The sequence below is a fragment of the Rhinopithecus roxellana genome, chromosome 13 (assembly GCF_007565055.1).
Source record: "Rhinopithecus roxellana isolate Shanxi Qingling chromosome 13, ASM756505v1, whole genome shotgun sequence".
Taxonomy (NCBI): Eukaryota; Metazoa; Chordata; class Mammalia; order Primates; family Cercopithecidae; genus Rhinopithecus; species Rhinopithecus roxellana.
In genome coordinates this window covers 13,970,179-14,039,586 of record NC_044561.1, presented here as the reverse complement: position 1 = coordinate 14,039,586, position 69,408 = coordinate 13,970,179, and the positions used below count along the sequence as shown (strand labels likewise).

Genomic DNA, 69,408 nt, shown 5'->3' with positions numbered 1-69,408 from the left:
GTATGACAGGTGTCCCAGTCCAGGCGGGCACCAGGTGCTGCCGGAGTGTGGAGGAGGCAGGTGGGGACTTAGTCTCCTCCCTGGGTTAGGACACTGGCTTCCTGCTTTATGTGTGACACCACTGCACCCCTCTGAGCCTCAGTTTCTCCATCTGTAAAATGGGAGCGATCTACCCCCCCACAGGTCAGTTGTAGGGATGAACCATGAAAATACTAGAGTCTCTGTTTTTTGACAGGAACTAAAAAACCGGATCCTAAATGTACATTTAAAGGGGGTGTGAGGAGGCAAGCAGTCAGCACAGGACTCCAGAAGGTGGCATTTTCGGGAGCTGGAGACAGCAGGGTCTGGGGTTGCTAAATTCCTGATGTTACCCACCAGCCTCTTGCTCTGAGCAGCGCTGCCTCCCAGCTTTCTGGAACCTTCTGGAACGCCTGGGGTGCATCAAGTCCCAAGGGCACAGGGAGCAGAAGAGGGGGGCTCTGGAAGGAGCAAAATCACACCCAGAGGCTGTAGCTTCTCAGATTTCCTTAAGGGGTGTGTCTGTGTGTGTGTGTGTGTCTGTGTGTGTGTGTCTGTCTGTGTGTGTGTGTGTCTGTCTGTTTTCTCTAAAAGTCTATGGCCAGACTTTGTTTCCCCAGGGTCATATGACTGCTCCTCTCCACCCCACACTGGCCGGGGGCGGGCTGGGCGCGGGCCCCTGCGGGTGTTGCAACGCCCGGCCAGAAAGTGGGCCTCAGCTGTTCCGCCTGGCCCACGTGACCCGCCGAGCATAAATGTGACCGGTCGCGGCTCCGGCACAGTCAACGCCTGCCTGTTCTCCAGCGTCCTCAGAGCAGCCGCCGCCCCCGCGGAGCCAGCACGAACGAGCCCAGCACCGGCCGGATGGAGCGTCCGCAACCCGACAGGCAAGCGCGGGGGCGCGGGGCGCAGGACGGGCGCCTTTCCCTCCCCTCTCAGCTGGCGTCCCAGTTCCACCCGGGACACTGCCACGCAGCGACAGAGCCCGGGAGCCAGAAACTTGGGCTCTGGAGTCAGGAGGCGCGGGGTTCTGATCCTGCCTGTGTCCGTAGGGTAGTTGGAGGGAGGAATGGTGATTTACATGCCTGGCACCTTGGTATGCGGTTGATGACCAAGATGGGAGTGTCCCTAGAGTATCCAGCCTTTGAGGTAGCCAATTTTTGTTAAATCCAACTTTCGGGGTGTGTTTGGAGTTGCTCTCTGCTGAATCTAGATCTCTGGGGCTTCCCTGTGAGGGAGTCAATTTTGTTTTAATCCAACTTTTGAGGTGTGCTTGGAGCTGCTGTCTGCTGAATCTAGATGCCTGGGGCTCCGCTAGCCTGGGGGAGCATGCTTGGTTCTCTTGGTGGCATCTGTCCCTCACTAGCTATGGAGGACCTGAGCCAGACATCACCCTGGCTACGGTGTTCCGCGTCTGACAGATAAGGATTGCCCAGTTCAGGGAGGCGACATGCCCTGGAGTATTCAGTCAGCAAGTGTCAGAACTGGGTCTTGAACCTTGGTCTGCCCACCTCCAGGTCTCGCTCGTTCCCTTCTTTCAAGAATTTGTATTTTTTTTTGTTTTGTTTTTTAACTCCTGGGCTCAAGCATCCTCCCACCTCAGCCTCCAGAGTTAGCTGGGACATACAGGTGTGTGCCGCTTCGCCCAAGAATTTGACCAGCTGTGTTGTAGAACAGGGGATGATGTTCCGGGAAGCAGGGCAGGAGAAAAGGGGAAAATGACAATTCTATGGGGAGGCAGGGATATGGACCCATGACAGAAATACTCCCGGAGAGACTTTTTCTTTTTTTTTTTTTTTTGAGACGGAGTCTCGCTCTGTCGCCCAGGCTGGAGCGCAGTGGCCGGATCTCAGCTCACTGCAAGCTCCGCCTCCCGGGTTCACGCCATTCTCCTGCCTCAGCCTCCCCAGTAGCTGGGACTACAGGCGCCCGCCAGGTCGCCCGGCTAGTTTTTTGTATTTTTAGTAGAGACGGGGTTTCACCATGTTAGCCAGGATGGTCTCGATCTCCTGACCTCGTGATCCGCCCGTCTCGGCCTCCCAAAGTGGAGACTTTTTCTTTAACTAAAGCAGAATTTTTCAGGCTTTTTAACCCTGACGTCTTCATGATGAGCATAACATGATAGGGGGGGTCATGAGATTTGCATCTGAAACGTTAACACAATAACTGAATTAAATATTGGGTCTAAAAGCCAATCAAAGCAATTACAAACTTTGAGATGCACGTTCATGGAGCTTCTGCTTTTTCCTGGGTTATGCTGTACCTCCTCCTCCCCACTGTGCTGGGATTACAGGCTTGAGCCACCGCGCCCGGCCTAATTAGTGTTTTAATGACTGAAGAGTGTTTATAAGCCTGCAAGAGTCACTATGCCCAGCCTGAATTTGTTTTTTTGTTGTTGTTGATTCTGGGTTTTTTTTTTTTTTTTTTGCTTTTTTTTTTTTTTTTGAGATGGAGTCTTCCTCTGTTGCCCAGGCTGGAGTGCAGTGGCGCGATCTCGTCTCACTGCAACCTCCACCTCCTGGGTTCAAGCAATTCTCCTGCCTCAGCCTCCCAAGTAATTGGGATTACAGGCACCCACCACCACACCCGGCTAATTTTTTTTTTTTTTTTTTTTTTTTGTATTTTTAGTAGAGATAGGGTTTCACCAATGTTGGCCAGGCTGGGCTCAAACTCCTGACCTCAGGTGATCTGCCCGCCTTGGCCTCCCAAAGTGCTAGGATTACAGGTGTGAGCCACCACGCTTGGCCTTTTTTTTTTCTCTTTTTCTTTTTTTTTTTTTTTTTTTTTGAGATGGAGTTTCTCTGTCACCAAGGCTGGAGTGAAGTGGTGTGATCTCAGCTCACTGCAACATTTGCCTCCGGGGTTCAAGCAGTTATAGGCATACTCACTGGGATTACAGGCACCCGCCACCATGCCCGGCTAATTTTGTATTTTTAGTAGAGATGGGGTTTCACCATGTTTGCCAGGCTGGTCTCGAACTCCTGACCTCAGGTGATCCACCCACCTTGGCCTCCCAAAGTGCTGGGATTACAGGCGTGAGTCACTGCACCCGGCCACAAGGCTGCATCTTCAAGCGATTGGGGATGTGGCCTGAATAAGAATGGGAATCCTTGGAGGCCTGCTTATAGGTGGGTGGCTCCCCGAGCTCAGCAGTTGGGAAGGACCCCACCCCCAGCCAGCTTTGTGTTCACTTATCCCATTTCCTCCTCAGCATGCCCCAGGATTTGTCAGAGGCCCTGAAGGAGGCCACCAAGGAGGTGCACACTCAGGCAGAGAATGCTGAGTTCATGAGGAACTTTCAGAAGGGCCAGGTGACCCGAGAGGGCTTCAAGGTATGTGGCTTGGTGGGACTAGCCCTGGTGGAGGGTGTGGCAGGTGTGGGTGGGCCCAAGGCTCAGGCCAGTGGTTTAAGTGGGGATGCTGAGGGACCAGATGGGCATGTCCAGTGGAATCATCTTACAAATGATGACACTGAGGCTCAGAGGAGGGAAGGTGAGTTACCCACGGTCACACAGCAAATCCAGCCTGCTCTGTAGTGTTGTGGAGGGACTGGGGCAGCAGTGCCATTGACTGAGCACTGGTTCCATGTTGGGCATTTTGTACACTTGGTTTGTAATCTGTGTTTCAACCCTGACGAGAAAGATGAGGACTGGAAGGCTCAGAGAGGTTAAGTGACTAACAGGAAGTCACACAGCCAGTAAATGGAAAAGGTTGAAATCAACCACGACCGATGTTATTTCAGAGCTTATATTCCTGACCTAACTCTAATTTGCCTCTGAAGATGAGGAGTAATACAGGTTGGAGCCTTAACAGAACCCTTTTCTAACAGTGAGACTGAGGGTGCCTCATCTAATCTCCCTAAGCCACCTTTTCCCCATCTGTAAAAGAGGATTTCAACAGCAGGGTTTTCATAAGCACCCACTATATTGCCAGGTACTGATTTTGCTATTTCCCAGCACTGTTGTCAAATTCATGCAAATAGAAGGAAGCACTTGACAAAGAACCGGGAAGATACTAGGTGTTAAAACATCAGTGTGGGGAAAGGCTTGTTCAGGTTGAACAGAGGGTGTGGGAGTGGGGAGTGGGGAGCTATATCCCACCACCTTCACCCCAGTCCCTTTTGCAATCTGTACCCTCTGCCACCCCCTACTTCCAACATGAGACATGCTTTATATTTATTTTATTTTATTTCATTTGAGACAGAGTCTCACTCTGTTGCCCAGGCTGGAGTGCAATGGCAAGATCTCGGTGCCCTGAAACCTCCACCTCCTGGGTGCAAGCGATTCTCCTGCTTCAGCCTCCAGAGTAGCTGGGACAACAGGTGCCCGCCACCACGCCTGGCTAATTTTTGTATTTTTTTTAGTAGAGATGGGGTTTCACCATGTTGGCCAGGCTGGTCTTGTACTCCTGACCTCAGATGATCCATCCGCCCTGGCCTCCCAAAGTGCTGGGATTACAGGTGTGAACCACCACCCGACTGAGACATACTTTAATTAGGAGAGATTTAACCTGTGGTTCCAGGCTGGGTGGGGCCCTTGGGCCTGTAATAGGTCTTCCTCATCTTCCTCCCCTCTGCCTTAAAAAGATGAGGTACACCCAGTTGCTGCAGTGTGGCTGGAGGCAGTGGGTGCAGGGAGGTGAATGCTGGAATATCCTATCCCCAGCCAGCTTAGACTTTGGATTTTGCCTCTAAGTCACAGGGTTCCAAGGAGGCACCAAGATCCGTGACAGAATCCAGTGCTCGCTTACATTAAGCTAGTGGACGTGGCAGTTATCACAGCCTTTCTCATGGGAGCGCTAAGTGCCAGGCTGCCCTCTGTGCTGGCCCAGATCCTCTCACTTAATCTTCACACCAGCCCCATCTAGTATGTGGCAGGTGAGGGAGCGGACTAGCACAGTTGGCTAGCACAGTCACACAGACCTCAGACCATCTGCTTTAGGATAGGATAGGAAGCTGGGACCAGAGAGAGCAAGCGGGTCACCCATGGTCACACAGCTAAGGACTGGCAGAGTTGGGTGAGAACCAGGTCGGTCACACTTAAAAACCCAGGCTCTTTTGTACCAGGCTACCTGGCTTTCTGTCCCCTCATGGAATAGAGCTGCTTTGAATGTTTACAGAAATAACTTGGAAACTCCAACCTGAATGTCTTAACTTTGCCCTCCTTCAAATTCAAACGGGCGTATTAATGTGTAACGGGAGTTAGTGCCCCAATCCAAGGTACACTCAGGACCTGTTGCCCAAGCCCAGCATCCAGAGGTGGTGGGGTTCAGAACAGGCCTCTAGGAAGGAGAATTGTGCCCTGTAGTTGGTCACGCAGAGGTCAAAAGCCAGAAGCACATGGCCAATCTCCTTTAACCACTTCCATTTCAGCTATTCCCCTCTCCTGAGCCATGGTGGGTCCATAGCAATGCCTGGTCTTCAATCCAGTTTCATTTCTTACTAGCTGTGCAACTCCACGTGTCATACCCTCTCTGAGCCTTAGTTTCCTTTTCTATAAAATGGGCATAGCAATTCCTTTGTTGGATTTTTTTTTTTTTTTTTTTTTTTTGAGACAGGGTCTTACTCACTCTGTTCCCCAAGCTGAAGTACAGTGATATGATCACAGCTCACTGCAACCTTGAAATCCTGGGCTCAAGTGATGCCCCTGCCTCAGCCTCTGGAGTAGCTGGGACTACAGGCATGCAGCACCACACCTGGCTAAGTTTTTTTTTTTTTTTTTTTTGAGTCAGAGTCTCGCTCTGTCACCCAGGCTGGAGTGCAATGGCACGATCTCGGCTCACTGCAACCTCTGCCTCCTGGGTTCAAGCAATTCTGACTCAGCCTCCCGAGTAGCTGGGATTATAGGCGTCCACCACCATGCCCGGCTAATTTTTGTGTTTTTAGTAGAGATGGGGTTTCACCATATTGCCCAGGCTGGTCTCTTGGCTATGTTGGTCTTGAATTCCTGACCTTGTGATCCCCCAGCCTCGGCCTTCCAAAGTGCTGGGATTACAGGTGTGAGCCACCACACCCAGCTGGCTAGCTTTTTACATTTTTATGTATTTATTTATTTTTATTTTATTTATTTATTTATTTATTTATTTTTTCTGAGACGAGTCTCGCTCTGTCACCCAGGCTGGAGTGCAGTGGCGTGATCTCGGCTCACTGCAAGCTCCGCCTCCCGGGTTCACACCATTCTCCTGCCTCAGCCTCTCAAGTAGTAGCTGGGATTCCAGGTGCCAGCCATCAAGCCCAGCTAATTTTTTTTGTATTTTTAGTAGAGACAGGGCTTCACCATGTTAGCCAGGATGGTCTCAATCTCCTGACCTCGTGATCCGCCCGCCTTGGCCTCCCAAAGTGCTGGGATTACAGGCGTGAGCCACTGTGCCCTGTTTATTTTTTTATTTTTTTTGAGAGGAGTCTCGCTCTGTTGCCCAGGTTGGAATGCAGTGGTGCTATCTCGGCTCACTGCAACCTTCACCTCCCGAGTTCATGCCATTCTCCTGCCTCAGCCTCCCAAGTAGCCGGGACTACAGGTGCCCACCACCATGCCTGGCTAATTTTTTTGTACTTTTAGTGGAGACGTAGTGTCACCATGTTAACCAGGATGGTCTTGATCTCCTGACCTTGTGATACGCCCGCCTCGGCCTCCCAAAGTGCTGGGATTACAGGCGTGAGCCACCGCGCCCGGCCCCAGCCAGCTAGTTTTTTTTTTTTTTTTTGAGACGGAGTCTCGCTCTGTCGCCCAGGCTGGAGTGCAGTGGCCGGATCTCAGCTCACTGCAAGCTCCACCTTCTGGGTTTACGCCATTCTCCTGCCTCAGCCTCCCGAGTAGCTGGGACCACAGGCGCCCGCCACCTCACCCGGCTAGTTTTTTGTATTTTTTTTAGTAGAGATGGGGTTTCACCGTGTTAGCCAGGATGGTCTCGATCTCCTGACCTCGTGATCCGCCCGTCTCGGCCTCCCAAAGTGCTGGGATTACAGGCTTGAGCCACCGCGCCCAGCCCAGCTAGTTTTTTAAAAGAATTTTTTTGTAGAGGTGGGTTTTGGGCTATGTTGCCCAGGCTGGTCTCAGACTTTTGGCTTTAAGCAATCCTCTCACCTTAGCCTCCCAAAGTGCAGGGATTACAGGGGTTTGAGCCACCACACCAGGCCAGTTTGTTGGATCTTTATATAAGGATTCAGTTAGGTTGCTTGTTTTGCCCAGTGGGGTAAAAGGGTTTTAGGCTGAGAAAGTGCATGATCATCTTTTTCTCTTATAAAAATCCCTCTGGCTGCTGTGTGAAGAGGAGTGTAGTGAGGGGTGGCAGAAGGAGTCAGAGCCCATCTGAGAAGTGATGAAGGCCTTTCCAAAGGCAGTAGTGGAGGGGACGGACAGAGGTGGGGGCCTTCCATGTGGCTGGCGGCCTGACCTGCTCACTCTGCTTTCAGCTGGTGATGGCCTCCCTGCACCACATCTATGTGGCCCTGGAGGAGGAGATTGAGCGCAACAAGGAGAGCCCAGTCTTCACCCCTGTCTACTTCCCAGAAGAGCTGCACCGCAAGGCCGCCCTGGAGCAGGACCTGGCCTTCTGGTACGGGCCCCGCTGGCAGGAAGTCATCCCGTACACACCAGCAATGCAGCGCTATGTGAAGCGGCTCCACGAGGTGGGGCGCACAGAGCCTGAGCTGCTGGTGGCCCATGCCTACACCCGCTACCTGGGTGACCTGTCTGGGGGCCAGATGCTCAAGAAGATTGCTCAGAAAGCCCTGGACCTGCCCAGCTCTGGCGAGGGCCTGGCCTTCTTCACCTTCCCCAACATTGTCAGTGCCACCAAGTTCAAGCAGCTCTACCGCTCCCGCATGAACTCCCTGGAGATGACTCCCGTGGTCAGGCAGAGGGTGATAGAAGAGGCCAAGACCGCGTTCCTGCTCAACATCCAGGTGAGGGTTGGGCAGCCTGGGGCAGCCTCTGCTTCCCCCCTGCTGTTCCTCCAAGGGATCCTTCTCATTGTAGGGAAGGGTGGTATGGGTCATGGTTAACACAGGGAACCAGGGTTCCAGCACTGCCACTTACTAGCTGGGTGATCTTGGGCAAATGCCTTAATCTCTCTGTACCTCAGTTTCCCTATCTGTAAAATAGGGATAATAATGGTACCTACATGTTAGACTTTTAAGGCTTGAGTGAGTTTACAGCAGTAAAGTCCCCATATCAGTGTCTGGCACAAGAGGAAGCCCTCAAATTTTCACTACTGTCACAATGGGACATGAGAATCAGTTGTAGCTCTGCGTGACAACGGTCTGTGGCAACGTATAAGTTGTGTGTGCACTAGTGTGTAGCCAGGTTGGCACTCCCAGGGTTACAGGTGGCCTCTGCCTTCCAGGGACTCTCAGCCTAGCCAAAGAGGTTTACCTCTTTCTACAAGTGTCTCAAATACAGGGGGAAGGTGGGGTTTGGGCAAAGCCTGGAAGGATGAATTCTTGGGCAGAGGTGGAGGGGATCCTTCTAACCAGATGTCATAGAGCCTTCTCTCTCTGCCAGCCCCTGGAGGTGCCATGGGGCCTGGGGCTAGGGCTCATGCCCTCCTGGCTCCCTAATCCCAGCCTTGGATTGCAGAAGATTCTGGTCCTGGCCCCTGTTACGGAACAAGGCCTTTCCCGTCCCCCTCACCCCCTCAGAAAATCCAATCAGTCTTGGAAGAAGAAAATCTGTGTCTTTCAGAGAAGTGTAGTCAAAAGAAAAGGGAGGCCAGGTGCAGTGGCTCACGCCTGTAATCCCAGCTCTTTGAGAAGCCAAGGTGGGTGGACTGCTTGAACTCAGGAGTTTCAGACCAGCCTGAGCAACATGGCAAAACCCTGTCTCTATCAAAAAAAAAAAAAAAAAAAATTAAAAAAATTTTTTTTAAAGAAAAGGGATTTGGGGTCAGAACTGGCTCTCAGGCTCTCACCTATAATACCAACACTTTGGGAGGCCAAAGCAGGAAAGTAGCTTGAGCCCAGGAGTTTGAGGCCAGCCCTGGTAACACAGTGAGACCCCATCTCTACACAAAAATGAAAAAAAAAAAAAAAAAATCCAGACATAGTAGTGTGCACGTGTAGTCCCAGCTACTCGGGAGGCTGAGGTGGGAGGATTGCTTGAGCCCAGGAGGTCAAGGCTACAGTAAGCCATGATAGTGCTATTGCACTCCAGCTGGGTAACGGCAGCAAAGCAAGACTCTGTCTCAAAAATAAAAACAAACAAAAAAACGGCTCTTGGTGCCTGACCTCTGGGTCAGTCCTTGGGCAAAGCACTTAACCTGTAGGAGCTATAGTTTCCTCATCTGCAAGGCTAACAAATACCATTCAGCACACTTCACCAAGGCTGAATTTAGCAAATCTAAATTCAGGGGAAGAAAGCAGCTGCAGAAGAGTGCATGTACAAGGATACCACTTAATATTATTTCAAAACAAGCAATGCAGCCTTTTGCACGGAGACACAGGCTAAGGACATGGGTGGCCACAGTGATCCAGGATCATTGTTATCAGTTGGGAGGGCAAGAGCAGGCAGGGGAGTCAATTTGGCTTGGAACATCTTATCTCTTAAGGTGGATAAAAGGGACATGAATATTATTTATTTATTTATTTATTTATTTGAGACAGAGTCTCACCCTGTCACCCAGGCTGGAGTACAATGGCGCAATCTCGGCTCACCGCAACCTCTGCCTACCAGGTTCAAGCAATTTTCCTGCCTCAGCCTCCCAAGTAACTGGGATTATAGGCATGCGCCACCACACCCAGCTAATTTTTTGTATCTTTAGTAGAGATGGGGTTTCACTATGTTGGCTAGGCTGGTCTCGAACTCCTGACCTCGTGATGTGCCCGCCTTGGCCTCCCAAAGTGCTGGGATTACAGGCGTGAGCCACTGCGCCCGGCCAATATTTTTCTTACCATCTTGTTATTTCCAAAATATTTCCTAACACAACTTAAGGTCTTAAGATCCTACCTTCAGCTGGGACCTGGCAGCATCTCTCAGTGAGATAGGCATGTGTGTCTTTTGTCTTTTAGCTCTTTGAGGAGTTGCAGGAGCTGCTGACACATGACACCAAGGACCAGAGCCCCTCACAGGCACCAGGGCTTCGCCAGCGGGCCAGCAACAAAGGGCAAGGTGAGAGCATCCAGGGAGGGGCATTTCCTCTGGGCTACAGATGGAGAGGGACCTGACTGTCTGACTCTAGTATCTCTACTCTTTTTTTTTTTTTTTTTTTTTGAGACGGAGTCTCGCTCTGTCACCCAGGCTGGAGTGCTGTGGCCAGATCTCAGCTCACTGCAAGCTCCGCCTCCCGGGTTTACGCCATTCTCCTGCCTCAGCCTCCCGGGTAGCTGGGACTACAGGCGCCGCCACCTCTCCCGGCTAGTTTTTTTTTTTTATTTTTTAGTAGAGACGGGGTTTCACCGTGTTAGCCAGGATGGTCTCGATCTCCTGACCTCGTGATCCGCCCGTCTCGGCCTCCCAAAGTGCTGGGATTACAGGCTTGAGCCACCGCGCCCGGCCTACTCTTTTTTTTTTTAATTATTTTTTTATTTTTTTTTGAGATGGAGTCTCGCTCTGTCGCCCAGGCTGGAGTGCAGTGGCGTGATCTCGGCTCACTGCAAGCTCCGCCTCCCAGGTTCACGCCATTCTCCTGCCTCAGTCAGCCTCCTGAGTAGCTGGCACTACAGGCGCCCGCCACCATACCCGGCTAATTTTTTTTTTTTTTTATTTTTAGTAGAGATGGGGTTTCACAGTGTTGCCAGGATGGTCTTGATCTCCTGACCTCGGGATCCACACACCTCGGCCTCCCAAAGTGTTGGGATTACAGGCGTGAGCCACCACACCTGGCTTTAGTATACTCTAATCTTCTGTTTTCTGAATGTTTGCTGGTGGTGGGTGTTGTTTCCTGCTGCCTCACCCCACTGCCCCTGTAAGGACGGGTTCCCCCTATGCTGCCCAGGCCAGTCTTGAACACCTGACTTCAAGCGATCCTCCTGCCTCTGCCTCCCCAAGTGCTGCAATTACAGGCGAGAGCCACCATGCCAGCTTGAATGTTTTTTTGGGTGGTGGTTGTTGTTTTTTGAGATAGAGTCTTGCCCAGGCTGGAGTGCAGTGGTGCTATCTCAGCTCACTGCAACCTTCGCCTCCCGGGTTCAAGCAATTCTCCTGCCTCAGCCTCCCGGGTAGCTGGGATTACAGGCACCCACTACCATGCCCAGCTAATTTTTTTCATATGTTTAGCAGAGATGGGGTTGCACCATGTTGGCCAGGCTGATCTCAAACTCCTGACCTCAGGTGATCCGCCCACCTCGGCCTCCCAAAGTGCTGAGATTACAGATGTGAGCCACTGCGCCCAGCCGCCTGCATGTTTTTGTATGAGAAGTGGAGGGCAGGCAAAAGGACCTGGGGTCAACCTTCAGTGTGTGGCTCTGGGCAAGCCATGACACTTCTCCCTGCCTTAGTTTCCCCACCTGGAGAATCCAGTGAGGTTCAGCTACTTCTAGTTCACTGGCTCAGAACTGCACAAGAACCCCTCAGAAATCATGGGAAACTCCCGCCTCCTTAATTTAGACTCCTTTTTAGGCCTTTGGTACCCTGATGTGGGCCAGGGAGGTGGGGACCTGTATCCAGCTGTGAACCCACCACAGGGAGATGTCCCTTCCAAGTCTTGTTGTGTGTGAGCCCCTCCCTCATGTGCCTAAGAACGATCGAGGCTGGCTACAGTGAGAACATCTTGGAAACTTCCAAAACGACCAAAGTGCTCCACAAAATGTACCCTCACTAAGCCTAAAACACTGAGGCAGGGAGTGTGGCTTTGGGATGGGTAGCAATAAAGAGGTAAGGCTTAGCTACCTCCTGGCAGGTTATATTAGGCCTCCCCTCCTGTGCCACCCTAACCTGGCTTGTGGCTTTCTCACTTGTGCCAGACCACACGGACCCCTCTACTGGGGGGTTATAACCCCAGAGGGCTTGGCTATCTGGTGGGGTAGGGAGATGTCACCCTAATGCAGCAGTTCTCAAAGTGTGGTGTCCTGCCTGTGGGGGGTGGTAGTCCTAGTATCCCCTCAAGGGGGTCTCTGAGGACAAAGCTATTTTTATAACACTACTACTATTTTTTTGCTTTTTTTTTTTTTTTTAAGACAGGGTCTCGCTCTGTCACCCAGGCTGGAGTGTAGTGGCACAAACACAGCTCACTGCAGCTTCAACTCCCAGGTTCAAGCGATTCTCCCACCTCAGTCTCCTGAGTAACTGGGACTATAGGCACGTGCCACCACACCCAGATTTTGTTTTGTTTTTTTTTTTTTTGGCTTTTTAAAAAAACTCTCATTTTCTCATGAGTATGTGTTGGCATTTTCCAAAGGTTATGTGACATGTGATGCTCTCTCATGGATTTGATGGCTCATGGAATGTGTGCCTGTTATGTTCTTATATGTTAAGAATTTCTCAGTTTTGGCTGGGCACAGTGGCTCATGCCTGTAATCCCAGCACTTTGGGAGACTGAGGCAGGGGGATCACTTGACGTCAGGAGTTTGAGACCAGCTTGGCCAATGTGGTGAGACCCCATCTCTACTAAAATATAAAAATTAGCTGGGCATGATGGTGCACACCTGTAATCCCAGCTACTCGGGAGGCTGAGGCAGGAGACTCTCTTGAGTCTGGGAGGCAGAGGTTGCAGTGAGCTGAGATTGCACCACTGTACTCTAGCTTGAGCAACAGAGCAAGACTCCATCTCAAAAAAAAAAAGAAAAAAAGAAAAAGAATTTCTCAGTTTTATTTCTAATTTTGTAAATAGTGATAGCTATACTCACACAAACAAAAGCTCTTCTGGATCCTTCGTTGCATTTGAGTATAAAGGGGTTTTGGAACCAAAACATTTGAGAACTATACCCCTAATACATCAGAAGGAGCAGGAGCCTTTAATATGAACAACACACATGTAAATGTCACAGTGTACCTGCTTGCTTGTACTTCTGTGACCGCAGCCCTGGGCCACCAGACCTACAGCCCTGTTTTCTCTGGGAAAGCCCCTCTCATAGCCCAGGGCGGGGCTAGGATTCAAACCCAGCTGTTCTGGCTCCAGAGACCTGCCCTGGACTCTGTCCTCCTTCTAAAGACCTAGGAGCACCCTCTCTGTGCCTGAGGAGGAGGCAGGTGGCACATCTACCCAGGTTGCATGGCTGGCTCTGGCCTATCATATTTTAATAACCAGGGGTGGGACTGAACTTTGACCTCAGAGCTCCTGTTTTCTAGCTCCTGCTCCTTCATCACCATACTTAGCAAATGTGTGAGTCTGAGAGGAAGATTTATAGCTCAGACCTAATCGCTGGCAAAGTTTAAGGAGAGGAAAGGGAGCAGGCAGAAGTCTGAAAACCATGCCTGGGCCCAAGAATGTTTTCACAATGTGGCCTGGCTGCACAGGGAATAACAGACAGCTTGGAAAAGCAGTGAGCTGCCTGTCTTGGAAGGTATCCAAGCAGTGGCTAGAGGGACACCTGTTTGTGGTCTTGCAGAATCCTGGCGCTGAGCAGGGACTGTACCACAGACCCTGAGGCCACTCTGCTTTGCTTTTCTATGACATCAGACACCCTCATGCATGCCCACCTGTTATTGACCTTGCCCCATTTTCTCTTTTAGACTCTGCCCCCGTGGAGACTCCCAGAGGGAAGCCCCCACTCAACGCCCGCTCCCAGGCTCCGCTTCTCCGATGGGTCCTTACGCTCAGCTTTCTGGTGGCGACAGTTGCCGTAGGGCTTTATGCCATGTGAATGCAGGCATGCTGGCTCCCAGGGCCATGAACTTTGTCCAGTGGAAGGCCTTCTTTCTAGAGAGGGAAATCTCTTAGCTGGCTTCCTTATCGTGGGCACTGGAGGCTTTCAGGGCCTCCATCCCTCTCACTGTGTCCCTCTCTCTCGAAAGGAGGAAGGAGCCTATGACATCTTCCCCAATGAAAAGCACATCCAGCCAACGGCCTAAACTTCAGAGTGGGCCAAAGGATCCAGCCCTGCCCTTCAGCATCCTCAGTTCCTGCAGCAGAGCCTAGAAGACACCCTAGATGTGGCAGCTATCTCAAACCTCCAGAAGTCCTGAGTTTGAAGTATCCTTGTTGACACGGCCATGACCACTTTCCCCGTGGGCCATGGCAATTTTTACATAAAACTGAAAAGATGTTGTGTCTTGTGTTTTTGTCTTATTTTTGTTGGAGCCACTCTGTTCCTGGCTCAGCCTCAAATGCAGTATTTTTGTTGTGTTCTGTTGTTTTTATAGCAGGGTTGGGGTGGTTTTTGAGCCATGCGTGGGTGGGGAGGGAGGTGTTTTAACGGCACTGTGGCCTTGGTCTAACTTTTGTGTGAAATAATAAACAACATTGTCTGATAGTAACTTGAAGTATTGTTCATGGGTTTTGTTATTCTTGGGGAGCTGACCTTTTCCTCCCTGGCTTCTTGCGTGCTCGGTAGGAGAGGTAGTGATGGGGGGTTGGCAGGAGCTGGTCTGTTTGAGAATACAGAAGGTGAGCTTTTCTTTTTTTCTTTTTTCTTTTTTTTTTTTTTTTGAGACGGAGTCTCGCTCTGTCACCCAGGCTGGAGTACAATGGCGCAATCTTGGTCCACTGCAACCTCTGCCTCCCGGGTTCAATCGATTCTCCTGCCTCAGCCTCCTGAGTAGCTGGGATTACAGATGTTCCTCACCATGCCCAGCTAATTTTTGTATTTTTAGTAGAGATGGGGTTTCACCATGTTGACCAGGCTAGTCTCGAACTCCCGACCTCAGGTAGTCCACCTGCCTCAGCCTCCCAAGGTGCTGGGATTACAGGCGTGAGCCACTGTGCCTGGCCCAGGACGTGAGCTTTGAGCAGCTGGTGGGCGAATATTTGTGTTGAACTCTGATTGATGCAAGATTCGCCTTCATAGGGGATGGGGTTGCCCGGTTTGGGTGAAATGAGCAGATTCTGGGGCAAAATTTGTATCTTCTGTCCAGTGACTATTAGGGACTGGAGTGAAATTCTTAGGTTCAAATTCCTGCTACACCACTTTGAGGTTGGTCACTTAGCCTCTCTGGGGCTCCATTTTATCACTGGTGACATGAATACAGTGATACCTAACTCACCTATCTTGTCCCGAGAAGCAAATGAGATGCATGTGAAATGCCAATGCCATACACAGTTAGCTATTATTATGCAAAGAAGGAGACCAGTGTTTTGTGATTCTTGTACTGCAGAGTCATCTCATCTATGGCATGCCTATGTTCAGGGGGTGTTACCACTGTCTGACGGTCAGGATGGATTTCACTGAGGTCTGTCCAGCTCTAAAACCTAAGCCCTTCTTATGGCCCTAAATCAAGAAAATACTGAATATGTGGCCTCCTAATCTGGGAAAGCGAAAAACCTTTTGCTGAAGGTGTTCTGGGCAGAGCATGGGACAATTATTATTATTTTTTTTTTGAGACAGGGTCTGGCTTTGTCATCCACATGGGAGTGCAGTGGTGCGATCTTGGCTCACTGCAACCTCCGCCTCTTGGGCTTAAGCCATCCTCTGGTCTCAGCCTCCTGAGTAGCTGGGACTACAAGTGCACACCACCATGCCCAGCTAATTTTTGTATCTTTTTGTAGAGATGGGGTTTCGCTATGTTGCCCAGGCTGGTCTCAAACTCCTGAACTAAGGTGATCCTCCCACTTTGGCTTCACAAAATGCTGGGATTACAGGGGTGAGTCACTGTGCCTGGCCAAGGTGTTTTTTTTTTGTTTTGTTTTGTTTTTTGAGACGGAATCTCGCTCTGTCGTCCAGGCTGGAGTGCAGTGGCCAGATCTCAGCTCACTGCAAGCTCTGCCTTCCGGGTTCACGCCATTCTCCTGCCTCAGCCTCCCGAGTAGCTGGGACTACAGGCGCCCGCCACCTCGCCCAGCTAGTTTTTTGTATTTTTTAGTAGAGACGGGGTTTCACAGTGTTAGCCAGGATGGTCTCGATCTCCTGACCTCGTGATCCGCCCGTCTCGGCCTCCCAAAGTGCTGGGATTACAGGCTTGAGCCACCGCGCCTGGCCTTTTTTTTTTTTTTTTTTTTTTTTGAGACGGAGTTTCATTCTGGTTTTTTTTTGAGACAGTCTCATTCTGTTGCCCAGGCTGGAGTGCAGTGGCGCGATCTCAGTTCACTGCAACCTCTACCGCCCAGGTTCAAGCAATTCTCCTGCCTCAGCCTCCCAAGTAGCTGGGATTACAGGCACCTGCCACCGTGCCTGGCTAATTTTTTTAGTTTTAGTAGAGACAAGCTTTCACCATGTTGGCCATGCTGGTCTTGAACTACCGACTGCGTGATCCACCCGCCTCAGCCTCCCAAAGTGCTGGGATTACAGGTGTGAGCCACTGTGCTCAGCCAAGGTGTTTCTTTATAGGACTAGTACCTGAGGACTGGGAGTCAGGAGACCTTTGTCCCTAGTCTGACTATTCCACTTCAAGGCTCGTTTTGTTCACTGGTAAAATGAGAACAAAACACATACCTTTCACAGCTGGTGGGAGGATCCTGTGGTGTCCAAACACCAGTCTGCATGGTGGCATCAGAATTACTTGGAGATACTTAACCATGGAATCCAGGGCTCCACACTGAGACATCCTAACTCTGGAGACCTGGAATGGGGCTCTAGAATTGTTTTTTTTTTCTTTTGAGACAGAGTCTCGTTCTGTTGCCCAGGCTGGAGTGCAGTGGTGCGATCTCGGCTCACTGCAAGCTCCGCCTCCCGGGTTCACGTCATTCTCCTGCCTCAGCCTCCCGAACAGCTGGGACTACAGGCGCCTGCTACCACATCTGGCTAATTTTTTGTATGTATGTATGTATGTATGTATGTATGTATGTATTTATTTATTTATTAAAAAAATTTTTTTTTGAGACGGAGTCTTGCTCTGTCGCCCAGGCTGGAGTGCAGTGGTGTGATCTTGGCTTACTGCAACCTCCACCTCCTGGGTTGAAGCAATTCTCCTGCCTCAGCCTCCTGAGTAGCTGGGATTACAGGCGCCCGCCATCAGGCCCAGCTAATTTTTGTACTTTTAGTAGAGACGGGGTTTCACCATGTTGTTCAGGCTGGTCTCAAACCCCTGACCTCGTGAACCACCCACATCTGCCTCCCAAAGTGCTGGGATTACAGGCATGAGCCACTGCTCCCGGCCCAAGTTTTTGTATTTTTAGTGGAGACGGGGTTTCACCGTGTTAGCCAGGATGGTTTCGATCTTCTGACCTCGTGATCTGCCCGCCTTGGCCTCCCAAAGTGCTGGGATTACAGGCATGAGCCACTATGCCTGGCCTAGAATCGGTATTTATGAAAAGTACCTTAGGAGATTCCAATGCACACCCAGGTCCAGGAGCACACATGGTCACGTATGCAAAGCATAGGCATTCAAATAGCAGCTGGAGTCGGACGCAGTGGCCCACAACTGTAATCCCAACACTTTTGGGAGGCTGAGACAGGTGGATTCCTTGAGGCCAGGAGTTCGATACCAGCCTGGCTAACATGGTGAAAACCTGTCTCTACTAAAACCACAAAATTAGCTGGGAGTGGTGGCGCATGCCTGTAATCCCAGCTACTCGGGAGGCTGAGGCAGGAGAATCACTTGAATCTGGGAGGCTGAAGTTGCAGTGAGCCAAGATCGCAACATTGCACTCCAGCCTTGGCAACAGAGAGACTCGTCTCAAAAAAACAAAACAAAAACCAAATAGCAGCTGGGACTCTCCTGCCCTGGGCCCAGTTTCCTCATCTGTGATAGGGACATAGATATTCATTGTACTGACAAAGAAAGGAAGGGAGAGGGGAGGGGGAGAGAGAGAAACTATCTTGAATTCTACCAATAGGAGAATGGCTGAATATTTTTTTCCTATCAATTGTCGAACAAAGTCAGACAATAGTTAAAGTGGTAAGCACAGATTTTAATCAGTAATGATCTTTTCCTTATTGCAATAGCGAAGAGTCCAGTATGAACTGAACTCAGCTTTAATTTGTACAGAGGTATTTTAAAGGGAGGTTGAGGCCGGGCGTGGTGGCTCAAGCCTGTAATCCCAGCACTTTGGGAGGCCGAGACGGGTGGATCACAAGGTCAGGAGATCGAGACCATCCTGGCTAACACGGTGAAACCCCACCTCTACTAAAAATACAAAAAACTAGCCGGGTGAGGTGGCGGTGCCTGTAGTCCCAGCTACTTGGGAGGCTGAGGCAGGAGAATGGCGTGAACCCGGGAGGCGGAGCTTGCAGTGAGCTGAGATCTGGCCACTGCACTCCAGCCTGGGTGACAGAGCAAGACTCTGTCTCAAAAAAAAAAAAAAAAAAAAAAAAAAAAAAAGGGAGGTTGACCAGCCTGGGCAATATGGTAAAACCCCATCTCTACAAATGAATAAATAAATTCGCCGGGTGTGGTGGTGAGGTTGAGGTGGGAGGATCACATGAGCCTGGGAGGTCAAGGCTGCAGTGAGCTGTGATCGCACCACTGCACTCCAGCATTGGCAACAGAGACCCTGTCTCAAAAAAAAAAAAAAAAAAAGGAAGATTGAGGGAGGAAGGGGTGGGCAAGTGATTAGCAGAGTCAGTGAAGTGAAAAATTACAAAAGGTTAAGTCAGTGTAAATGCATTGAGGCTAGCTGTGTCTGCCAGTTGGCAATGATTAAAGTTAGAATTTTTGCCTCCCACAGAGACTGTGAGACAGAGGTCACATTCTCAGTTGTTGCCTGGAATAAACGGTAAACATTTATCAGAAGCCTTGAGTTTTCTCAGGCAGGCAACTTAGCGGGGGCTGGCTAGAGTCATTTCAGAGGTGTTAGCAGCTGTTAGAAACTGTTAGTGTTTGGACGGGCACAGTGGCTCAAGCCTGTAATCCCAGCACTTTGGGAGGCCGAGACGGGCGGATCATGAGGTCAGGAGATTGAGACCATCCTGGCTAACACGGTGAAACCCCGTCTCTACTAAAAACTACAAAAAAAAAAACTAGCCTGGCGAGGTGGCGGGCGCCTGTAGTCCCAGCTACTCGGGAGGCTGAGGCAGGAGAATGGTGTGAACCCAGGAGGCGGAGTTTGCAGTGAGCTGAGATCTGGCCGGAGCACTCCAGCCTGGGTGACAGAGCGAGACTCCGTCTCAGGAAAAAAAAAAAAAAAAAAGGAAACTGTTAAGTGTTTAAGTCTTTTTTTCTTTTCTTTTTTTTTGAGACTAAGTCTCACTCTTGTCACCCAGACTAGAGTGCAGTGGCATAATCTCGGCTCACTGCAACCTTCGCCTCCCAGATTTAAGCAATTCTCCTGCCTCGGCCTCCCAAGTAGCTGGGATTACAGGCGCCTGCCACCACGCCTGGCTGTTTCGTATTTTTAGTAGAGACGGGGTTTCACCATGTTGGCCAGGCTGGTCTCGAACTCCCACCTCAGCCTCCCAAAATGCTAGGATTACAGGCATGAGCCACCATGCCTGGCCTGTCTTTTTTTCTTTTTAGAGATGAGTCTTGCTCTGTCGCTCCGGCTGAAGTGCAGTGGTGCAATCGAAACTCACTGCAGTCTCAAACTCCTGGGCTCCAGCCATCTTCTCACCTTGGCCTCTTGAGTAGCTAGGACAATAGGTGTGCTCCACCATGCCCAGTTAATTAAAAAAAAATTTCAGGCTGAGCACGGTGGCTCATGCCTGTAATTCCAGCACCTTGGGATGCCGAGGCGGGTGGATCACCTGAGGTCAGGAGTTTGAGGCTGGCCAACATGGTGAAACCCCGTCTCTACTAAAAATACAAAAAAAAAAAAATTAGCCAGGCGTGGTGGCACACACCTGTAAGCCCAGCTACTTGGGAAGCTGAGGCAGGAGAATTGCTTAAACCAAAGAGGCGGAGGTTGCTGTGAGCCGAGATCATGCCACTGCACTCCAGTCTGGGCAACAGACTGAGACTCTGTCTCAAACAAAACAAAACAAAACAAACAATAACAAAAAAAGGCCCGGTGTGGCGGCTCACACCTGTAATCCCAGCACTTTAGTATGCCAAGGTGGGCGGATCATGAGGTCAGGAGTTCGAGATCAGCCTGACCAACATGGTAGAACCCCGCATCTAATAAAAATACAAAAATTAGCCGGGCGCGGTAGCTCAAGCCTGTAATCCCAGCACTTTGGGAGGCCGAGACGGGCGGATCACGAGGTCAGGAGATCGAGACCATCCTGACTAATACGGTGAAACCCCGTCTCTACTAAAAAAAAAAAAAAAAAAAAATACAAAAAACTAACCAGGCGAGGTGGCGGGCGCCTGTAGTCCCAGCTACTCCGGAGGCTGAGGCAGGAGAATGGGGTAAACCCGGGAGGCGGAGCTTGCAGTGAGCTGAGATCTAGCCACTGCACTCCAGCCTGGGCAACAGAGCGAGACTCCGTCTCAAAAAAAAAAAAAAAAAAAAAAAAAAAAATTAGCCAGGCGTGCTGGTGCCTACCTGTAGTCCCAGCTGTTCCGGAGGCTGAGGCAGGAGAACTGCTTGAACCTGGGAGGTGGAGGTTGCAGTGAGCGGAGATCATGCCACACTGCACTACAGCCTGGGCGACTGAGTGAGGCTCTGTCTCAAAAAAAAAGAAAAAAAAAAAATCAACAAATTTCTAGAGAGGCAGGATAGTGCTATGTTGCCCAGGCTGGTCTCAACTCCTGGACTCAAGGGATCCTCTCATCTTGGCCTCCTGAAGTGTTAGGATTACAGGCATGAGCCACAGTGCCTGTAGATCAAGGTTCAGGCTTAGGAGTGAAGGGAGCCCAGCCGGGCGCGGTGGCTCAAGCCTGTAATCCCAGCACTTTGGGAGGCCGAGGCGGGCGGATCACAAGGTCAGGAGATCGAGACCATCCTGGCTAACACGGTGAAACCCCGTCTCTACTAAAAAGTACAAAAAACTAGCCGGGCGAGGTGGCGGGCGCCTGTAGTCCCAGCTACACGGGAGGCTGAGGCAGGAGAATGGCGTGAACCCGGGAGGCGGAGATTGCAGTGAGCTGAGATCCGGCCACTGCACTCCAGCTTGGGCGACAGAGCGAGACTCTGTCTCCAAAAAAAAAAAAAAGGAGTGAAGGGAGCCCAGAGGAACCTGTCTAGAGTTTGGTTAAGGAGAGTCTTTGTCACTATACTACAAAAAATTAAGCATCTGTTAAACAGAATGAGGTCGGGCCGGGCGCGGTGGCTCACGCCTGTAACTCCAGCACTTTGAGAGGTCAGGGGGAGTGGATCACTTGAGGTCAGGAGTTCGAGACCAGTGTGGACAACATGGTGAAACCCTGTCTCTACTAAAAAGACAAAAATCAGCTGGCCGTGGTGCTGGCGTCCGCCTGTAGTCCCAGCTACTTAGGAGGCTGAGGCAGGAGAATCGCTTGAACCGGGGAGGTAGATGATGCAGTGAGCTGAGATTGCGCCACTGCCCTCCATCCTGGGTGACAGAGCGAGACTCCGTCTCAATACATAAAGAAACAAATTAAAAGCAGTGTGTCAGGCTGCGAGAATGCGGGTCAGGGACGCAGCTGAGTCGCGCGGTAATTGCCGTGTCCCACTACCAGCTAGAGGACAGGGGTTCCTCTGAGCCTCAGGCCCAGAGAACCGGCCTTAAGACGGGCAAGCGAATACTCCTCAGGGCACAGTCTCCCATCGCAAAATGGGCCCCTGCGATTTGTTTTATGCAACCACCAGAGCCGGCGCCAGAGAAAAAGGCAAGTAAGCAAGATACCCTGGACCCAATTATTTCTGAGCTTCTAGTTTATTCTCCCTATGGCTATGAAAAGGGTCATTTTTTTTTTCACAAGATTTTAAAAGAAGGCTTAAGAAAAGCACGCAAGCCCGGCCCGGTATGTTCAGGCCAGTAATCCCAGTGCTTTGGGACGCCAAGGCGGGCAGGTCACTTGAGAGCAGGTGTTCGAGGCCTGGGCAAGATGGTGAGTCTCCGTCTTTATGCAATATTTTAAGAAAATCACGTGCGCCTGTGGTCCCAGCTACACAGGAGGCTGAGGCGGAAGCATCGCTTGAGCCCAAAGGTTCAGGCTACAGTGAGCCGTGATCGCGCCATCCTCGGCGATACTCCATCCTCGGCGACAGAGCGACACCATGCCTTAGGAAAAAAAACTAAGAAAATAAAAAAGAAAGCACATAAAGTTACCCTCCGTGCGCCGGCCCCTCCGCCATCTTTGCGTCCGCCCAGTCCAGCGCCGCCGCTTCCTCCCAGCCAGAAGTTTCGCGCCAAATTGTTCCGCACACAAAATGGAGTCCGGAAGGAGGCAGGTCATGCACCTTGCAGCCAATCATCTTCGGCAGCCAGTCCGGGAGGCGGGGCTGGAGGGCTCAGAACCCTCCAATCGCTGGCCGCGGGTCTCCGACGAACCAATGGGAGCGCAGCGGCTGTGGCTTCCGAACGCCGCCTCTAGTTTTTCCCGCGAAACTCGGCGGCTGAGCGTGGAGTTTCTTCTCTGCCCTGGTTTGTGAAGTGCAGAAAACCAGAGGTGAGGCCAGTGGGACTGGGACTGGGGGCCAGCAGGCATCAGGGTTTCGGGGCGTAGTTGGAGTGGGACAGGGGTTTCTCGGGAACTGTGGTTGGAGTCCCGGAGCGCAGCCGGGGTCCCCCCGGCTCCGGACTCCGGGCAGGGACCCAGGCGTCGGAGGGGAGGAGGTGCCAGGCGTTGTCCCCAGCTTGTTCTGGCCGTTTGTTCCCACGCCAGGCGCAGTGATGTCGGGATTCGACGATCCTGGCATTTTCTACAGCGACAGTTTCGGGGGCGACGCCGCGGCCGACGAGGGGCAGGCCCGCAAATCGCAGCTGCAGAGGCGCTTCAAGGAGTTCCTGCGGCAGTACCGAGTGGGCACCGACCGCACGGGCTTCACCTTCAAATACAGGTGCGGCTCTTGCGGGGCCGGGGCTCGCAGTTGCAGTGTGGCCACACACACGCCTCCACCAGCCTGCTAGAGTCCTGGACAGTCTGAGCACAGATGAATGGGCCCAGACGGGGGGAAGAGCCGGTCCTGGGTCACAGGGCTCATCCCGGCAGCCTCACCCCTTGGTATAAGGCTTTGTGTATTTTAATTTATTATTTATTTATTTATTTACATTTATTTATTTATTTAGAGACAGCCTCGTTTTTTCGCCAGGCTGGAGTGCAGTGGCGCGATCCCGGCTCACTGCTCCCGGTTCACTGCAACCTCTGCTTCCCGGGTTCAAGCACTTCTCGTGTCTCAGCCTCCGGAGTAGCTGGGACTACAGGCGCCCGCCACCACCACGCTCGGATAATTTTTTGTAATTTTAGTAGAGACGGAGTTTAGCCATGTTGGCCATTCTGGTCTCGAACTCCTGACCTCAAGTGAGCCACCCGCCTTTGTCTCCCAAAGTGCTGGGATTACAGGCGTGAGCCAGCGTACCGGGCCTGCTTTGTGTATTTTTTTTTTTTTTTTTTTTTTTTTTTTGAGACGGAGCCTTGCTCTGCCGCCCAGGCTGGAGTGCAGTGGCCGGCTCTCAGCTCACTGCAAGCTCCGCCTCCCAGGTTCACGCCATTCTCCTGTCTCAGCCTCCCAAGTAGCTGGGCCTACAGGCGCCCGCCTCGTCGCCCGGCTAGTTTTTTGTATTTTTTAGTAGAGACGGGTTTTCATCGTATTAGTCAGGATGGTCTCGATCTCCTGACCTCGTGATCCGCCCGTCTCGGCCTCCCAAAGTGCTGGGATTACAGGCTTGAGCCACCGCGCCTGGCCTGCTTTGTGTATTTTATCTATACCTGGAGTTAACTTCTGGGTGAGTCACCTGTTGAGTGGACCACCAGCAACCAGCTAGTGCCACTTGGACCATGTGGTTCTTTATCCAGATCTTGTTCCTGTTCATCTGCTTCCTATCATCCTTCCATGTCACGTCTGAGACTTTACAAACTCAAGTTCCCTGTAGGTGTCAAAGGTAAAGATGGCAGTTAGGATTCACTTCACTTCACTCATTCATTTATTTATACCAGTCTTGCACCTTCATTGTTCGAGACCCTACTTCCTGCCAGATACTGTTCTGGGTGCTGGGCTGCAGCACTGAAACTGGACCTGGCTCCTGCTTCTAGTTGATTGTACGACCTGTGACATCATGAGAATCCTCACAGGCCCAGCCTCTATCCCTGAGACGTTAAAATGCAGAGAACATGCGGTTGCAGGCTCAGCATTGGGCCGTTATTAGCTGAGTGACTTCCAGGTGTCAGTGTCTCTGGGCCTTACCAGGCCAGAAATGGGCAAAGCCATTCCTGCCTTCACTTATTCATGGAGCAGCTGATACCGCCCACCTGTGTGTCAGGCACTGAAATACAAAGATGAAAAGACATGCTTCTTGTCCTAGAGAAGCTCGTAAGTCAGGGGAGTGAGTCGTGAAGACCATCAGATGAATTCCACGGTGGTCATTTCCTCCACAGAGGAAGGTGAAAGGACTTAGGGAAGTTTTCCGGGGGCGCTGAAGTTTGAGGTGACCTGTGAGCTAAGAGCAGAGTTGCAGGTGTAGAAAGCATTCTGTCTAGGTAGGAGCAATTGCTTGTATAGAGGTCTGGGGTGTCCTCACAGCAAGCGGCTTTCAGTGCCAGCCTGGCTATTTTACTGGCTCCTGGACATAAGGGAGACGGGGCTCAGGCCTGTGATACTGCGAGGCTGGGGAGCAGCCTGTGCGTTGGTCAGTGGTCCCGAAATGTGTTCTTGCAACAGTAGTCTTATGGGATGCTCTGCTAAGCATCTGGGTCGGACACAGTGGCTCTTGCTTGTCATCACAACACTTTGGGAGGCCGAGGCCAGTGGATCATTTGAGCCCAGGAGTTCAAGACCTGGCTAGGTAACATAGTGAAACCCAGTCTGTTTAAAAAAAACCAAAAAACAGAGTCTGACTAGACGTTGATAAGGCAGATGTGTTTTCTGCTGAGTTGGCGCCTCCAGTTTTTTTTTATTGTTTTGGGTTTTTTTTTTGAGATAGAGTCCCGCTCTGTCACCCAGGCTTGAGTACAGTGACATGATCTTGGCTCACTGCAACCTTTGCCTCCTGGGTTCAAGTGATTCTCCTGCCTAAGTCCCTGGAGTAGCTGGGATTTTAGGCTCCCACCACCACACCCAGCTAGTTTTTTAAAAGTATTTTTACGGTGGCTCAAGCCCGTAATCCCAGCACTTTGGGAGGCTGATACGGGTGGATCACGAGGTCAGGAGATGGAGACCATCCTGGCTAACACGGTGAAACCCCGGCTCAACTAAAAAAAATACAAAAAAACTAGCCTAGCCAGGTGAGGTGGTGGGCGCCTGTAGTCCCAGCTACTTGGGAGGCTGAGGCAGGAGAATGGCATGAACCTGGGAGGCGGAGCTTACAGTGAGCCGAGATCACACCACTGCACTCCAGCCTGGGCGACAAAGCGAGACTCCATCGCAAAAAAAAAAAAAAAAAAAAGTATTTTTAGTGGAGTTGGGGTTTCTCCATGTTGGCGAGGCTGGCACCTTTTTGATTTTTTTTTTTTTTTTTTTGAGTCAGAGTCTCAGTCTGTCACCCAGGCTGGAGTGCCCTGGCAAGATCTCTGGTCACTGCAGCCTCCACCTTGGGTTCAGGCGATTCTCATGCGTCAGTAAGTGGGACTACAGGCTTACGCTACCATGCCCGGCTAATCTTTGTATTTTTAGTAGAGACTGGGTTTTGCCATGTTGCCCAGGCTGGTGTTGAATTCCTGGCCTCAAGTAATCCACCCTCCTCAGCCTCCCAAAGTGTTGGGATTACAGGCGTGAGCCACTGCCCCGGGCCCCAAGTTTGAGGTGTGTGCATTGTCAGTCTCCAAGAGTAAGTTAAAAGCTCGGCGGAGTCCTTCAGTGACAGAACTGGTTTGTTTTGTGCATGCTGGCCTGAGTGTTGAAACATCCTTTGACTATCTTGTGGACCCCTTCCATGGAGCTTTCTTTAGGGCATGCCTGTGCCAGCAGTCAGTAGCCTCTGCAGGGTTAAATAATGGATCTGGAATTAGATGTGTGTTTGGGAAGAGGAATGGTGAGGTCATGCTGGCTGTGGTGTGGGTAGATTCAGGAGCGCAGGCAAACCTCAACCAGTGTTGGTTTCCTCTTCTTTGCACCCTTCCTGCCCCACCCTGCTACGTGGCCACTCCAGGGATGAACTCAAGCGGCATTACAACCTGGGGGAGTACTGGATTGAGGTGGAGATGGAGGATCTGGCCAGCTTTGATGAGGACCTGGCCGACTACTTGTACAAGCAGCCAGCCGAGCACCTGCAGCTGGTGAGTGGGAACCCATCCCTGAGCTCCCCAGGGCTGCTCTGCCCCAGTTACTAACAACCTGTGCTCTTCCCTTTCTCCAGCTTGAGGAAGCTGCCAAGGAGGTAGCTGATGAGGTGACCCGGCCCCGGCCTTCAGGGGAGGAGGTGCTCCAGGACATCCAGGTCATGCTCAAGTCGGACGCCAGCCCTTCCAGCATTCGTAGCCTGAAGGTGGGTCGGGGGGCAGTGGCTGCTGCGTGGTGCAGAGGGCTTTGGATGCAGGCAGACCAGAGTGCCAGCTGTGTGACCTTGAGCGAGGCACTTGACCTTTCTGAACCTGTCTCCTCCTGGAGACAAAAGGAACTTTTCTTGTTTTTTTTTTTTTTGTGTGTGTTTCATTATGAAAAATTACACACCCAAAAGCAGAGAGTAGTATAATGAACCCCATATAGCTTCACCTAGATTTAATAATTAATATTTTGCATTGTTTCCTATTTTGTCCTTTTTATTTTTTGCTAAAGAATTTTAAAGTCAGGTCATGCACGGTGGCTCATGCCTCTAATCTTAGCACTTTGGGAGGCCGAGGGAGGAAGATTGCTTGATACCAGGAGTTTGAGACCCTGGCTCTCCAAAAAAATAACAGAAAGCAACAAAGCTAGGTATGGAGGCATATGCCTATAGTCCAAGCCACTTGGGAGGCTGAAGTGGGAGGATCAAGGGGCCCAGGAGTTTGAGGTTACAGTGAGCTCTGATTGTGCCTCTCGGCACTTCAGCCTGCGTGACAGAGCAAGACCCTGTCTCTAAAAATAAAAAATAAATTACAGACATGATGCTTTATCCTGAAAAAAAAAAAAAAGTTTTCTTTCATACTCTCAATACCATCATCAGCACCTCAGCTGAAACATCAAAGATCACTTAGTATCGTTGAATATGCGGTCTAGGTTCAGATTGATCTAATTACCTCACATGCCTCTTACAGCTCGTTGTGTCTCAGCCAGGACCAGGCATTGTATTGGATTGTTGTTTAAGTCTCTTTTAATCCAGAACAGCTTCCTTTACTCTGGGTGTAAGTTCTTTCACAGATACATTATTGATTTGCTGAAGAAGCAGGGGCCATTATCCTGTAGAATGTGCTGCCTTTTGGATTTATCTGAAAGCCTCCTTGGGGTGGTTAAAACATGCTCCTTCCCCCTCTATGATTTTTGGAACCTGGAAGTTAGATGCAAAGGCCTGACTGTTTTGATTTCACATACTGGGCAAGAATGCTTGTGGATGATACTGGATCCCTCATTGCATCCCACCATCCACTATGCTGAGACTGACCAGGTGCTAGGTTGAGGTGGTGATGGCCACTTCACTGTAATGATGCAGGCATGGAGCCTTGAATTACGCCTCCCCAGCCTCGCTTCTGCTTCCCACAGCCTCTTCCTGGTTTCTCTGAGAGCCCCAGCCAAACTTCTGTTCATGTCGGGTTCTCTTGTTCAGCCCGAGGAGGGCGTTGAGAAATGGAGACAAGGTGGAGAGAGACTGTCCCAGTCCTGTACACTAGTGGCTCAGGGGCTTTGTGACCATAGGAAGGAGCAGATTGGCTGAGAATTTATGTTTTACTTTTTATTATGGATAATTCAAACATTAGAATATAAAGAGAATAGTATAATGAATCCTCTTGTTCTCATCACCCAGCTTAATAATTATCAATTAGAGGCCAAAATTTTTTTTTTTTTTTTTGAGGTGGAGTTTTTGCTCTTGTTGCCCAGGCTGGAGTGCAGTGGCACAATCTCGGCTCACTGCGCCCTCCGCCTCCTGGGTTTAAGCGATTCTCCTGCCTCAGCCTCCCAAGTGCCTGGAATTACAGGCACACATCACCATGCCCGGCTAATTTTTAGTAGAGACGGGGTTTCACCATGTTGGCCAGGCTGGTCTTGAACTCCTGACCTCAGGTGATCCATAGAGGCCAAATCTTGTTTCATCTGTGGCCCTGGAGTTCTTTTGAAATAAGTCCCATACATCACATAATTTGATCTGAAACTATTTTGCCATGTATCTCTAAAAGATGAATCTCTTTTTTTTTTTTTTTTTTTTTCTGAGATGGAGTCTCACTCTCGCCCAGGATGGAGTGCAGTGGCACGATCTCAGCTCACTGTAACCTCCACCTCCCTGGTTCAAGTGATTCTCTGGCCTCAGCCTCCCGAGTAGCTGGGATTACAGGCATATGCCACCACGCCCAGCTAATTTTTTGTATTTTTAGTAGAGACGGGATTTCACTATGTTGGCCAGGCTGGTCTTGAACTCTTGACCTAAGGCAATCCACCCGCCTCAGCCTCCCAAAGTGTTGGTATTACAGACATGAGCCACTGCGCCTCGCCTTTGAAGAATCATGTTTTAAAGCATAGCTACAATAACATCACACTTAAAAATGATTATTACGACCGGGCGCAGTGCTTGTGCCTGTAATCCCAGCACTTTGGGAGGCTGAGGCGGGTGGATTGCCTGAGGTCAAGAGTTCAAGACCAGCCTGGCCAACATAGTGAAATCCCGTCTCTACTAAAAATACAAAAAATTAGCTGGGCGTGGTGGCAGGCACCTGTAATCCCAGCTACTTGGGAAGCTGAGACAGGAGAATCACTTGAACCCGGGAGGTGGAGGTTGCAGTGAGCTGAGATGCTGCCATCGCACTCCAGCCTGGGCGACAGAGCAAGACTCCGTCTCAAAAAAAAAAACCATTACTGCCTTAGTGTCCAGTGTGGGAATAGTCATTAAGATGGGGAAACAGGCTCAAGGAGACGTGACTCAGAGAGAAGGCCCCGCAGCAGCTTTTGACAGTACTTGAACGTGGGCCCATGCCTCCCAGGTTTGTTCTCTGTGTTGTACTCTACAGGTCCAGGGATGTTGCCTCCAGAGCTGGGGTTCAGGTCTCTCTCCCGGCACCTGCCACTCCACTTTGTAGTGAAATGTGCTTTGTGTATCTCTTGCCCCAACCACCCCCCACCGGCCCCCAGTTGTGCCGCGAGGTCTTTAAAAGCGGGAGCTGTGCCTGAGGCTCCTCTGAACCCCCGGGTCCAGGTAGCCTGGCACTGGGTGGATGCTCTGGGAGCAGTTTTTGAGCTGAACAGAAAAGCTGTGGCCCTCCCTGCAGCTCTGTGCCCACCTCCTTCAGGCCCCTGCCCGGGACATTTACTGGCATATCTCAGGTGTGTCCTGGCTCCCCTTAACCAACAAGCCTCCTGATGGCTCTGTTACAGTCGGACATGATGTCACACCTGGTAAAGATCCCCGGCATCATCATCGCGGCGTCTGCAGTCCGTGCCAAGGCCACCCACATCTCTATCCAGTGCCGCAGCTGCCGCAACACCCTCACCAACATTGCCATGCGTCCTGGCCTGGAGGGCTATGCCCTGCCTAGGAAGTGCAACACGTGAGTGTGTGGCCGAAAAGGACTGTGGGAGGTGACCTGAGTGAAGATCAGAAAGGATGAGAGCACGTAGCAAGCACTACCTGTAGCTGCTTCTAGACACCCACTGGGATGGGCTGGGCAGGGGTGTGCCCTTGGGATTGGCACAGATCTGATACCCTGCAGCTCTGAGACACTCTGAACAGTGTCCCTCTACATTGATGAGTTCTGTCTCACCGGGATACCCAGACAGCCTTGTAGGGCGCCCAGGGTTGGGAGGGAAAAGCAGCCCAGGGGAATGAGTCTACTTGGAATCTTCTGAAGCAAACTATGGTTTGCTCACTAGGCCAGGTCTAGTCTGCTAGTCTCTGTTCCTATGGCCCAGGAACATGATCGTTCATTCAAGTATTGCCCACAGCTCTTCGCACTACAAAGGCAGAGTGTGTGGCCTCTTGGCTTGCAGAACCTGGAATACACACCTGCGTATTCCCGTCCACCTGCGGCAGAGCTGCCTCAATCCATGCTGTTGGCATCTCTCACCTGGAGTGGCATGGCACCTCCTCCCGGATTCCCTGCATCCACCCTCTGCCCCCTCAGTCTGTTTTCCACCCAGCAGCCAGGTGTTCCTTAACACTGTAGGTGGTCCAGTCATGTACTTGTTGTTAGTCAAGTCCTCCATGGCCCCCCACGGTCTGCTCCCGGCTCCCCCAGGCCTCACTGCCCCTCCTCTCTCCAGACCCGGCTGCACTGCCTCCTTCCTGTTCCCAGAATGCACTGACTGCCCCCAGTCTCACTGCCTTTGACCTTGCTGTTTCTTCCACTGGGACTGCTGTGCCCTCCACGGGGAGTGCTGTTCTTCAGGCCGCCATAGTCTGGGTCCTCACTTCTTCAGGCTCCTCTTCACATGTCCCCTCACCAGGGCATCTTGCCCGACCCTTTGTTGTCAGTTTGGTGCACATGCACCTGGTCTCTCCCATACCTGCCTACTTTTTTTACTTTTCTTCACAGCATGTAGCTGTCACTCTGTTATGTGGTTATTTGCTTGTATGTCTTTTCAGCCTCCCTTGATAGGAACTTAGGCTCCACAGGAGCAGGGACGCTTTGTTCACTGCTGTGCCCCCTGCACCTGGAATAGTGCCAGACACATAGTAGGTTTTGCTATGATGTTTGCTTCTTTATATTGCTGTAATATTTATTGAATAATGACATAATTACCTAGGGATACGTAGAGGCTTAAACCCTCAGAATGGTCTAGAAGTGCCTGGAATCTGACTGGAAAAGATCTTGGGATTTGAGTGGGGCTGCCTTTGGATTTGAGCCCTGCCTTTGGATTCTGTGGGTAGCTCTGGTGACTCTTTTCCCTTCCCCTGTACAGAGATCAGGCTGGGCGCCCCAAGTGCCCACTGGACCCGTACTTCATCATGCCTGACAAATGCAAATGCGTGGACTTCCAGACCCTGAAGCTGCAGGAGCTGCCTGATGCAGTCCCCCACGGGGAGATGCCCAGACACATGCAGCTCTACTGCGACAGGTGAGGCAGACAGGGGCTGGGAGGTGGGCATCTACGAGGGTGGATGTCCCAGCCGTGGCCCTAACCCGAGTGTTGGGAGTGGGTCATCTGGAGCAGGGTGAGTGGGGTGGGAGAAGGTGGCCAGTTGCAGAGCACATGCTCTGTGCCTAATGCTTCCATAAGTTCCTCTCATCTCGTCTTTCCATAATCTGCAGGGGCATGTCAACCCCATTTTGCAGATGAGGAAATATAACTTGGAGAGGTTAAATGACTTCCTGTGTGGAGGAGAGCCAGGATTTCAGCCTATGTCTATTGCTTTCCAAAGTCTGTGTTCTTCCTAGGATGACAGGCCCAGGATTCATAGCTAGATAACCAATAGCTGGGAAAGCCCCTTCCCAGCCTGACACCCCACCTCCTACCCCAGGCTTTCTGTTAAGATTCTGCTGAACAGCCATGGTGGCTCATGCCTGTAATCCCAGCACTTGGAGAGGTTGAGACAGGAGGATTGCTTGAAGCCAGGAGTTCAAGACCAGCCTGGGCAACATAGTGAGACCCTGTATCTTAAAAAAGAAATGTTATTAGTTGGGTATTAGGGCAGACACCTATAATCCCAGCTCTTTGGGAGGCTGAGGTGGGAGAATCACTTGAGTCCAGGAGGTTGAGGTTGTGTGAGCTGTGATTACACCACTCCACTCTAGCCTGGGCAACAGAATGAGACTCTGTCTCAAAAAGGAAACAAGGCTGGGCGCGGTGGCTCAAGCCTGTAATCCCAGCACTTTGGGAGGCCGAGACGGGCGGATCACGAGGTCAGGAGATCGAGACCATCCTGGCTAACATGGTGAAACCCCGTCTCGACTAAAAAAATACAAAAACTAGCCGGGCGAGGTGGTGGGTGCCTGTAGTCCCAGCTACTCGGGAGGCTGAGGCAGGAGAATGGCGTAAACCCGGGAGGCGGAGGTTGCAGTGAGCTGAGATCCGGCCACTGCACTCCAGTCTGGGCGACAGAGCGAGACTCCGTCTCAAAAAAAAAAAAAAGGAAACAAAAAAAGATTCTACTGAGGAGGAGAGGATGCTGAGCCTGGGCCCGCCATAGTAACCTGGGTGGAAGGTTTTGAGATCTTTGATTAGGACTCTAACCTGGGCTTGCATATCCTGAAATTGCAGGCAGATGTTCTGAGGAGAGCGGAGCCATAGCTTCTATTAACTTCATTAGTGGCAACAGAGTGTGTAGGAGTCAGGCTCTTGCTCTCTTGGGCATTATGTGACTTTGTCAAGCTTCAGTTACCTCATCAGTAAAATGGGGATAAGGACAGTCCTTAATCTCTCAGAGGGCTGCTTGAAAATGCATGTTGGCCGAGCGTGGTGGCTCAAGCCTGTAATCCCAGCACTTTGGGAGGCCGAGACGGGTGGATCACGAGGTCAGGAGATCGAGACCATCCTGGCTAACATGGTGAAACCTCGTCTCTACTAAAAAATGCAAAAAACTAGCCGGGCGCGGTGGCGGCGTCTGTAGTCCCAGCTACTTGGGAGGCTGAGGCAGGAGAATGGCGTGAACCCGGGAGGTGGAGTTTGCAGTGAACTGATATCCGACCACTGCACTCCAGCCTGGGCAACAGAGCGAGACTCCGTCTCAAAAAAAAAAAAAAAAAAAAGGAAAATGCATGTCAAGTGTTTAGCACAATTCCTTCATGCAGATTATGTCCTCAGGATGTGTGATTTTCCAAGCAGTTCATGAATCCTGAAAACTTACGAAGTGGGTATGGGAAGAGGGGAGTTGAGGCTCATGGAATGACGGTGTCTTTTCTGGAGCTGTGACACCTGATGATATAAAACACTTCTATGTCTGCTGCCTCACCTGACTCTACAACATCAGAGGCAGGTCACTTGATCACCCCCCTAGGCTCAGAGAGGTACAGTGACTTCTTTGAGGTCACACAGCTACTCAGGGTCCCTCCACACCACACTGGCTCTGACTAGGGGCCTTCAAGACTTCCCTGTTTCAACATCTCACTTTTGAAAGAGGAAATGAAAACCCAGAGGCAAAATGAGTTCATAGAGCCGTGAAGAGGCAAAAAGGGCAAGTGGCTCCTCAAGGAGGCTGGAGGGCATGAAGAGGAAGTCTTGCCCTGAGGCTAAAGGGCACCACACAGCTAGCTGACAGCAGACACGTGGAGATGGGGCTTTTGGAGGGCCCTGTGGGCTGGCACTAAGCCTCCTTCTAAACCAGCGTACAAATGAGTTAGCAAGTTCAGCGAGAGTCAGGCCACCACCTGCCTTTCTGTTTGACTGTCACTGTCGGCAACACCATCCTCCAAGCAGCTGAGCATGGGCTGGGGAGTGATGAGGGGAGAGAGGCCATTCTCTGGGCTCCGTGGGGATGGAGCCAGCTCAGCGTGTGCCTGTGGCGTAAACACTGAGGTGGACCCTGAGCGTCCTGGGGATGGGTGGAGTCAGAGACTTGCTCTCCAAGTCGGAATCTCACCTTTTCTCCTTTCTCCTCTCCCCTCCTCTCAGGTACCTGTGTGACAAGGTCGTCCCTGGGAACAGGGTTACCATCATGGGCATCTACTCCATCAAGAAGTTTGGCCTGACCTCCAGCAGGGGCCGTGACAGGGTGGGTGTGGGTATCCGAAGCTCCTACATCCGTGTCCTGGGCATCCAGGTGGACACAGATGGCTCTGGTGAGTTGGCTTTGGGGTCCTGGCTTAGCCCTGCCAAAAGGCTGTGCTTGCATAGTTCTGGTGACAGGCAGCCCGCTACTTCATGAGTAGCCCAGGATATCCTTGTGTTGCTCATATCATTAGAACGTTCATTTTTATATTGAGTGATCCCCGGAACTTCCACATGTTGGTCCTACCTGTGGCTCCTGGGCTGAGGGTGTTTGCCTACTTGCAGGATTAAGGCAGAAGTACTCAGGTCAAATCACTGGGGAATTACTGAATGCCCCGTCTTCACTTCTGTGACAGGAGATGCAAGAGAAGTGAAATGTAGGGTTCCAGGCGGGCAGGCACTTAGCGTCTAGTTGGAGAAATAAGAAAACAGTGAGACCCCTGGGGACATGTGGGTAAAGTGGCAGCAGATGTGGATCATGCAGTTCCAAGGAGGTGCTAAAGGAGAAGGAGGAGGTGGGGGCTGGACCTTGGGGAAAGTTTTCTGGAAGGAGGTTAATCTGAGCTGGGCTTTGAAGAGTGGTGGGTGTGGAAGAACTTACAGGTGGGAGGGGATGGCAGGAGCAGGTGAAGACCCCAGCCTGGGCAAGATATTGAGTGGCTGGAGGGCCGAGTGGGAGTCCAGGGGATGAGGGGCCAGGCGGTGTAAGAGGCCTTGAGTGCCCAGATAGGGACCTCCTGCTTACATCCAAGGGCAGCAGGGGCCACGTTGAGGGTTTTCAGGTTTGTTTCAGTCCTCTGGCTGCAGTGAGTTGATTTGCAGGAGTGGCTTCCCCAGGGCTCAGTCCATGGCCCACCCCACATTTACACAAACTACCTAGTTTATTACAGCTTTAAAACCACTGACAGGCAAGTAGCTCTCACATTTCCGTTTCTAGCCTGGGCTTCTCCCCATGTTCCAGACTAATAACCAACTGCTGATTTGACATGTTCACTTAGCTATCTGAAAGGCGTCTTGAACTTTCCATGGCTGAAGCTAAGCTGCCCTTTCCCCACCCTCAGACTGGCTCCTCTCAGTCTTCCCATCTCCACCCTTTCAGTTGCTCAGACAAAAACCCCCAAGTCATCCTTGGTGCTCTTTTCTCTCATGCCCAACACACATCTAATCACTCAGGAACTCTGGCCGGCTCCACCTTTAAAACATGTCCAGGATCTGACCACTTCACCACCTGCTCTGAGCCTTTGTCAGTCCTCCCTGGATCACCGTTAATCCTCCCCAGTGTCCATCTCCACCTTGCCCCTACCTTCTGTGTTCTGCAGCAGCCAGTGAGCGATGCTGTCATGACCAAGACACTATATCACTCCTCAGCTGAAAGGGGAGACTTTCCAGTGATTTCCAAGGTCCTATGCCATCTGGCCCTCTGTTTCCTCACAACCCCCTGCCCACTTGCCCTCACCTTTTGGACCCTGGAACACACCAGGCCCACTCTTGAGGGCTTGAGAGCTGGGATCTCTATTTACTCAGACAGGTTGTGCTGTCCTGGCCTTAAGGGCTCTGCCCTCTGGGAGGTCCCTGAGCTGGTGCCAGGATGGGCAGTGGGCTAGAAGCTCCCTTGTACTCACTCAAGCGCCTGCTTTGCCTATCCAGGCCGCAGCTTTGCTGGGGCCGTGAGCCCGCAGGAGGAGGAGGAGTTCCGTCGCCTGGCCGCCCTCCCCAATGTCTATGAGGTCATCTCCAAGAGCATTGCCCCCTCCATCTTTGGGGGCACGGACATGAAGAAGGCCATTGCCTGCCTGCTCTTTGGGGGCTCCCGAAAGAGGTAGGGGGCTTGAGTTCCCTTGGGTTTGGGGAGGCAGCTGGTGACGGGGCTCATGGTAGGATAATTGCTGGAAAATCAGGACTGGACACTCTTGTGTTTTCTGGGCCCCTCAGTCTGCCAGGCACCTTTGCCAGCCCCCAAGCTTGCCATCAGCTGGCTAGTGGCTGATCTGCGCACCTGTCTCTGCGATGCCCTGACCCTGGCAAGGGGGAGGACTGGGGACCTGGCAAATGTAGTGGGAGAGCACTGAGCTTGGGGTCATGCAGGTACCAGGTCTTAAATCTCAGCACTGAACTTGAGGTCATGCAGGTACCAGGACTTAAATCTCAGCACTGAGCTTGGGGTCATACAGGTACCAGGTCTTAAATCTCAACCCTGAGCTTGGGGTCATGCAGGTACCAGGTCTTAAATCTCAACCCTGAACTTGGGGTCATGCAGGTACCAGGTCTTAAATCTCAACCCTGAGCTTGGGGTCATGCAGGTACCAGGTCTTAAATCTCAGCATCAAGCTTGGGGTCATGCAGGTACCTGGAGTGAGAGTCACTTTTTTTTGAACCCAGGTTTCCAATAAATGGAACAGGTGAGAAAACTGACTCTTTTTTTTTTTTTTTTTTTTTTTTGAGACGGAGTCTCGTTCTGTCACCCAGGCTGGAGTGCAGTGGCCGGATCTCAGCTCACTGCAAGCTCCGCCTCCCGAGTTCCTGCCATTCTCCTGCCTCAGCCTCCCGAGTAGCTGGGACTACAGGCGCCCACCACCTCACCCGGCTCATTTTTTGTATTTTTAGTAGAGATGGGGTTTCACCGTGTTAGCCAGGATGGTCTCGATCTCCTGACCTCGTGATCCGCCCGTCTCGGCCTCCCAAAGTGCTGGGATTACAGGCTTGAGCCACTGCGCCCGGCGAGAAAACTGACTCTTTTTTTTTTTTTTTTTTTTTTTTTTGAGACGGAGTCTTGCACTGTCACCCAGGCTGGAGTGCGGTGGCCGGATCTCAGCTCACTGCAAGCTCCGCCTCCCGGGTTCACGCCATTCTCCTGCCTCAGCCTCCCGAGTAGCTGGGACTACAGGCGCCCGCCACCTCGCCCGGCTAGTTTTTTTTTGTATTTTTAGTAGAGACGGGGTTTCACCGTGTTAGCCAGGATGGTCTCGATCTCCTGACCTCGTGATCCGCCCGTCTCGGCCTCCCAAAGTGCTGGGATTACAGGCTTGAGCCACCGCGCCCGGCCGAAAACTGACTCTTAAAGAACATTATGTATCCTTTGGAAACTATAAAATCAGAGTTATGGACAGTAGCAGGGATAGTATTAGCAGCTGCCATTTACTGTATTCCTCCTATGCATAGGCATTCTTCTACATGATTTATGTGTCTGCAGCCCAGTCAGTCCTCACAGTAACCTGTTGAGAACGCAGCTGTTGTGCCCATTTTGTGGATGAGGGAACTGAGGCATAGAGAGCTAAAGGGACTTGCTTCTCAGGACATGCAGGGGAACCAGGAGCCTGCTGTCATGGTGCTTGTTCTGCCGTACCGTGCACAGCCCACAGGCAGCTCCCTGTCCTTTTCTTTCCAGCTGGGAGGAATGTTACTCAGGTGCTGGGTGTATCCGAACACAGCCTTAAGAGCCATTTCCTTTAACCCTCCTATTCTGGGAGGTAAGCTCTGTCCTCATTGCTAGGCAAGACCTAGCATGGTTTGGGAGCTACAGAGCTGGGTAGGAACATGGATCTCAGGCCACAGCCCCTACCTTGCTGCCAACTCTGAGGCCCATGATAGTTGGGGTGACACTGCCAGCCCACCAGTCTGGTGACTGCATGTCACATGCGATGCCCTCATGGATTCTCACCTTGTCCATCTACCCTTCCTCCCCCAGGCTCCCTGATGGACTTACTCGCCGAGGAGACATCAACCTGCTGATGCTAGGGGACCCTGGGACAGCCAAGTCCCAGCTTCTGAAGTTTGTGGAGAAGTGTTCTCCCATTGGGGTGAGTGGTCTGGGATACCTTCTCCACCTTGGTTTGCAGGGAGGAAGGCTGCAGGGCAGGGCCTCTGGGCCCCCAGGACACCTATGGTGGGCTGCTTACCCAGAATCTCTTCCTCATTTCTCTTGGCTATGGTCAGGATGGCTGAGGAGATGGGAGGAAGAAAGGAGCCAACAGGTGTGTGTAGGTTTGGGGCAGAGGGTGAGTACACTGGACTGAGAGTCAGGATGGGGTTTGGGTCTCACCCTGGCCAGTGATTGGCTGTGGGCTTTGAGTAAGTCACCCAGTCTCCCTGAGCGCCAGTTCATCCATTTGCTAAATAATGATATTGTTACCAGTAATAGCTAAAATCTGGCTGGGCATGGTGGTTCATGCCTGTAATACCAGCACTTTGGGAGGCCAAGGTGGGCAGATTGCTTGAGCTCAGGAGTTTGAAACCAGCCTGGACAACATGGTGAAACTCCGTTTTTTCCAAAAATACAAAATAACTAGCCAGGCATGGTATGCACCTGTGGTCCCAGCTGCTTGGGAGGCTGAGGTGGGAGGATCACTTAAGTCCAGGATGGGGAGATTGCAGTGAGCCAAGATTGTGCCACTGCACTCCAATCTGGGTGATAGAGTGAGACCATGTTTCAAAAATAATAATAATAATAGCTAAAATGAAGGGCCAGGCACTGCTTGAAATACTTTGCATATATTTACTTAGTCTTCATGTCAACTGCGGTAGGTCCTATTACCCCTGTCTTATGGGTGGAAAACTCAGGTGCAGAATGGGTAAGTGTCTTGCCCCAGGTCTCACTGCTGGTAGCACTAGCACAGGATGTGATTGAACCCATGTCTGATGAGCTGGGTCCTCAGCTGTACTGTTGAATGGGACTGTGGGGATCAGAGCCAGAGAGGGTCTGACTGTCATGATCTGAGTGGCGGGGTTGTATAGGGCAAGATGGTGGTCTTTGGATAGATAGGAAGTGTGCCAGATTGGCCACACTGGCACTGTCCAGTAGAAATACGTGAACTGCAAATGCGGCCCATGTATGTCTTCTCAAATTGTCTAGTAGCCACATTAAAAAGTAGCTGGGTGCAGTGGTGTGCATGCCTGCAGTTCCAGCTACTTGGGAGGCTGAGGTGGGAGGATCACTTGAGCCCAGGAGTTTGAGACTAGCTTGGGCAACATAGCAAGACCCCTTTTCAATTTAAAAGGAAGAAGGGGAAAGAGGAAAGGAAAAACAGGTGAAGTTACTCTGTTTAAGTTGCTATATCTAAAATCTCATTTCAACATGTTTGATATGTAGATTATTGAGATACTTTACATTCTTAAGAGCTCTGAGTCTTAAACCGTGAGTATTTTGCACTCAAGAACAACTCGGGACTTTCCCAATTTCAGGGGCTCTATGGCAGTATGTGGCATGTAGGTCTATATAGAGACGACAAGGGACTCACGATGGGGGCAGCCTTTTCCTGGGAGTCGGGAGTCCTCATCCTAGCCCTGAGGCTAACCCCTCTTCTCTGGGCCTCAGTTTGCTCATCTGTGAGCCGGGCCCCACAAGACTGTGTCACAGGGCTGTGGTGAGGCTCAGGTGAACCATGGATGTGACGCCTTCAGCGGGGAGAACATCTGGGCACACCGAGGCCCAGGGCAGCCTCACCTTCCAGAGGGAGACGCACTGAGTTGGAGCCTTGAGTCCTATTCTGTACTCTGCAGCCAGCTTTGATGTGTGACCTTAGGCAAATAACAACCTCAGTGGGTCTTTTTGACTTACTGGGGTCAAAGCATGGAGTTGTTATTGGGCCCTGACACCTCCCCACTGCCCCAGGTATACACGTCTGGGAAAGGCAGCAGTGCAGCCGGACTGACAGCCTCAGTGATGAGGGACCCTTCGTCTCGGAATTTCATCATGGAGGGTGGAGCCATGGTCCTGGCTGATGGTGGGGTCGTCTGTATTGACGAGTTTGACAAGGTGAGTCTAATGAGATGGGTAGTAGCCAAATGGTGGGTGGCACAGAGTATGTGACCTCCTGTGCTCAGCCAGCAGAAATCACCTCTGACTTGAGAGACATGTTTTCAATCCCTGGGCCTCTCACTCTAGGGTAACTGTGGGAAGTTGCTTAACCTCTCCAAGCCTCAATTCCCATATCTGGAGAGTGGGGAGATGAAAGGCAAGCCCATACAGTTGTTCCTGTGATCAGAGGTGACCTGGTTGCTGCCATTGGCCTTGCATGGAGCTGGCATTCAGGAGTAGGGGCTGCCGTTAGTTTTCCTGTTGCCACTGCTCCCTGCTCCCTCACTTGAGTAGGTCTGATGACATTTCTCTCTTCCACTTAGATGCGAGAAGATGACCGTGTGGCAATCCACGAAGCCATGGAGCAGCAGACCATCTCTATCGCCAAGGTAAGTGGCCCTCCATGGAGAGCCCAGCCTGCAGCAGCCTAGCCTGCAGCAGCCCAGCCTGGCCCATCTGTCCTCAGGCTGCGCTGATTGGCCGGGACCAAGTTCTCTTTGCCCAGGCCTGGAATTGTGTGTGTGTGTGTGTGTGTGTGTGTGTGTGTGTGTGTGTGTGTGTGTGTGTGTAAGCATGTAAGAAGGCATCTTATCTTTGCCATCTCCTCCCCCTTCTCGTCGTCTGTTACCTCTCAGGCCGGGATCACCACCACCCTGAACTCGCGCTGCTCCGTCCTGGCTGCTGCCAACTCAGTGTTCGGCCGCTGGGATGAGACGAAGGGGGAGGACAACATTGACTTCATGCCCACCATCTTGTCGCGTTTCGATATGATCTTCATTGTCAAGGATGAGCACAATGAGGAGAGGGATGTGGTGCGTCCAGGGGCAGGGCTGGTGGCCATGGGGCCTGCCTCCAAGCAGGCTTGTGATTGTGTGGGAAGGAGAATGGAGAACAAGGGCCTTGGTTGGTGAAGTCCTGACTGTCAGGCTGTGAAATTGGGGAGCACATGAGAGGGCGGTTTTTGTGGACTGCAGAGGATTGAAGTAGGGGTCTGGAGTCCTGTGGCCTGGCTCTGCCTCTGTTGTGAGTGGTAAGCTGTGTGATTTGGGCTAAATCAGTTTCTCCCTGGGCCTCAGTCCCTTATATGTGAAACAGAGGAGTTGACATTGGGTTATGAGTAATAAAACCTCAGTTCTGGTTAGTAAATTTTTCAAAGAAAAGGACATAGTGGTTTATAGAATTGATAAGTCCAGCGGCTTAAGGCCCAGGTAGATCTGGATTCTTAAACAACTGTCTCTGCCTTTCTGCTCTGCTTCCCTTGGTGGAATCTTTGTACTTGGGCAGCTGTTCCTCTTGTGGTGGCAAAGACAAAATATGATTTTGTCCTATTAGCTTATAACTTAACAGCCCCCAGGAAAGAGGAGGCCCCCTCTTTTCCAGTACTTCTAGCAAAAGTCCCAGGGTAGACTCCCACTGGTATGGGTAGATCTAGTATCCATCCTTGAAGCAGATACATGCCCCAGGTTGGAGTGGACAAGCTGTACCCACCCCTTTATGGACCAGGACACAGAAGCAAGGAGTATTAACTTCTCTCTAAAGGAGAATCCAGATGCGCCCATCAGAATTCTGGCTCCTTGATGCCAGGGCCCCATCAACTCTTTCTGGCTGTTCCACCTCAGTGTTGGGACTCAGGCTTGGGAGGGCCTGTGGGATGGTTCAGTATCCCCTCTGCTCCCCAGATGCTGGCCAAGCATGTCATCACTCTGCACGTGAGCGCACTGACACAGACACAGGCTGTGGAGGGCGAGATCGACCTGGCCAAGCTGAAGAAGTTTATTGCCTACTGCCGAGCGTGAGTCCTGGACGCGGGCCCACGGGGGTGAGGTTGCCCAGCTTCCCTGGGTGGGAGAACCCATTCCCCTGTCCAGCTCCTCATGAAGAACAGCACAGATGTTGCTGTTCTGAGGTCCTCAGCTCTACTGAATCTGCTCTGCTCCCTTCTCACCTTGCACAGCTCACTGGCTCTTGGCTTCAGTTTTCCCATCTCCACACCAAGCAGGTGGGATGTAGATGGTCTCGAAGACCTCCTCGAGTCTGACCTGCCGGGAGGCAGTGAAGTGTAGACACGGTAGACATGGGCTCCGGGTCATACCCGCCTTCACTGTGTGACTTTGGGCAAGTTGGTTGGCCTCTCTGAGCCTTGATTTCCTCAGGCCGATGTTTGCTAATAAGTGCTTGGCATAGTCCTGCCCTGGGTAAATACTCAGTGAGTGGCAGCTGCAACTTGATTGTTCTCACAGATTTTCAATAATAATAATTATATACATAGTACCGGCCAGTTGCAGTGACTCATGCTGTACTCCCAGCACTTTGGGAGGCCAAGGCAGGTGAATCACTTGAGATCAGGAGTGCGAGACCAGCCTGGCCAACATGGCGAAACCCCGTGTCTACTAAACATACAAAAATTAGCCGGGTGTGGTGGTATACACCTATAGTCCTAACTACTCGGGAGGCTGAGGCAAGAGAACTGCTTGAACCCAGGAGGCAGAGGTTGCAGTGAGCTGGGATCGTGCCATTGCGTTTCAGCCTGGGCAACAGAGTGAGATTCTGTCTCAAAAAAATATATATATATATGTGTGTGTACACACACACACACACTCACACACTACTTTCTTTGTGCCAGGCATTCTGAACTATTATTCCGTACTTTCTATATGAATAAATTATAACCCTCCCCCAAAACCTACCTGGTTAGGTGTGCTATTACTCCCTTCCCTTTGTGGATGGGGAAGCTGAGGCAAAAGAAGTTAAGTAACTTGTCCAAGGTCACATGCCAGAGGTCGTGGAGCCAGGATGTGAACCCAGCTGCTGGCCTCCAGAGGCTGTGCTCTTGACCACAGTGCTTAGATTCTTGGCGTACAGCGCTTTGGTGATCTTTTGAAGAAGCTAGAACCCAGGGGTCGAGGGCTCTTTGAGTGCACTCTCAGTGGGAGCCTGGTGGGTCCCTGATTCAGCACCTCTGACACAGGGAGTGGACAGTTCCTGGGTCTTCACCCAAGTCTGAGCTCTGTGTGGCCCAGTCTTGAGAGGCTTGTGCCCACAGCTGTGAGTCAGGGAGCCCTGGATGCTAATCTTCCCTCTGCACTAAGTCCCCAGGTAGCCTTGGGGAGTTCCCTGCTTCCCTCTGGGCCTCAAGTCTCCACGTCCTTAGGATGGTCAAGCTAAGGCTTTCCCTATATTAGTGATTGTCATTTGGCCTGGGGGCTAGAGGGGAGGGGATGGGGTAGGGTAGATGCTGATCAGACTTCCCCACACCTACCCTCCCAGGAAAGTCCGAGGTGCTCCCAGCCCCTGGACTGCAGTCACTGCCAAGCCTCCTGTGGGTGTCATCAGGTGTTGTCGTGTCTTCAGATGTGTTGGGTGGAGGAGTTTGAGACTGCTGCAAAGCCCACCACTTAGTGGGCCTCCATGCCGCTGTGATTGTGCCATTGTTAATTACATGTATGGGGGACCTTGTGGCAAGACACCACACAATGTCTAACAACGGGGAAGAGGTGGTTTTCACCCTGCACACGTGCCTGGCTTTTCTTCACCTGTTTTCTAAGAGAGGCACCCATATTTCTCCACAGTGTTGATCTTTGTGGCAGCTGCCCACAGCCAGATTTCACTTAAATCTCTTCCGATTGTTGTCCCCCAGCCCATGTGAGTGGGCAGTTGTGGTGTGGTGGGAAGGTGCATGTCTGGAAGCCAGCAGAGGGCTGGGGGAAAGGGTAGGTGCCCTAAGAGTCCCTGCTGGCCTCACAGCAGCCTCTCCCCCTCGTCCTCCAGGAGGTGTGGCCCCCGGCTGTCAGCAGAGGCTGCAGAGAAACTAAAGAACCGCTACGTCATCATGCGTAGTGGGGCCCGTCAGCATGAGAGGGACAGTGACCGCCGCTCTAGCATCCCCATCACTGTGCGGTGAGCAGGCGGGCAGGGCGGGGCCGGGGCATATGGGGCTTGCTTTACACAGCAGGATGTGCCTGGCAACCAGGGGCAGTGGTCCCGGCTTTTCACTTGGCATAGGCCCACAGTAGCTCTGGGCAGGAAGAGTCCCTTTGGAGCATAAGCTATGGCCTCCTTGATCTCATTGATGATCTTGATTTAAGGCTGGGCAAACCTGGATCCCTCTTGTCTGAATTTGGCCTGGCTTTTCTCCCATTGTAGGAAGCCTGAAGGGAGGGAAGGACCCAGGCCTAGGAGTCAAGAGTCTTGGGTCGCAGCCTCTAGCCCACTGTGTGACTGTAGGGAAATTACGTTGCTTCACTGACCCTCAGTGCTTTTAGCTCCTAACTCTGTTCATTCTTGTGACTTTGTAGACAGTACAGTGGGTAAGAGTTGGGATTTACCTGGCTTGAATCCTGTCTCCAGCACTGACTGGTTGGAAATGGATTTGGCTATAAGTAATGGTAAATCCAAATAAAGTAGCTTAAAGAAATAGGAAGGTGATTTCTCTCTTCTGTAGCACTGTCTGGAGGAAGATGGTATGGGACTAGTGTGAGGACTCCTCAAGTTCCCCCTTACTCTTTTTTTTTTTTTTTTGAGACGGAGTCTTGCTCTGCCTGGGTGGCTGGAGTGCAGTGGCCGGATCTCAGCTCACTGCAAGCTCCGCCTCCCGGGTTTACGCCATTCTCCTGCCTCAGCCTCCCGAGTAGCTGGGACTACAGGCGCCCGCCTCGTCGCCCGGCTAGTTTTTTGTATTCTTTAGTAGAGACAGGGTTTCACCGTATTAGCCAGGAAGGTCTCGATCTCCTGACCTCGTGATCCGCCCGTCTCGGCCTCCCAAAGTGCTGGGATTAAAGGCTTGAGCCACCGCGCCCGGCCGGTTCCCCCTTACTCTTAGTCCAAGTTGGCTGCTGGAACTTTAGCCATCACTTCCAGGCAGCAGGAGAGGAAGGAAAGAGAGGTTCCCTTTTTAAGGGCACTTCATGAATTCCCACACAATGCTTGGGCTTACAACTTATTGGCCATAGTATGGTCACACAAATACAACCTGGTACAAAAGATGTCTGGATGTGTCTTAGTGGATTTTTGTGTGCCAGTCTAAAAACTGGGTTTCCAAGCTAGGTGCAATGGCCTACATTGTGATCCTAGCACTTTGGGAGGCTAAGGCAGGAGGATTGCTTGAGGCCAGGAGTTTGAGACCAGCTTGGGCAACATAGCAAGATTCCCGTTTCTACAACAAATAAAAAATTAGCCAGGCATTGTGGTGTGTGCCTGTAGACCCAGCTACTCAGGTGGCTGAGGCAGAAGGATCACTGGATCCTAGGAGTTCAAGGCTGCAGTGAGCTATGATCATGCCACTACACTCCAGCCTGGACAACAGAGCGAGACCCTGTCTCAAAAAATAAATTGCAGTGCTATGACTAAGATCAAAAGGGAGATGGATTATAGGGACACCTACCAGTCTCCACCACAGTCTTAACACTTTGGGCAAGCACCTCCCTGGTAACAGGGTGGCTGGGGAGGAAGGGAATAGCGGACCAAGGCTACCCTGAGCACACTGTTGCCCCCACAGGCAGCTGGAGGCCATTGTGCGCATCGCGGAATCCCTCAGCAAGATGAAGCTGCAGCCCTTCACCACAGAGGCAGATGTGGAGGAGGCCCTGCGTCTCTTCCAAGTGTCCACGTTGGATGCTGCCTTGTCCGGTACCCTGTCAGGTGAGCAGATGCAGGGGACATGGTCTCAGTTGATCTGGGTTCCCTGGCTCGGAGCTCTGTGGGCAGAGCTCTGGCATGCTGGAGGCCTGCAGTGTGTGTCTTGCTTCTCTGAGTTTCTTTTTGCGGTAAGACCCCTCTCCTTTCTCCCCACTGCTGTTTCCCCCAAGATGGGAAGAAGCAGCTTCTCTCCAGATCCTTGAACACAATCCTCTTGACCCAGGTCGTTGATGATAATGACCCTTCTCACTGGCTAAGAACAACAGTTGACGCTCTGCTTCCTTGGGCTTGTCAGCATTTTCAGTGCTTCCAGAGCTGTTTCTTGCATTTTTCCTTACAGCTGCCTCCTGGAAGTGAGGTGAACAGTCAGTCCTTCCCATGTTAGAAATGAGACAGCTGACACTGGAAGGGGCCTTTACCTGGTGCCCAAGATCACAGTCGCTTGGCTAGAATGCAAGTCTCCTGACCCCTAGGCCAGCGCTTTCCACACCATAAGCCATACTGTCTGGTTTAGGTCAGCCTTTCAACAGACTGTCCCAGGCACCAATGATGAGCCAGGCCATGCTGGGGAAAATCTGTTCCTTCACCCAGCGGAGACTTCATTAGCGTTACTGTTTGCCAGACACTGTTGTAGGTGTTGGGAGTATAAGAGCAGTCCATCACAAGGTCCCCGCCCTCCTGGGCTCTCATTCTCATTCTAGCTGGGGAGAGATAGTAGGGAAACCAATGCCAGTGTAGGTAGTGAAAAGGGCAGTGAGGGAGATGATGGCAGGGCCAGGTATGTTGGAAAAGGAGGGCGTCCTCTCCTTTCCCACGGAGTGAGTGGGCATGGCCTCTGCAAGGAGGTGATGCCAGGCAGGGAGCTGCATGAAGTGGACAGGGTGGCTCCTTGTGGGAAGAGCTGCTCAGGTGGAGGCAGCGCTAAGTGTCAGTTTCCCCAGGAGGGAGCAGGTTTGGTGCATTTGAGTGGGGAGGCACTGAGTGAAGAATGGGGTGGGTGGGGTCTGTTCCTCCTGTCCCCCTTGGTGAAGACTCAGCCTCTGCCCTGGAGACACTTCCTGTCACGAGACATTTGCTAATAGAGGCCTCTGGGATGCTGCAGGCACAGAGGGCAGGAGTGATATGGAGTGGTGATGATTTGAGTTGGGTCTTGCGGGCTATGTAGGAGTTTGCCTCACAGACTCCGCTCTCAATGACTTCTCGACCATGAGCCCACCATCTCCTTAGCTGAAATACCAAGGCCTCTGCAGCAGTAATGGGAAGTCACGAGCCTCCTGGTTGCCGAGGGCTCCTCAGAGCACCTCGTAGGTGTGTCCAGGGCAGCCTGGCTTCCCTCCTGGGTCACTGATGGGCCCTTCCAACTCTCTGTCTCTAACCTGCTCCAGCAACAAAAGGAGTCCTGTTGTGACCTCCAAGGGCCCGCAAGACTTGGTCCCTAGTGACACTCTGGCCATGTCTCTGCTGCACTGGGCCCTGGGCTGCTTTTTTTTTTTTTGAGACAGAGTCTGGCTCTGTCGCCCGGGCTGGAGTGCAGTGGCGCATCTCCGCTCACTGCAAGCTCCGCCTCCCGGGTTCACGCCATTCTCCTGCCTCAGCCTCCGGAGTAGCTGGGACTATAGGTGCCCGCCACCATGCCCAGCTAATTTTTTGTATTTTTTTAGTAGAGATGGGGTTTCACCGTGTTAGCCAGGACGGTCTTGATCTCCTGACCTCGTGATCCACCCGCCTTAGCCTCCCAAAGTGCTGGGATTACAGCTGTGAGCCACCGCGCCTGGCCACTGGGCTGTTTTTTGAATGAGACAGGTGTGTTCCTGCCTCTGTGCCTTTGTGCTCGGCAGGAGTGTCCCCACATGTGTGCCGTGTCCTGTCAGTCAGGCCTGCACCACCCTGGCACACTTGGTGCCCTTTTCTGATATATTCTTTGAGGCCTGGCTCAGGCTATTCTTCCTTGGGCTAGAGGTTGTCTCTCTCCAAGAACTCCCACTGTCCCAGCCCCTCTGACCCCGGCTGCTTCACTTCTCAACGCCTGCAGGGGTGGAGGGCTTCACCAGTCAGGAGGACCAGGAGATGCTGAGCCGCATCGAGAAGCAGCTCAAGCGCCGCTTTGCCATTGGCTCCCAGGTGTCTGAGCACAGCATCATCAAGGACTTCACCAAGCAGGTGAGCCTGCCTTGGAGTGGGGGTGCAGGTTCCCACCCACTCAGCACTGGTGTCTTACTCAGCAGACAGGCCCTGAATGGGGGTAGGATGGACAACTGTCCCTTTCTCAGATCTTTTCTAGTCATCATTCCTTCCCTAGGAACATCTTCATCAGGAGCAGGAGTGGGGGTATTTTTTCTCTCCCATGAAGGGCAGGGGGGAAGAGAGATGGTTGGATTCTGGTGAAACCCCATACAAGTTCCCCGCAGCCCTTCCTGTCTGTTCCTTTCCCCGTTGGCTGGCGTTTCATGGAGTGGGAAGGGGCAGAGCCATGAGGGTGAGCTTTCTAGCCCACTGAGGAGGGTGCTGTTGGCCCCATAGAGAGAAGATGGGATTTTCCAGATGCTCTGGAGAACCTGTCACCTTTAAAATCCCAGGAGCAATCCTAGTTTCCGGTCTCTGCTCCTTGACATCATCTCATTTTGATTGAGGGCAGTTATATGTAATGGGTGGTATTGGGCTTTTCTATAGGTGAGCAGACTGAGGCTTAGAGAAAGGCTTAGAGCTTCAGTTCTAGAGTCAGATGGACTTAAGTCCCAGCTCTACCACTTAATTGCTGTAACCTTGAGCAAGTAGCTTAGCGTCTGTGTGCCTCAGTGTCTGGTATACAGTAGGCACTCAGGAAGTGTGGGCCCTTCTTTAGTTCAAAGGAGCCTGAGTACAAAGTTCCCAGTGAGCCTGGGGATGTCTGGACTCTGATGGGGTCCCCTCGGGCAGCACGCGCCTTCAGCCAGCCATGTGCTCTCACAGAAATACCCGGAGCACGCCATCCACAAGGTGCTGCAGCTCATGCTGCGGCGCGGCGAGATCCAGCATCGCATGCAGCGCAAGGTTCTCTACCGCCTCAAGTGAGTCGCGCCGCCTCCCTGGACTCATGGACTCGCCCACGCCTCTCACCCCTCCTGCCGCTGCCTGCCATTGAGAATGTTGCTGGGACCTCTACCTCCCCACTGCAGTCCTCGAACTTCCCAGGCACCCTCCTTTCTGCCCCAGAGGAAGGAGCTGTAGTGTCCTGCTGCCTCTGGGCGACCACCTTTAGCGCAGTTCTGGCAAGTGTGCTTTTCGCATCTGTTAATAATAAAGCCACGGTGTGTTCGGGTATCTGTGGGTTTGTGCACTCGGTGACCTGTCACCTCCATCGGGCCCTCATGGCAGGGTAAGTATGGGGGAACAGAGCCAGACAGACCTGGGTGTCTGACTTGGATCTGCCACTCAGACTCCCGGGCAAGTCACGTGACTTTAGTGCTCCGGTTTCTTCATCTGTTTAAGGGGGCTCCTAAAGCCACTCCCTTGATGCTGGGATTCCAGTGAGACCAGGGAGTGGGGAAGTGCTTCTCAAAGTGTGTGAGTCTGATCCGCCTCACCTGTTCCCTTTGCAACTTACTGGGGGACTGCGAGCCGTGGTGCGGCGGTCAGACTGCTTGGATTCATTGACTCTCTCCATGCCTTAGTTTCCTCATCTGTAAGCAGGCTGACACTAGAACTGGCTTAGAGAAGGTGCAGAGCTTCAGTTCTAGAGTCAGATGGACTTAAGTCTGTGTGCTGCCCAAGGGGACCCCAACAGAGCCCAGACATCCCCAGGCTCACTGGGGACTTTGTACTCAGGGTTGTGCTTAGGGTCAGTGAGCAGCTCTTAGTGAGGGGAGTGTAGTGGCCCACCAGGCAGGAACTAGGACTCCAGCCAGTTCTTTCCTGGTGGGCCACGTGTAACTGTATGGCCTTGGGTGAGACATTTCACTTTTCTGTGCCTGAGTTTCTCAGTGAACTGGAGATAGGGGGATTCCTCACCCTGAGTTGTGAGGATTGAATGACAGAAAGCACTAGTGACAGCAATGTTGGAGGAAGGAGTGTTGCCAAGTGCCTTGGTCGCTTTGCCTAATTTCAGAAAGTCACTCTGACTTGGTATGTTTTGTTTTTTTTAAAAAAGCTAGGATTCATAAAATTAAATAGAAATCAGTGAAGTAAAATATTTGATATTTAAAATACATTTAGAAATATAAAGTGTCAAGCAAAACATGAATTCGGAAATCTGTGAAACTTTCTAATTACTAGATAAGGTATTTAAAAGTAATTGGCATGTAAAAATGACACGAACTTGAAGAAAGATTCTTTGATTTTTCTAAAAATACAAGAAAGCTTGGTGCATCCGCGTGGTCATTGTTGAATCACAAGTGTATTTTTGTGCAGAAGATTCCTGCAGCTCAAAGCCCTTTCTGACTCCATAGTGTTCCGGGAAATGGAGAGATGAGAGCAGCTAAATCAGCTTTCCTCTGACTCACTCGTGTTGAAAGCCCGTCTCTTTTTGGATAATGTTGAGAGTGTTTGGAACAGCTTTTGTTTTCTTGGCGGGGTGGCAACCTTACTGGGTGCGCTGTAGGTTTTGCGTCCAAGGCTGCATCTCCGGTTCCTGCCAGCCTTTCATCTTGCTCAGGTGGGAACTTGTGTGCATCTCAGGCCCAAGGTCCTCCTGTCCTGGTTGTTCGTGGAGTGTGGGACTTGCATGAGATACACCCTGCAGCGGCAACTTTGCTGATGGCCTTTTCTCCCCCCCTGTGGTGGGTGGTGCTGCTGTGGTCACCTCTGTTTTACAGGTGGAGAAACTGAGGCTCAGAGAGGCAGGTGTCACAGTGAGGGAATGTAGCGTCAGGCTTCACACCTGGTGGCTCTGAGCCCCACTCATGTCATCTTTTCTGCCACATTCTCTGGGCAGTCCCTGACCCCGGTCTGAGTGGGATGCTGGGCAGAGACAGTCCTGGCCTGGGGGAGGCAGGTGCCCGTTAGGTGGGGGAGGCTGACCCTGGGGTAGGTTTCCAGGGTTAGGTGGCCTGACTGGCAGGCACAGGACTGAGAGGCCAAAGGGGACCCGACTGGCTTTGCCGTGGTGGGTGGGGGGTTCCTAGGAGGAGCAGTTGTGCTCAGAACATGCCAGTCTCCTTCCAGATTGGGGCAGCAGCATGAAGAGAGGTCCGGGGCCAGGGAAAGTCCTGCTCATTCGGGGAAGCAAAGGCTGAGGGGAGAGCCTGAAGGGAGACCAGCAGAGCCAGCCTCTTGCAAGGGTTGGGAGGCCCGGAGAGGGGAGCACTCAGGCTGTGAGTAGTAGTGGGGGCTGGACTTAGGCCTCAGTGATATCTCGGGAGGCGGGGAGTGCCGGGGGAACTGGATTCCCAAGCTGCTGCTGCCACTCAGGGTGGCTGAGCTCTTCCCTCACCTGTGACCTGGCTCCCCTAGGCCTCTCTTCTCAGCTCTGTCCCTACCCTCATCAGCTACAGGCTGCAGCCCAGCGGACATTTCTGTCTGCCGGGCACAGCACTTCACCCCTCAGCCTCCTGTCATCTGTAGAAAGGGCACAGCAGTACAGTAGCCCTTCCATCCTGAGGTGACTGAGAGGGTAGACATCAGAGCAGCCGGATCTGGCCCCAGAGAGGTGCTCCCAGGAAGGTCTGGGTGCCTGTGGTTTTCCCTGCCTCAGCCTCTGCCATCTCAGGTTTCACCTTTTCATGCCTTCGTGTGCGCAGAGGCAGAGCCTCCCCTGCGTTCCCTGCCCCACTCTGCTCCTGGCTGCATGGGTCTCTTCTCTTCCCACTATGAGAGGCACTCCACCCCTTCTCCAATTCCGGCTCTGGGAAGGAGAGAGCAGACAAGCTTGCTCGTGATGGAGTCCTTTTACCTGGTTTCTCTCTCCCTTCACGGATACCACCTCTGTGTTGATTTGAGAACTAAGACCGTGTTGCCTGTCCTTAGTCACATATGACTTAATTTACACCCATTGTGGGCCCCTGGTGTCAGGCAGGAAGCCTAAGCAGCTATCACTGAGGAGGAAGCACATGCCAACCACATGATCTTCACCAGACCTGTGAGCTTCCAGCCACCAGATCCGAAGTCACAGAGCACAGGGACTTACAAACCCAGTGTTAGAGAACTTCGCAAAGATTCTATCCAATTTAGGTTTCTCTTTATTGGAAATAAAGATGGCCCACACTTCAATTATGTAATTTAGAGAATGCTTATAAAGAGCAGCCTAAAACCCCATTATCTTGCCTATAAGCGACAAAATCACAAAAATGTTGAATTTTAAAAATGCAGAAGTTAAGCATTCCAAACACCAGCTCATGGAAGAAGGTTTTATGTTTTTGGGTGTTGGACCTATTTTTCATACGTATTTAAACATGAATAAGTCTGTTTGGTGTTTAACAAATGTTTAATTAGGAGTGTCAAGTCTGGATTTTAACACATTATGGTATGACCAAAGAGTACATTAAGATGGTTTTCAATGTGACTCTGGTAATATGTAGATCAAAAACAAGCATTTTTTACTAAAAATATGAGGCAATAAAGCACAGCAGTTAAGAACATGGACTTGGGGCCAGGTGTGGTAGCTCATGCCTGTAATCCCAGCACGTTAGGAGGCTGAGGCAGGAGAATCACTTGAGGCCAGGAGTTCGAGACTAGCCTGGGCAACATAGTAAGATCCCCATCTCTTTTTTTTTTTTTTTTTTGAGACAAAGTCTTACTCTGTCGCCCAGGCTGGAGTGCATTGGCGCGATCTCACTGCAACCTCCGCCTCCCAGGATCAAGCAATTCTGCCTAAGCATCCTGAGTAGCTGGGATTACAGGCATCCGCCACCACACCTGACTAATTTCTTTGTATTTTTAGTAGAGATGGGGTTTCACCATGTTGGCTAGGCTGGTTTCGAACTCCTGACCTCAAGTGATCTGCCTGTTTCGGCCTCCCAAAGTGCTGGGATGACAGGCGTGAGCCACTGCTACCAGCTGAGACCCCCATTTCTACAAAAGGTAAAAAAAAAAATTAGCCAGGTGTGGTGGTGTGCCTGTAGTCCTAGCTACTCAGGAGGATGACGTGGGACGATCGCTTGAGCCCAGTAGTTTGAGGCTGCAATGAATTGTGATTGCACCACTGCACTCCAGCCTGGGTGACAGCGAGACCGTCTCTCAAAAAAAAAACATGGACTTGGAGCCAGATGGTCTGAGTTTGAATCCCAGCTCTGCCACTTGAGCCTTAATTTCCTTACCTGTAAACTGAGGCAAATACTAGTGCCTATCTCCTGAAGAGGAGAAGAGAGCAGGGCCAGTGGGTGTTGCAGGCTGTTCCTCAGACCAGATGATCAGTTAGTTACCTCCACTGAGTAATTAAGACATCCTAGCACAATGTTGGTGAAGAAAGTTATTTGGAAACTGAATTCTTTGCAAGAGGCAGTTTTTTTTGACCACCCCTTTTAGTGGGTGGTCAGAGAATTGGCTGTGAGTAGTAGATTGTTAACTAGCACCTTCTCCCAGAATTCTGCAAAAGGCCAATTTGGAGGAGTTGGTGCTATACCCTTTGGATTTAGAGGGTGCTAGTGATGGCAGGTGTGTATTAGTCTGCTAGGGCAGCCACAAAATACCACAAACCAGGCAGCTTCAACAACAGAAATTTTTTATCTCGCTGTTCTGGAGGCTGGAAGTCCAAAATCAAGTAGCCAACAAAGTGGGTTTCTTCTAAGGCCTCTCCGTGGCTGTAGATGGCCGCCTTCTCCATATTCTTACTTAGTTGTCCCTCTGCACATGTCTGTATCCTAATGTTGTCTTAGGACACCAGCCATTGGATAAGGGCCCACCCTTATGACCCCATTTTAATATACATTACCTCTTGAAAAGTCCTGTATTCAAATATTCACACATTCAGAGGTGCTGGGGGCTAGGGCTTCAACATACTGATTTTGAGGGTCACAGTTGAGCCTCTAGCAGAGGGGTTAGGGCAGAACGGATTGGAGGGACCAGTGACAGTGAGGGAAAACAAAGCAAGTCCCCTTTGCCCACAGAATGAGTTTTCATGGATGCAAGGTAGGAAAGTGCCAGCTAAGTATATCTTAGGTGGTCCCAGCCTTCATCTGTCATCAGGGGCGGAGGAAGAAGGAGAGGCATTTGAGACAGAGGGAACAGCGAAGGCTCAGAAGTCAGAAATGTGTGGCAGCTCAGTCAAGAGAACCAAGGCCCCTCGCTGTGGCATAGGGCACATGTAGGGGATTCGGGAGCGAGCCTGGAGGGGTTGCTGGGGATAGGTTTGATTTTGGAGGCCAGGGATGTCTGGGTCTTCCCTTTGCCCTAGGCCGCTCCCTGACAGCCCATGTGTAGGTTGTCGATTTCCCTAAAAAAATGCTTGTCAAATGAATGAAGGAAGGAGTGAATGGTAACAATAGCTCATAGTTATTGACACTCCCTATGTGCCGAGCACTGTGCTGAGCACCCTGATTCCATCCTCCCCACGACCCTGTGAGTTAGTGGCTTATGACTCCTGTTACAGATGAGGCAACAGCACAGAAGGGGTGGGATAACCCCCAAAGTCACACGGTGGGATCAAACCAAGGGCTCTGCCTCTCATCATGAGCAAATGAGCTGCCTGAAAGAGGTGTGGGTATAAATGGTATCACAGGACAAGGATCTGATGTGTCCACCCTGTGTTACGCCATCACTGGGACCTGAAGATCCCTGGAGCCTTTGCCGGGGTCTCTTCTCAAGCTCCTGCCACTCCCAGGGAGGACTTTGCAGATATCAAGTAGGAGTGTTCAGCCTTATCCTGACACACAGTTGGCCTGGGAGGCCTCTGGGCCTAGGAGGGGCCTCAGAAGGTGAAGGAATGTCTCCTGGTCAATGTGGGGAGTGTGGTGGGGGCTGGCGGGTAATGGTGGCGGATTCATCGCTGGAAGGGGTAGGGTACTCAGAACCTCCCTTCTCAGGGAGCCCTGGTGGCAGGTTGATCCTGCCAGTGGACTGGGCCGGGGGAGGGGCAGGGCTGGGAGACAATGAAGTATTCCCTTGAGGAAGCAGATCAGTAATTGAGAGGACCAGGCTCTCTCAAGGGTGGGTGAGCCCAGACTCAGGTAGGACAGGCAGAGGGAGAAAGGGAGGATGCCTCATTATAAGTCAGTCAGAAGTCTCCTGTGCTGGCACAGAAAACTCCAGCCCAACCCCCTGCCCACATGCTGAGGATTAAAGGAGTTATTTTTATTTTATTTTTATATGTTTTTAAACATATAAAACATATTATTTTTGGAGATGCAGTCTTGCTCTGTTGCCCGGTCTGGAGTACGGTGGTGCGATCTTGGCTCACTACAACCTCTGTCTCTCAGGTTCAAACCATTCTGCTTCAGCCTTAACCTCCAGAGTAGCTGGGATTACAGGCTCAAACCATCACACCTGGCTAATTTTTGTATTTTTAGTAGAGACAGGGTTTCACCATGATGGCCAGGCTGGTCGCGGACCTCTGACTTCAGGTGATCCGCCTGCCTTGGCCTCCCAAAGTGCTGGGATTACAGGCATGAGCCACCTCGCCTGGTCTATTTTATTATTTTTTTAGAGACGGGGGTCTCACTATGTTGCCCAGGCTGGTCTCAAAGTCCTGGGCTCAAGCTATCCTGCCTCTGCCTCCCAAAGTTCTTAGATTACAGGGGTGAGCCACTGCACCAGCCAGGATTAAAGGAGTTAATAGCGCGAAAGCACTCAACACCGCCTGGCCCAAGGTAAAGGCTTTTTCAGTGTTCTGTATGTAAACTATCTACATATGTACATAGTTTTTTACATATGTTAAAAAAATTTACATATGTAAACCTGCATGCGTTGGCTTGCCCTCACAGAAAGGCTGTGTTGTGAGGTAGTAAGCTCCCTGTTTCTGCGCGTAGTCAAGTAGAGGCAACCCAGCATCTGTTGGTGGACTTGGTCTTCCAGGTCAGGGGGTGGAGACGTCTCCCCGACTCCTACTCAGGGCTCACCACCACCTATTTCATACGTATTATCTTCTGTTTTATTTTCTAGTTGTTTTAGAGACAGGGTCTCTCTGTATTGCCTGGACTGGAATCCTCCAGCTCTGGGTATTCACAGAGTCATAGTGCACTACAGCTTTGAACTCCTGACCTCAAGCGATCCTACCGCCTCGACCTCCCAAGTAGCTGGGACTACAGGTGCATGCCAGTGTTCCCAGCTCTTTTCTTTGACTTTATTTTTTATTGTTTTGTTTTTTGAGACGGAATTTTGCTCTGTTGCTGGGGCTGGAGTGTAGTATCGCGATCTCAGCTCCCTGCAACTTCTGCATCCCAGGTTCAAGCAATTCTCCTGTCTCAGCCTCCCGAGTAGCTGGGATTTCAGGCATCTGCCACCACACCTGGCTAATTTTTATATTTTTAGTAGAGACAGGGTTTCACCATGTTGGCCAGGCTGGTCTCCATCTCCTGACCTCAGGTGATCCACGTGGCTGCCTCAGCCTCCCAAAATGCTGGGATGACAGGCATGAGCCACCGCGCCCGGTCAAGTCTTTTCTGTGAACTGCTGGGCCCTAAGGTTGTTATCTCCAAATTACAGATGAGAAATTGAGGCAACAAGACTTTGAGGAGATGACTCAATGTCTCAGAGCCAGAAGTGAAGGATCTGGGGGAGCAACCAAGGGTGGTCTTCTCAGGAGATATTATTGCCTTCAAGATGTCAAGATTGATTGTTTCGGGCCCTGAGATTCTAGGATTCTCTCCTGCCATTCCTCCTCACCCCTCCCGCCTTTGTTTTTTGTTCTTCCTTTTTTTGTTTGTTTGTTTTTTTGAGATGTAGTCTCGCTCTGTCACCCAGGCTGGAGTGCAGTGGCTTAGTGGCTTGCTCTCGGCTCACTGCAACCTCCACCTCCTGGTTCAACCAATTCTCCTGCCTCAGCCTCCCAAGTAGCTGGGACTACGGGCGCGCGCCACTGCAGCCAGCTAATTTTTGTATTTTTAGTAGAAATGGGGTTTCACCATGTTGGCCAGGCTGGTGTCAAACTGGCCTCAGGTGATCCGCCCGCCTCAGCCTCAAAAAGTGCAGGCCTGTGCCACCGCACCCGGCCATTTTTTGTTCGTCCTTAGAGAACCAGCTCAGCCCAGTGCTTCTCAGCCAGTAGGTCTCATTCTGGAGCAAGATTTCTGGGCTCCATGCTTCATAGTTGTGGAATGTATTACCCTCTCCAAATCTCAGTTTCCGTGTCTGTAAAATGGGTCGGGCTTTTCTGATGTTAACACTGAAAGTCTTGCATCCCAGGAACGCCCTCAGCCCTAGGCACACCCGTTGGTCACCCTAAAAATGGGGGAAATGAAAGTCCGTCTGGAAGAGTTGTGGTCAGGCTGAGATGAACAGTGCGCACTGGTACTGAACATGGTAACTTTCAGGGGCCTGCAGAGAATGGGAGAGAAAATTACTGCTCCTTACACAGAGTGATGGAGTCCATGGCTTGAGTGTGATGCCTAATGCCACCGCTGCCAGCTGTGTGCCCTGAGTTCAGTTTATCTTCCTGGGTCTGTTACCCCAGATGTTAAGAGGATGATAATAGTGTGGGCTGAGAGAATATAGGAAGGATACAGTGAAATAACAAGTGAAGAGCTTCACCAGGAAGTGATCACCTGGTGCCTGCTGGGCAGGAGTGCCTGTGGTTAATCATTGTGTGGCTCGAAAGGTGTCAAAAGCTTCTGAACACTTAATGCTGTATTTTGGGCCTGAAGCCCCAAAACCAGCCAGTGGGGACTTTTTTTTTTTTTTTTTTTGAGACGGAGTCTTGCTGTCACCCAGGCTGGAGTGCAGTGGTGCGATCTCGGCACACTGCAACCTCTGCCTGCCAGGTTCAAGCAATTCTCCTGCCTCAGCCTCCCAAGTAGCTGGGACTACGGGCATGTGCCACCATGACTGGCTAAGTGTGTGTGTGTGTGTGTGTGTTTTTACTAGAGATGGGGTTTCACCATGCTGGCCAGGCTGGTCTCGAACTCCTGACCTCCTGATCTGCCCACTTTGACCTCCCAAAGTCCTGGGATTACAGGCCCCCCCTTTTTTTTTTTTTTTTTTAAGTCATATTTCCATGCAGGACACAGAAGGACCAGTGGGGACTCTTATCTTGTCCTTTTAAAAAAAACCCCGAATAATCAGGAGATTTTTTTGATGAAAGAGGGCACTCCTCTCCAACTCTCCCAGGGGTGTGAGGAGGACAGTGTCCATGAGGGGGCGCCAGAGCACCAGGCCCAGGCCCACAGCCTCCCGCACCCGCCTGGCCTGGCCTGGCCTGCAAGGCCAGCTCTCCAGGCGCTCCCAGGGACCTCCTGGCCTCCTACCCTGGGAATCTGGAAACTCCCTGGCTCAGATTCAGCAGCCCAGACACTGCGTGGAGGATCCTCTGGCTCTGGGCATTCACCACTGGCTTTGTTTGGACAAAGGCTCTGCTGCGTGCCAGACCCTGGGGGAGGCCTGAGTTATTGTTACCATGCTCCAGGGGAAGTGGATATCCTCATCCTGGGTTACACACCAGGAAACTGAGGCACAGAAATGGACGGAGCTGGGGTCCAAACCCAGGGGCGCCCAACCCCGAATCTTTGCCAGCAGTCTCTGAGAATCAGTCTGGATCTCAGAATGATTGTAATAATCTTGGAAGCCTAGAAGCCTAGACTCTTAGAAATATTCAGTTCAAATATACGTGTGTATTATTTTTTGCATGGGTAGCGCATGGGTGAAAAGACAAAATAAAACAGTCCCCCTTCTCTCTGACCGTCCCTAGCCACTCTGGAGGTGACCACAGTGATAGTTTCTTGGGTCTCGTCTCCTCCTGATATAGGACTCATCAAATCTTAGAATTAGATGGGATTTCTGGGTGACTTGGTCTCTGGGATCCATCAGCTTCTAGCACCCAGCCCTCAGGTTCCCACTGACATCCCTGTCAAAGTCAAGCTCACTGGTGAGTTTGAGGATCTTGGCTCCTAGAGCCCCCCAGCTTCAGGCCCAGCTACTCTTTTAGAAGGGTTTGGTGGTGTTTAAGAGGCTGTTCTCTACAACGACCCAGACTTCAGTTCCCTCTGTGCCTCTCCTCCTGCAGGGGGCCCTCTTCCAGCAACACCCCACCTGTTCCTGGTGGTATAATAGAGGACACTCAGCATGGCACCCTCTCACTTTATGCCTGGTGATGAGCCTGATCTCTCAGGTCAGTGCCTACAGAAGGAACGTGGTGGCATTTGTTCTTTCATCCATTTGTGTCATGGAGATAATGACCATACCTACAATAAAGGGTGAGGTGAGCATTAAATGCATGAATGTACATATAGCTCTTAGACTAGTGCCTGTTACATTCTCTATGGGTTTCTATTATTATTGATACTTTTAGATCATTCAACTAAATTTACCAAGCATTCACAGGTTTCCGGGACACCGGGAATACAGAGAGCAAAGCATGTTTCTTCCTGTTTGGGGGAGAAAGATCCAGAAAGAATGTCAGTGCCAGCATGGAGAGCGTTATGAGAAACAACAAGTGCTCTGTGATATTTCAAGAGACGGGATCCCATGGAGGCCTGGTGTGTGGGTACCGGGGTGGCCTTGTGCTTTGAGATGAAGTCAGAGGGGCTAGCTGGGATTGCAGGTGGCAGGCAGGCATCAGTTACATAAGCCCCTCAGCCTGGGAGCCCAAGTAGTATGTGACGGTTCTGTTCACAGCCCGCACACAGAACGTGCTCCTTGTCAGTAGAGCAGAGCAAGGAGGAGTAGCACCAGAGAGCTGCTGCATGGAGTCTGGAAGTATCTCCTCCAACTTCCTTCGGGAGGAAGACAAGGGCCCAGACTCTAACACCAGCCCCTGGAGTGAGGTGAATAATTCCCAGTCGCTATCTAGTCCCTGGCCCTGGCCATCTGCTCAGCCCCTTCCACAAGTCCAGCCTGGTCTAGCCTCATCTGGCTCTGTGTCAGGGTGGGAGGCTGGAGGAGAGTGGAGGGGGCAGGGATTGGGGCCAGGCAGCACTGTGTGAGGCTAGAGATGGGAGGTCCTAGAGGGAGACCAGGAAATCAGGCACTCAGGAGAGCTGGGAGGGTGAGGGTTGCTGGGGGCAAGTGTCTCTGGGGGCAGATGAGGGACCCCAAGTGAACCCCCTAGGTTGTCTCTATCCCATCATCCTTGATCCTCTTTGTTTTTTGAGACAGGGTCTCACAATGTTGCTCAGGCTGGAGTGTAGTAGTGTGATCATGGCCCACTGCACCCTCAACCCAATGGGCTCAAGGGATCCTCTCACCTCAGCTCCTAGAGTATCTGGGACTACAGGCATGCACCACCATGCCTAGCTTATTTCTTAAATTTCTTGTAGAGACAGGGTCTTACTATATTGCCCAGGATGGCCTCAAACTCGAGGGCTCAAAGAGATCTTCCTGCCTCCACCTCCCAAGTGTTGAGACTATAGGTGTGAGCCACTGGGCCTGGCCCCTTGATTCCCTTTGCATGATAGAACTTCAGCCCTTGGAGCCCGAGAGGATCCAGGCAGTATCAAGTCACCATCCGTATTAGAGATGAGACCATGTATAACATCACCATCTATAACACCACCATCCAGCCTTCAGATGAGATCACAGCCCTGACTGCAACCTCTCTGACCACAGCCCAGAGAGGGCATGTGGCATGCTCACAAACAGCCTGTTAGGGGCTTCCCCTGGGTCAGAACCCAGACCCCTTGGCTCTTAGTCCAGTGCTCCTCTCCTAACCCAGGCTGCCTTTGGGGACCTTGGGGGGTCTCTCATTTCATTGGGAATGCCTAACGGCATTGGTTGTTACGTGTTGCCGTTGTTGGTGTATGTAAGTTGCTCTTCTGTCCTCATATCCCCACTCTGTCCTCTGCCCCTTCTTGGGGGTGGATCCTGCAGGAGAGGGGGAAGCAGCCAAGCAAGGCTTCATTTCTACTTTTCCATCTGCAGGACCCAGGGCTGAGCACATTTGGTGCCACAGGCTGGGAATATTCTCCCCTACCCCACCCTCCCCATCCCTTTTCTTAGAGGCAGTGGGCCGGGGACTGGAGCCTGTGGTGAGGTCCTTCCCCTCAAGCCCTGTGGGCGGCAGCCACTAAATGGCCCCAAGGTCCCTTAGGCTCAAGGGATCCCATGTGGCATCCCTTCCTGTGCTGCAGAGGCTGGGAAACTTAACCACATTTCCAGACCGTCTTGCAGCTAGTGCTTCTGATGGCATGGAAATCCTGCCATTGAAGGCACACGCACAAGACTAGAATTTGGAACTGAGTTTCGTGGGGAGAGAGGCAGGGCACAGAGCATCCGAGCATCCATTTTGCTGTATGGTTGGTAGCAGAATGCAGGCATAATTCTGGAGCTGGCAGTTGTAATGGTGGCTTCCCAATTCCACAGCTTCCCAGTGAAGGCAGGAGCCTTGGCATCTTAGCCCAATTCTGCAGGGTTTTGGGTGGCTTTCCTGGATGCTCAGGCACTTAGTAATAATATGCTTTAAAAAAAAATCTCCTTTTTTTTCCTACTAGCTGGAATGGATTCCGTTGTCTGTCACTGAACCCTGATGATACATCTTCTACACAGTATGTGGGTCAAGGCCCCATGGAAGTCCCAAGTCAGCAACTTGAACTCCCCACCCTCTCTGCCAAGAGAGCAAGAGCTTTTTTCTCTCAGTATCCGTTTATCGGTCCCAGGGGAGCTCTCTGATTGGCTATTCAGTCATTACCTCCTGGACCAATCACAGTTGCCAGAGAGATGAGATGCCAAGGTCAATTGGTGAGGTCCAGATCATCTCCTACTTTTGTGACCAGGCGGGACAGGGCCCGTCCCCAGAAGTGGGATGAGAAAGCTTGGGCATTCACTACCACAGCCTGTCTGACACCACCTATACCCCACAGGGAGGAACTGTTAGTGAATGCCATGCGGGACACTGCTGTAATGAAATCCTGAGGGCAGGAGAATATGACAACAGTCCCACAGTTCCTGCTCATGGGTGATCATGCCTGTTCACCACTGATAGCCTGGGAAGGATGCACAACTGTCCCCATCCCTACCCTGACAATGCTTTGGGTGGGAGGGGGAAACTGAGTCCCAGAAGGAACGAGGAGGCAGGGCGCAGTGGCTCACACCTGTAATCCCAGCACTTTGAGAGGCCGAGGTGGGTGGATCGCTTGAGGTCAGGAGTTCAAGACCAGCCTGGCTAACATGGCAAAACTGTGTCTCTACTAAAATACAAAAATTCACTGGGCATGGTGGCAGGTGCCTGTAGTCCCAGTTACTCAGGAGGCTGAGGTAGGATAATTGCTTTGTTTGAACCCGGGAGGTGGAGGTTGCAGTGAGCTGGGATAGCACCATTACAGTCCAGCCTGGGCGACAGAGCAAGACTCCATCTCAAAAAAAAAAAAAAAAAAAAAAAAAGGAATGAGGAAGAGGTTGGGAGGCAGGGAAGCTGGGAGACTGGGAGGCTGGGAGGCAGGGAGGCTGGCAGGCAGGGAGGGAGATGGGAGTTTGAATCCAGGCCTCCCAATTTGCTGTGCATTGCTGGACCTGGAGGCAGACAGACCTGAGCTGTGTGTGACCCTGGTAAGGACTCCTGTCTCAGAGCCCCAGGGGTCCAGTGTGTAGAGTGACGATGACCATGGCTGTCTCTCAGGGCCACGGTGGGGCCTCGGTGGGACAGCATGTGCATGTGTGAAGACGCCCACCGTGGGGGCTGGTCCTGGTAGGAGGCTCCTCCTGGTGCTGGTGGGACTTGATTCCTCGGGGAGGGGAAGAAGAAGGCAGTGGCCATTGGGCCTTTCAGTGAGGAGGCTTCTGCAGAACAACTTGCCCGTTGCCATGGTGACCAGACTCTCGGGGAGTCAGGCTTATTTTTGAACTTGGTCCACCCAGCAGCAGCTTTGTTCCTGGGTCCTCCTGCTGCAGCCTTTGTCCTGTGGGCCTGTCCCCTGAAGCCGTGGAACAGTGGGTCTGAGTGTGACACAACCCTGGCCAGGAGGGGCAGGCAGAGGGAGGAGGAGACCCAGTGGGCGGCCCCTGCCAGCCTCCCTAACTTGGCCTTGGAGGCGGAGGTCTGGGTTCTAGTCCTGCCTCTGCTGCAGGCCTGCTGGGTGACTTCTCGGGCTTGTCTGCTTGAGAGGGCAAAGGAGAGGGTATTTTTTGCTGTGCTTCCCACAGTTGAATGAAAATGGAAGGAAATGGCTGGGCACGGTGGCTCACTCCTGTAATCCCAGCACTTTGGGAGGCCGAGGGGGACGGATCACCTGAGGTCGGGAGTTCGAGACCAGTCTGACCAACATGGAGAAACTTCATCTCTACTAAAAATACAAAAATTAGCTGGGCATGGTGGCGCATGCCTGTAATCCCACCTATTTGGGAGGCTGAGGCAGGAGAATCACTTGAATCTGGGAAGCGGAGGTTGCGGTGAGCCGAGATTGCGCTACTGCACTCCAGCCTGGGCAACAAGAGCAAAACTCCATCTCAAAAAAAAAAAAAAAAAAAAAAAAAAATTGGAGGGAAAATGACTAGCCCCTATGGGTCCCAGATGGTGTCTGGGACCCCTGCCCTCCCCGGCCTGGATCCAGCTCTTTTTTTTTTTTTTTTTGAGACGGAGTCTTGCTCTGTCGCCCAGGCTGGAGTGCAGTGGCACGATCCGATCTCAGCTCACTGCAAGCTCCGCCTCCTGGGTTCACACCATTCTCCTGCCTCAGCCTCCCAAGCAGCTGGGATTACAGGCGCCCACCACACGCCCGGCTAATTTTTTGTATTTTTAGTAGAGACGGGGTTTCACCGTGTTAGCCAGGATGGTCCCGATCTCCTGACCTCATGATCCGCCCGCCTCGGCCTCCCCAAAGTGCTGGGATTACAGGCGTGAGCCACCGCGCCCAGCGGATCCAGCTCTTAACAGCCTCCCCACCCGCAGACCACGTGGCCCCGAAGGCTTCAGGCTCCTGCTTCCCTGACCTGCAGCTTCCAGGCCTTGCCACTGCCTCCACACGCTGTCTGTCATATGTGACAGCATCCAGACTCGGAGTTCAGCCCCTTCCTCGGTTTCCACCAAAGCCCTCTCTTAACATGCAAGGCTTTATTGAAAGCTGGGCAGAAGGGGCACCTGGGGGCTTCACGTTTTCTATGAGGGGACCCTGCTGTTTCTACTCGTTTGCCAACGGCCACTGCACCCTGGACATCTCATGGGCTGGGGCTCCTGGCCTTTTTCCATCTCCCTGGCTTCGTGCCCTCTCCTCCTCAATTCTCCCCTCTACTCTTGTGCAGAGCTGCTCAGCTCTCCCCAGCCCTGGCTCTCTGTCCCTGCATCACCTTCCCATGTCCAAACCCACTGGGGCAGGGCCACAGGCCATTCTGGGTCAGGACCCTGTCCTAGGAAGGCAGCCTGGCTGTAATCCCTACCCGAGTTTCCTCGCCTTTCCCAGCTTCCAGAGGCTGCCACAGTCCTTAGCTCAGGGCCTCTAAGCCCATCTTCAAAGCCAGCAGCATATCCCATTCCACGCTCCTCCGATTCTCCCTCCCACCCTCTGGACCTGTCACCATCTCTCCTTTCTCTGGCTCTGCCTCCTGCCTCCTCCTTTAATGACTGTGATTATATTGGGCTCATCCTGATAATCCCCAAATAATCTCCCCATCTTAATTGGATCTCATCTGCACCTCTGCCATGGAAGGCGCCATGTTCACAGGTTTCAGGGATTTGTCCATGAACATCTTTTGGGGCCACTACTCTGCCCCCGACAGGAGGCATCAGTGGGCTCTGTTTGTTTTCCATTGGGTTTGCCATGGGAACATTAGAGATTGGACAGTGGCAGGAGGGTGAGGTGAGGGTACGTGTCCTTGGTCCCCCTTCTCATGGGGTCCTAGCTCCTGCCCTGGCCTTTGGGCCCCACTTTCACAGCTCTGGAAACTGCATCCTCCTCTGGGCAGCCATGGAGGTGGCTTTTGCTTTTCAGCCTGGGAACCACACCCTCCCTCTCAGCACTCCTCAGCCCAGCCCTGCACCTTCCTCGCCATTCCTCATTAAACTGCCACTCGTTCGATTGCCACATGAGGGTGAGGCGAGCAAGGCGCCCAAGGTGCAAAAAAAAAAATCTGTCACCCAGGCTGGAGTGCAGTGGCATGATCTCAGCTCACTGCAACTTCTGCCTCCCAGGTTCAAGCGATTCTCCTACCTCACCCTCCCTAGTAGCTGGGGTTACAGATGTGCACCACCACGCCTGGCTAATTTTAAAAAAATTTTTAGTAGAGACAGGGTTTTGCCATGTTGGCTAGACTGGTCTCAAACTCCTGGCCTCAAGCAATCCTCCCACCTCGGCCTCCTAAAGTGCTGGGATTACAGACGTGAGCCACCGTGTCTGGCCCCAACGTGCAAAATTTGTGCTCAGGGCCACACCAGTGCTGTGCCTACCTCACCCTGGTCTGGCCTGTGAATCTTTTCCTGCCCGAACCTGCTCACACCCTCGAGCTGTGCCTTCTGCCTGGACTTCTTCCTCACCTTTCCACCTCTCCAAATGCAGCCTGCTCAGACCACCTTCTGGTAACAGCTCCTCTGCTTCCAACCCTGAGCCGCCTGCACAGTGGGGGCCCACAGGGGATGCTCTTGTCTGTCCAGTCTGCCAGGTCCTTGCACTTGTTCATGGCTCTGCCTCCCCTACTGCTTGTGAATTCCTCCTTCAGGATGGCGCCCCTTGAGCCCAGTGCAGGCCTTGGAGGAAGCCATGGGCGGTAGAGTTGGAGGGTAAGGAGCCAGAACACGTGGTTTGAACCCCTGCTCTGCCGTTACTGGGTCTGTGATCTTGGGCAATTTACTTAGCCTCTCTATGCCTCAGTTTCCTCATCTGTAAAATGGGAGCAGGGATAGTTCCTGCCTCTTGTCATGGCTTTGCTGATTAAATGAGATGATGCTACAAAGGAAGAGTCTGGTGCCTGGCAGACGGTAAAGCCTCAATCCATGTTAGCATCGGTGCTGTGGTCGAGAGAGAGAGAGAGAGAGAGAGAGAGAGAGAGAGAGGAGGAAACAGAGAAGGGAGAGAAGAGAAAACAGAAGAGAGAGAAGAAAGGGGAGGAGGGAGAGAGGGAGAGAGGCAATGGGGAGGAATTGATGAGTAGGAGAGGTGGGGAGAGGGGGCATGAGACTGGGGAGTGAAGGCTGCCAGGTAACTCAAGGGGGAAGCAGAGAGAGAGAGAGCAGAGGGCATCGAGTGAGATCTGCTCTATCACCAGGTGCTGTCTGCAGCCAACTGCTCTCAAAGCAGCTGCCCCTGCTGGAACTGGGGCTGATGGAGGGGCAGGGCTGGGAACCCCATCTGGGCCCATCCTGGATCCCTCCTGGGCTGTCGTGGCCCAGAGCTTGGCGAGGAGCCCCCATGGCCTATGACTTGTGGTTGAGTTGGGGATTTGGGGATCCTTCCTGTGGGGTCTGTGTGCGTGGTGGGCAGGGGTAGGGGAAGCTGCCCTGCTAACCCGGGTCTGGGAGTATGCTGGAGACAGGCAGGTAATGGCCATCATAATAATGATGATGTTTATGGCAGTGTTGAGCATCATCATCCAAAATGAGGCAGAGGCTGGGCACAGAGGCTCACGCCTATAATCCCAGCGCTTTGGGAGGAGGAAGTGGGAGGATTGCTTGAGGCCAGGCATTTGAGATCAGGCTGGACAATGTAGCAAGACCCTGTCTATACAAAAAAAATTAGAAAATGAAGCAGATGCAGCAAAGTTGCCCATCCATGTCCCCCTTTCCTTCTTCCTGTCTAAATAAAGAGTGCCAGTTATGTCCATGCAGCCCAGTGAACACACTCACCTCCCAGACTCCTCTGTGGCCAGAGTGACCCCGTGACCTGCTTCTGGCCAATGAGATGGAGGTGGAAGCTTACCGGGTGGACATTCTATTTGGAAACCAAGAGCTGGGCTGTCTGGAAAGAGCATAGACTGTGGGGTCACACCAGCCTGGGTTTGCTCCCCAGCTCTGCCATTTCCTAGCCGTGGGAACTTCCTGAGTCTCAGTTGTCTCACCTGTGAAATTGGAATAAGTGTGACCTCACAGGTGGATACACCTGAGGGCAGCTGCGCCTGACATGGACCCTGGCATGTTTCAGAGTCCTAGTGGGCTTTCTGGGCCATTAAGGGAAAGTGTAACCTGTGTTAGATGCATTTGACTGTGTTTTTTTTTTTTTTAACTTTTTTTTTGAGATGGAATCTCATTCTGTTGCCCAGACTGGAGTGCAATGGCTCGATCTTGGCTCACTACAACCTCTACCTCCCGGGTTCAAGTGATTCTCCTGTCTCAGCCTCCCGAGTAGCCGGAATTATAGGCATGCACCACCACACCCAGCTAATTTTTCTTTTTTTTTTTTTTTGAGACAGAGTCTCACTTTGTCACCCAGGCTGCAGTGCAGTGGCGCGATCTCAGCTCACTGCAAGCTCTGCCTCCTGGGTTCATGCCATTCTCGTGCCTCAGCCTCCCAAGTAGCTGGGACTACAGGCACCCACCACCACGCCCGGCTAATTTTTTGTATTTTTAGTAGAGACAGGGTTTCGCCATGGTGGCCAGGATGGTCTTGATCTCCTGACCTCAGGTGATCGGCCCTCCTTGGCCTCCCAAAATGTTGGGATTACAGGCGTGAGCCACCACATTCGGCCCTACATTGGACTATGCTTTGAGGATGTTTTAGCATTTGGTCCAATTCAGTTGAGTAGATAACTTTTACTGATACCCGATACTCAGAAAATTGGAGTGACCTCCCAGATGGCACTTCTCAGTCGGGTTATACTGCAACCTGTGCTCTTTGAGGTCAGCAATACTGCATCTGGTTTATCTCCACATCTTCCTGCTTAGCCCAGTGCTTGACAGATAGTGGGCATTTGCACCCATATTTACAGAGTGAGTGGACTGGTCTGTATCTGTTTAGCAAATGCTTCTCTGTGCCAGGCTCTGTACTGAGCGCTGGAACAAATCATCCCGATAAAAAACTCAGTATCATGATGGATGAGGCTCTGTGCGTTCTCCTCTGGTGGGTATATCCGAATTTAACAGGAAGCAACGTCTTAAGCAAAAGGAACAGATCAGCCCTAATAAGGGTATGTCAGGGTGCTGCCGGGAGAAGTGTCCTTGCCATGATCCCATGAAAGTGGGTCATTAGAACAAGGCCCCGGCTGGAACATTCTAGCACTGGGATTCCCCACAGAGAAAGCCAAGTGTCCAGGTGTAAATGAAAGGGAAGCCCTGTCTCCTGACTCTAGCAGTGTGTCTCACACCAGCCACACATAAGACTTTGTCTAGTACCCCCTTTGCTGTACCTCCAGCACCCAGAGCTGCTGGGCAGCCTGGAAGTGAGTGAGCGAGTGGACGAGCAGATGACTCAGAGGCCAGCTCACAGTCTTGTGGGTGAGGCAGACAAGAAACGAGCAAGCAGAATGCCCCCAATGAGCACTACGGCATGTGGAGAGGAACGCCCAGGGCGCCTGCAGGAGGGAGTAGCTGCCCATCTGCAGTGGGAGGGAGGAGTGAGGAATGGAAGCCTCCCTGAACTCTGGCCGCAGAATTTTCCAGATTGGCTTCTCCTCTAGTCCTGGCCTTACTGCACCCCCCTACCTTCATATTTCTCTCACCTCGGTTCCCTGAGCATCCTCATCACCCAAATCCTTTCTGAGGGTCTTTTCTGAAGGTGGGGTTTGTTCTAGAGATTCTAGTTCTTTCCGCAGAGACAAGTCCTCTGGTCACCAGTGTCCTGCCCCAACTCCCTAGGTGGGTCATGAGGCGCCTGCATGAGCCAAGCCCTCCGGGAGCCTCAGCACCACCCGTACCATAAGGCATCAGCCTGCTCTGCCCCCTGACTCAGGGCCGTGGTCCGCGCTTCACTAGGAGGACAGAACCAGCTCAGGGACGGCAGCTAGAAGACCAGGGGTTCAGCCCCAAGGCTGGTCCTTCCTGGCTGCGGGTGTGCAGCATCAGCCTCGGGCTTCCTGGCTCTGGGTGGGAAACCCGGGTCCCTCTCTGTGTTGCTGTGAGGATTCGACATGAAGTTGTGTGGGAAAGTGCTTTGTAAACTGCCAAGGGTGGAACAGATGGGAGTGTTACTCTCCACACTCCTTCCCCGGCGGGTTTGGGGGTTCCCAGCCCGCATGAGTGTTTTGCTGCCTGCACAAGAGCCCCTTGTTGCTCCTGGGTTTGAGCGACACATGGCTTAGCGATTGCCTGAGATTCTGTCTATAAGGAGTCCTGTCATTCCTGGGAGAAGGGTGTGGGCGGCTTCTACATGGGCTCGTGAACTCTTTTTTGGTTGTTTTTATTTTATTTATTTATTTATTATTTATTTATTTTTGAGACAGAGTCGTATTCTGCCCAGGCTGGAGTGCAGCGGCAAAGTCTTGGCTCACTGCGGCCTCTGCCTCCAGGGTGCAAGGGATTCTCCTGCCTCAGCCTCCCGAGTAGCTGGAACTACGCGCACACATCACCATGCCCATGCTCTATTTTTAGTAGAGACGGGGTGTCACCATGTTGGCCAGGTTGGTGTCGGACTCCTGACCTCAAGTGATCGGCCTGTCTCAGCCTCCCGAAGTGCTGGGATTACAGGTGTGAGCCACTGCACCCGGCCAGCTCATTAACCCTTAAGGAGGAAACGATGCACAGCCTTCAGGCTGGGGCAAGCAAGGAGAGGGACTGGGAGAGACCGGGTAGCACTGTGCTCTTGCGAAGCCCCCTTACACCCTTAGCCCCCTCAGTCTTCACAGATCCTGCCTCCCCAAGTCCACCCAGGGAAATGGGACCCCTGGGGCCTGGCATTGTGCACAAAAAAATCCAGGGGAATGACCCAGCAGGTTTGATAAAACTACAGGAAGCAACAGTGCCCTTTCCCCGGTTTCTCCCCAGGTGGGGAACTGTCCCCTCCTCCCACACATGCGGTGTCTCATGTCTGCTGATGTTTACTCTGAAAATGAGACTGGAAACAAGGGCTTGGGGGAGGAGTCAGCTTGAGGACCCCAGGGCCAGACTCTCCATGCCTCAGTTTCCTCTTCTAGAAAATAAGAATGATCAAAGCACCTGCCTCATACACTGGTCGTGAGGATCGAATGAAGAGAGGCTGTGCGGAGAGCCTGGCCTATGGGAAGGTGAAGCTGGCCTTAGCTGTGTCTTCGTCTCTGCTCATTCTGGGGTCCCAGCCTCCTTCGTCTCCCTCTGGACCGTGGCGGGAGCTTCCCCACTGGCCCCCTCTGCAGAGTCCTCCCCACCATCATCCCTTCCCTCTTCCAGCAGCCAGAGTCATCTTCTCAACCACATGCCAGACCCTCCACTCCTGCTGAAGGCCCCACAAAACATCGTGTCTGTTCCTTCA

The 69,408-nt window shown here is 51.9% G+C and overlaps 2 protein-coding genes across 2 annotated transcripts; both read left to right on the top strand.

The window, feature by feature from the left end:
- Positions 1-777: 777 nt before the first annotated feature.
- Positions 778-14,368, top strand: HMOX1 (heme oxygenase 1). The gene is made up of 5 exons (XM_010389137.2): positions 778-905; positions 3,230-3,350; positions 7,430-7,921; positions 10,022-10,121; positions 13,623-14,368. The coding sequence occupies exons 1-5, from the start codon at positions 883-885 to the stop codon at positions 13,751-13,753; spliced, it is 867 nt and encodes a 288-aa protein (XP_010387439.1). The 5' UTR covers positions 778-882; the 3' UTR covers positions 13,754-14,368.
- Positions 14,369-22,290: 7,922 nt separating this feature from the next.
- Positions 22,291-48,415, top strand: MCM5 (minichromosome maintenance complex component 5). Its single transcript, XM_010389138.2, has 17 exons — positions 22,291-22,436; positions 22,653-22,827; positions 26,072-26,198; positions 26,279-26,407; positions 29,419-29,591; positions 30,943-31,098; positions 33,592-33,758; positions 35,335-35,506; positions 37,373-37,484; positions 39,296-39,439; positions 39,805-39,870; positions 40,117-40,293; positions 41,161-41,273; positions 43,250-43,378; positions 44,976-45,118; positions 47,148-47,275; positions 48,065-48,415. Exons 2-17 carry the CDS (start codon positions 22,661-22,663, stop codon positions 48,164-48,166), a joined length of 2,205 nt encoding a protein of 734 aa, XP_010387440.1. The 5' UTR covers positions 22,291-22,436; positions 22,653-22,660; the 3' UTR covers positions 48,167-48,415.
- The last annotated feature ends 20,993 nt before the right edge of the window (positions 48,416-69,408 follow it).

Bases quoted from the DNA above. Each gene is read 5' to 3' on its own strand.
- MCM5 (XM_010389138.2), top strand. From the start codon at position 22,661: ATGTCGGGATTCGACGATCCTGGCATTTTCTACAGCGACAGTTTCGGG. The intron at 26,199-26,278 runs GTGAGTGGGAAC...CCCTTTCTCCAG, and splicing joins CAGCCGAGCACCTGCAGCTG to CTTGAGGAAGCTGCCAAGGA. The intron at 35,507-37,372 runs GTAGGGGGCTTG...TTCCTCCCCCAG, and splicing joins TTTGGGGGCTCCCGAAAGAG to GCTCCCTGATGGACTTACTC.
- HMOX1 (XM_010389137.2), top strand. From the start codon at position 883: ATGGAGCGTCCGCAACCCGACAG. The intron at 906-3,229 runs GCAAGCGCGGGG...TTTCCTCCTCAG, and splicing joins GAGCGTCCGCAACCCGACAG to CATGCCCCAGGATTTGTCAG. The intron at 10,122-13,622 runs GTGAGAGCATCC...TTTCTCTTTTAG, and splicing joins GGCCAGCAACAAAGGGCAAG to ACTCTGCCCCCGTGGAGACT.